We start from the raw sequence: 72,089 nt of genomic DNA, 5'->3' as shown, positions 1-72,089 counted from the left end.
TCCGACCGCCACGAGTTCGATTCCCGCTCACGGCCAACACCTGGGACGGATATCTGCGCCGGCCTTCTAAACCGTCCTCGAGATCGACTCATGAACCCGAAACGAATTTTCAAGTTTCATGTATTAGGTATAGCCCTGTGAGCCATTCGGCTCTTGAATCGGGTGCAACCGCAACAAACAAAAAAACAAAAACATGAACAAGAAAACATCTTAAAGTGACTATGTGACTGAGTGCAAACAGAAAATCCAAGAAAAGACAGCAAAATATTTGTGATGTCATATTTGAGGGGGGGGGGGGGTCTGACTTTTTGTGACGCCGTGTGACGATGGGGGGGGGGGGGGTCAAAAATCGTCCAAAATCGCGTGACGTCATTTATGGACGGCCCCTAAGGTCGACCTCCGTCTTTGTGTATTTTCCCCGAGAGCATCTGCCGCTTATCTCAAATCAATCAACCCCCACGAGACCTGGGGTCTGTCCCGTAACTTCAGCCAGCAAGCCACAGCCTCGAGGTGCACCTAGCCTGGTACAGGCGCTGTGGAGACGTCACCGCCATCGCCTCGTGGCGAGTGGGGGGTGGGGGGCGTTGTTTGTGTTTGTCGAAGACACACACACAATGATCGGCAGTGACCGTCTTGTGGAGGCGGAGTGCGAGAGAAGATTGCCCAGAGTTGAGTGACCAGCGCTGGGCGACAGGAAATTGACGCCGATCCGTTTGCTCGCTCGAGCAGGGAGCGATACGAGAGTTTAATTGGGTACACAGACGCGCCGGGCAGGTGTGTGTGTACGCGTGTGCGTGTGTGTTCCTCGTGGTCGACTCAGCCTCAAACGAGTACCTGGTGCGGTGTTGTAAACATCGCCACTGGGGAGACAAAGGCGGTCGGGCGTGGTGCTGGCCACCCACCCCTTCGTATACCGGTTCCGGCCTTCATAAGTGCTCGCTAACAGCACTTGTCCCTGCACTCTGTTAAGGCTATACGGGGGATCTTTGTCTTTGTCTCGTGGTGGTGGTGGTGGTGACGTGGTGGGGAGCGGTCGTGTAGCGGTTTGCTACGATCACTGCCACCCGAGTTCAACACCAGTGACGATTATTTGAACCGGCCCTGGACTTCTCCAAGGTCGACTCAGCCTAAAATGAGCACCTGGTGCGGTGTGTAAACACCATCACGAAGGGAGACAAAGGCGGCCGGGCGTGGTGCTGGCCACCCACCGCCTCGTGCGCTGTGCCGGCCTTCATAGGTGCTGCTCGCTAACAGCACTCGCCCCTACAGTCTGTTAAGGCTCTTTGGTGCTGACGTGTGGAAGGTGTGTGGGTGTGTATGCGTTCGCTTGTTAAATACCTGGGTGTGTTTGTGGCCGGGTGACGGAGTGAATGAGTGTGGTTGACTGGGTGTTCGTGGTTGAATGAGCTAGCGAGCGAGTGAATTATTAAACGACTGGGTGAGGTGGAAGTTAACGAGTGGGAGATGATGTGAACGTGTATGCATTGGTCGATAACACCTTCATGTATAGAGGACCGCAGAGCTTGGAGATGGGGAAGTTGGCGCCGGCTGCCTTCCCCGCTCGGCTGTGCTTCTCTCTTTCGACGAGAACGACGGACGTGGTCTTTCGTGTTGTGCGCGGTGCTTTTAGCGCCACAGCGCGTAGGATTCGAAGCGTTTATTTGCATTTGTTTGCTGGTGACTTTGTGTATTTCATATCGAAATCGCCTCTAGTGCTGTTGCTGCTGGCGGCAATAAAAGCTGTTTAAAAGTCAAGTCTCTACAAGAACGAGGAGCGGAACACTGTGCGTCAAACAACTTGACTTTACGAAGTGGCAATAATTATGCCCTTAACAATTATGATGATGATGATGGAAAATATGACCAATAATGCTGATGTAGCCTTGACCCGCTCGACTGTACTCTCTTGCCCCGGGGCTCCCTGTCTGTGGAACGCTTCCTGCACGTGGGGCAAATCGAGACGCGGGTGCCGTGCAGATGGCTTGAACGAGGTGTTGGTGTAGTAGCTACATTATCAGTGGTGTAGTAACTACATTATCAGTGGTGTAGTAACGACATTATCAGTGACGTAGTAACTACATTATCAGTGGTGTAGTAACTACATTATCAGTGGTGTAGTAACTACATTGTCAGTGGTGTAGTAACTACATTATCAGTGGTGTAGTAACTACATTATCAGTGGTGTAGTGACTACATTATCAGTGGTGTAGTAACGATATTATCAGTGGCGTCGTAACTACATTATCAGTGGTGTAGTAACTACATTATCAGTGGTGTAGTAACTACATTATCAGTGGCGTAGTAACTACATTATCAGTGGTGTAGTGACTACATTATCAGTGGCGTAGTAACTACATTATCAGTGGTGTAGTAACTACATTTTCAGTGGCGTAGTAACTACACTATCAGTGGTGTAGTAACTACATTTTCAGTGGCGTAGTAACTACATTATCAGTGGCGTAGTGACTACATTATCAGTGGCATAGTGACTACATTATCAGTGGTGTAATAACTACATTATCAGTGGCGTAGAAACTACATTATCAGTGGTGTAGTAACTGCATTATCAGTGGTGTAGTAACTACATTATCAGTGGCGTAGTAACTACATTATCAGTGGCGTAGTGACTACATTATCAGTGGTGCAGTAACTACATCATCAATGACGTAGTGACTACATTAGCAGTGGTGTAATAACTACATTATCAGTGGTGTAGTAACTACATCATCAATGACGTAGTGACTACATTAGCAGTGGTATAATAACTACATTATCAGTGGTGTAGTAACTACATTATCAGTGGCGTAGTTACTACATTATCAGTGGCGTAGTAACTACATTATCAGTGGCGTAGTGACTACATTATCAGTGGTGTAGTAACTACATCATCAATGACGTAGTGACTACATTAGCAGTGGTGTAATAACTACATTACCAGTGGTGTAGTAACTACATTATCAGTGGCGTAGTAACTACATTATCAGTGGCGTAGTGACTACATTATCAGTAGTGCAGTAACTACATCATCAATGACGTAGTGACTACATTAGCAGTGGTGTAATAACTACATTATCAGTGGTGTAGTAACTACATTATCAGTGGCGTAGTAACTACATTATCAGTGGCGTAGTAACTACATTATCAGTGGCGTAGTGACTACATTATCAGTGGTGTAGTAACTACATCATCAATGACGTAGTGACTACATTAGCAGTGGTGTAATAACTACATTATCAGTGGTGTAGTAACTACATTATCAGTGGCGTAGTTACTACATTATCAGTGGCGTAGTAACTACATTATCAGTGGCGTAGTGACTACATTATCAGTGGTGTAGTAACTACATCATCAATGACGTAGTGACTACATTAGCAGTGGTGTAATAACTACATTATCAGTGGTGTAGTAACTACATTATCAGTGGCGTAGTAACTACATTATCAATGACGTAGTGACTACATTAGCAGTGGTGTAATAACTACATTATCAGTGGTGTAGTAACTACATTATCAGTGGCGTAGTAACTACATTATCAGTGGCGTAGTGACTACATTATCAGTGGTGTAGTAACTACATCATCAATGACGTAGTGACTACATTAGTAGTGGTGTAATAACTACATTATCAGTGGTGTAGTAACTACATTATCAGTGGCGTAGTTACTACATTATCAGTTGCGTAGTAACTACATTATCAATGACGTAGTGACTACATTAGCAGTGGTGTATGAACTACATTATCAGTGGCGTAGTAACTACATTATCAGCGGTGTAGTAACTACATTATCAGTGGCGTAGTTACTACATTATCAGTGGTGTAGTAACTACATTATCAATGACGTAGTGACTACATTAGCAGTGGTGTAATAACTACATTATCAGTGGCGTAGTAACTACATTATCAGTGGCGTAGTGACTACATTATCAGTGGTGTAGTAACTACATCATCAATGACGTAGTGACTACATTAGCAGTGGTGTAGTAACTACATTATCAGTGGTGTAGTAACTACATTATCAGTGGCGTAGTAACGTCATTATCAGCTCAGGGGGTGTGGTAATCGGTCAGGTGGGGGCCCTAATATTTTGATTTGCGCAAATTTGCGGAAGCCAAACGTTACTGCTGTAATCCCGTTGAAATAACACGTGAAACGTAAATGAAAGCATTTTCATTTAACAAAAAATATATTAATTTTTAACCGCGTGTTAAATCAGTTCTTGTTCTTTTACACTGTTGTTGGTGGTTGAACAAGGGCCCCAACTCGTAGCATTGGCCACGGGGGGGGGGGGGGGCAAGGCACCCCATGCCCCTACGCTCGTTACGCCACTCCTCCCAAGGTTTTCTATGCGGAGAGGCCGATGTGTGGATGAGGAGCATCGTCTCTGCTCGTTTTTTGTGTCAACTATATCAACTATATTCTCCACTCGGGCGCCAGTGACGATTCTGAGTTGTGTATCATCACGTAGGTATATAGAACGTCGCGTCGGACAGGAAGAGATTGGCAGTTATACCAGCGTTGACTCACTCACAACCAAAGCCCGACTCCGTTGATGCAAACAAAACATTAACGTTGCGTGTCGAAACCGGCCCAGAGTTATTCTTGTCGTGAATAAATGCCGCTGGAATTATGCACTCCGACAAGGCGGCGTGTTTGTGTGTGTGCGTCTGATGGGATGTGAATTGTAAACGTGTTTCACGTGGAGAGACGGTTACGTGCAGAAGACGTTTTGTCGTCGTATTTATTTTGCCAATTGCGTTATCGAAGTCTTGTCGTGAAATGAACAGATCCACTTGGAACTCACAGAGCCGTGCATCTCCACGCGTGCATCACCAACTCTCACAGAGCCGTGCATCTTCACGCGTACATCACCAACTCTCACAGAGCCGTGCATCTCCACGCGTACATCACCAACTCTCACAGAGCCGTGCATCTCCACGCGTGCATCACCAACTCTCACAGAGCCGTGCATCTCCACGCGTACATCACCAACTCTCACAGAGCCGTGCATCTCCACGCGTACATCACCAACTCTCACAGAGCCGTGCATCTCCACGCGTGCATCACCAACTCTCACAGAGCCGTGCATCTTCACGCGTACATCACCAACTCTCACAGATCCGTGCATCTCCACGCGTACATCACCAACTCTCACAGAGCCGTGCATCTCCACGCGTGCATCACCAACTCTCACAGAGCCGTGCATCTCCACGCGTACATCACCAACTCTCACAGAGCCGTGCATCTCCACGTGTACATCACCAACTCTCACAGAGCCGTGAATCTCCTCGCGTGCATCACCAACTCTCACAGAGCCGTGCATCTCCACGCGTACATCACCAACTCTCACAGAGCCGTGAATCTCCTCGCGTGCATCACCAACTCTCACAGAGCCGTGCATCTCCACGCGTACATCACCAACTCTCACAGAGCCGTGAATCTCCTCGCGTGCATCACCAACTCTCACAGAGCCGTGCATCTCCACGCGTGCATCACCAACTCTCACAGAGCCGTGCATCTCCACGCGTACATCACCAACTCTCACAGAGCCGTGAATCTCCTCGCGTGCATCACCAACTCTCACAGAGCCGTGCATCTCCACGCGTACATCACCAACTCTCACAGAGCCGTGAATCTCCTCGCGTGCATCACCAACTCTCACAGAGCCGTGCATCTCCACGCGTGCATCACCAACTCTCACAGAGCCGTGCATCTCCACGCGTGCATCACCAACTCTCACAGAGCCGTGCATCTCCACGCGTACATCACCAACTCTCACAGAGCCGTGAATCTCCTCGCGTGCATCACCAACTCTCACAGAGCCGTGCATCTCCACGCGTACATCACCAACTCTCACAGAGCCGTGCATCTCCACGCGTACATCACCAACTCTCACAGAGCCGTGCATCTCCTCGCGTGCATCACCAACTCTGACAGAGCCGTGCATCTCCACGCGTGCATCAGCAACTCTCACAGAGCCGTGCATCTTCACGCGTACATCACCAACTCTCACAGAGCCGTGCATCTCCACGCGTGCATCACCAACTCTCACAGATCCGTGCATCTCCACGCGTGCATCACCAACTCTCACAGAGCCGTGCATCTCCACGCGTGCATCAGCAACTCTCACAGAGCCGTGCATCTCCACGCGTACATCACCAACTCTCACAGAGCCGTGAATCTCCTCGCGTGCATCAGCAACTCTCACAGAGCCGTGCATCTCCACGCGTACATCACCAACTCTCACAGAGCCGTGCATATCCACGCGTGCATCACCAACTCTCACAGAGCCGTGCATCTCCACACGTACATCACCAACTCTCACAGAGCCGTGCATCTCCACGCGTACATCACCAACTCTCACAGAGCCGTGCATCTCCACGCGTGCATCACCAACTCTCACAGAGCCGTGCATCTCCACACGTACATCACCAACTCTCACAGAGCCGTGAATCTCCTCGCGTGCATCACCAACTCTCACAGAGCCGTGCATCTCCTCGCGTACATCACCAACTCTGACAGAGCCGTGCATCTCCACGCGTGCATCACCAACTCTCACAGAGCCGTGCATCTCCACGCGTGCATCACCAACTCTCACAGAGCCGTGCATCTCCTCGCGTACATCACCAACTCTGACAGATCCGTGCATCTCCACGCGTGCATCACCAACTCTCACAGAGCCGTGCATCTCCACGCGTGCACCACCAACTCTCACAGATCCGTGCATCTTCACGCGTGCATCACCAACTCTCACAGAGTCGTGCATCTCCACGCGTGCATCACCAACTCTCACAGATCCGTGCATCTCCACGCGTGCATCACCAACTCTCACAGAGCCGTGCATCTCCACGCGTGCATCACCAACTCTCACAGAGCCGTGCATCTCCACGCGTGCATCACCAACTCTCACAGATCCGTGCATCTCCACGCGTGCATCACCAACTCTCACAGAGCCGTGCATCTCCTCGCGTGCATCACCAACTCTCACAGAGCCGTGCATATCCACGCGTGCATCACCAACTCTCACAGATCCGTGCATCTCCACGCGTACATCACCAACTCTCACAGATCCGTGCATCTTCACGCGTGCATCACCAACTCTGACAGAGCCGTGCATCTCCACGCGTGCATCACCAACTATCACAGAGCCGTGCATCTCCACGCGTACATCACCAACTCTCACAGAGTCGTGCATCTCCACGCGTACATAACCAACTCTCACAGAGCCGTGCATCTCCACGCGTGCATCACCAACTCTCACAGAGTCGTGCATCTCCACACGTACATCACCAACTCTCACAGAGCCGTGCATCTCCACGCGTACATCACCAACTCTCACAGAGCCGTGCATCTCCACGCGTGCATCACCAACTCTCACAGAGCCGTGCATCTCCACGCGTACATCACCAACTCTCACAGAGCCGTGCATCTCCACGCGTACATCACCAACTCTCACAGATCCGTGCATCTCCACGCGTGCATCACCAACTCTCACAGATCCGTGCATTTTCACGCGTGCATCACCCACTCTGACAGGGGAGTGCTGCTACCACTGCTGCTGTCAGTCGGTCACATTTATCGTCATGGTGGCCTTATGAACGAGGACCATAATGCAGTTCTTCATGAACTGTTGATGTTTTTTGCAGAATGCACAAAGGCTGTTTGTGTGCTCTGTGTGCGTGTCTGTGTGATGTGTGAAACTCGTGGTATTCCAGTCTACCCTATTATCTTGTTACGACGATGATCATTTTCCTCCGTCATTTTACAGATTTGATCATCATGCGTGGTAGAGAACCGCCCGCGGAATGTGATATTACAGAACTGCTATTGAGCTATTTTGAATGAACCATTGTACCCAGCACACTATATTATTGGCTGTATATTCACACACGCACTGCTACAGAGAAATGTTCGTGTGACAAAACCGAATATATTTTAATGTTTTGAGCTGGAATTCGCAAATGAAAATTAACATGATGATGCAGGGTCATTGGTAACCAGTCATCGGTGATACTACGATTATATCAACATCACTGCCTTGAATGTAGAATTGGCGACGTTTCGAGGTATGGCCCTTCTCCACAGCACATAGAAGATGCCAGAGCAGTAGAGTGGCTTTATATGATGATGGGGTTTGTCACAACAGACAGGCCACTGTTGTAAACGAGACATATCCTGGTCTCTTGAGGTCTCACCTGGGCTCACAGAATACGCTTAAACTTGACCAGGCGACTGAGACCTTCATGTTGAACTCAGGCTCACACTCTCAGCGGTGCTCGGAGCATGCCCACGTGCAGATCTTTTTGCCAGCCCAATCTACTGCTGGATGAAGGCCTCCCCCAAGCCGTCACCACCTCCCCACAATCCTGCGATGCAACAATCTACCCATCAGCTGCACGCGAACTGATTCCATCGCTCCATCTCCTCCGCGCTGGGCGCCCTCTCGGACGCGTTCCGTCCCCTGGCTGCCGCTCCGCTGTTCCTCTTGGCCACCGCTCATCATCGTCCCTCTGGGCCACGTGCCCCGCCAAACGCGCGGCTTTACTTACGTGCAGTGTCAGTCCACTGCTGGATGAGGGCCTGCCCACTCCGTGCGGGTCCTGGGGGTGGGGGGGGTTATTTGACCGCGTTGGTCAGTGCGGGTTTGCTGACAGTGGGGAGCGTATAGACCAGGGGTGGGGAACCTTTTTTCTCCCAAGGACCATTTGGATATTTATTACATAATTCGCGGGCCATACAAAATTATCAACTTAAAAATTGGCCTGTGAAATTTGGTCAAACATTTAATTAACTCGCCCCTAATGCGATGGCTGGAACTGCTTCTCTTTGGCGAGGCGTGTGATGATGTTAGCTGGTATTGATGATGTTGCTGCTACTCGCAACTGCTTTTCCAGGTTTGCTCCTGAGATTTATTGAATTTCGAGTCCCGCCTGCGGTTGCCTTGGCAGGGCCACACCAAATGATTTCGCGGGGCTCATACGGCCCGCGGGCCGGACGTTCCCCACCCATAGCTCACTACAGACCAAGGGGTGGGCAACCTACGGCTCTGGAACCGCATGCGGCTCTTTAAAGACTGCTTCGTAGCGTCGTTTATTAGAGATTGACTCGAATTCACATCGCATTGTGGGAGTTTTTTTTACCGAATTCGAAAACAATGTCTCTTCTTGTTATTTTGGTTGCTGACTCCTGAAGGTGTGGTGTCGAATTCTCCGGCCTCCCTTAGAGCTGTCTCGTTGTGGCCGCACGTGTGTCTGTGTGTGTCTTTGTCTTTGGCTGGGTCATGTAACCCGCATGCCCAGCCACCGCATGCCTAAACAGCTGTTGTTCGGCCGGATCGAGGGGGCTAAACGGGCGCGGCACGGGCTAGAAAAGAGATGGAGTGATGTGGTACAGGAGGTTGTGGAGCTGAATGGACTTGCCGATGACTGGTACCAGCGGTGTCAAGATCGGCCTCTGTGGAGGAGGCTCGTGAAGGACGCTATTGGGCAGTTGGAGGCAGTCGCCCTCCAACAACAACGGAGGGCGGAGGAGCGACGCTCACAACAACGAGCGGAACGCCGGGTGGATAAAAGACAGCAAGTCGGTCAGTCAGCTCAATCAGTCGACCCATGGCACCTGCTGGGTCTGCCCCGTGACCTCCTGCCATCGGGCGTTCAACACTTCACCGCCACTTAGTGGAGAACAGCGGTTGTTGTTGTGTTTTTTTCTTTGGTTTGTGTCTGTGTGTGATTAGTACGGAGCGGTAGTGTAGCAGTTAGCGCGCTGCGCTCCGAACCCGGCGTCCCAAGTTCAATTCCCGCTCAAGGTCACTAACACCAGTGACGATTATTTGAACCGGTCCTGGGCTTCCCCTAGGTCGACTCAGCCTCAAATGAGTAGCTGGTGCGGTGTGTAAACACCGTCACGAAGGAAGACAAAGGCGGCCGAGCGTGGTACTGGCCACCCACCGCCTCGTGCGCCATTCCGGCCTTCATCAGTGCTCGCTAACAGCACTTGCCCCAACAGTCTGTTACAAACTACACGGGGGATCTTGTCTTGTTTTTAAGCTGTAAAGAATGGCTTGAGTCGATACACCGAGTTTACAATTACTTCGGCTCACGTTCCTTTAGCCAGGTTATGTTTTTGCTTTGTTGACGCGACTGCTTCTCCGCCACAAAACAACCGGGAGAATCGCAAAACAAACGATGGCTGATTTTTTATTTAAAGCTTTCGTGACTGCAGGCATTCATATTTTTGGTTCTTTCGCTAAAGTCACGTAGAAGGGAAATAATAAAAATATAAAACAAAAAAATGTGTCACGACGTTTCGACTGCAACACAAGCAATCATCATCAGGTGTGAAATCCACAGCAAGAAAATTTGAAACAAGTGGCGGTTTTTCCTTTTTTTCTCAAAATTTCTTGCTGTGGATTTCACACCTGATGATGATTGCTTGTGTTGCAGTCGAAACGTCGTGATCATTTTTATTGTTTTATATTTGTATTATTTTATTATTTCCCTTCTACGTGACTTTACCGAAAGAACCAAGAATATAAACGATGCCTGCTTACGGCCATTGAGTTTTACCGCGAGACGAACAACGGAGTGTGGCAGCCAAACGAGTGGAAACACGCCAGAGAGCATGTCCACTGGATGATGGATCCGTCGTTTGTTTCGCATGACCGCGAGAGACCTGGCGACGAACTTCGGAAGCGCTCGTCGAGCAGTGGGTAGAGCATGGTTGACGATGAGGCACAGCAAAGAGACCCCGTCCCATAGACTCATATCTGCGACTCAATATCTGACACTATGCCATAGACTCACCAAAGAGTGCCATACACCGACACAGGGACAAACAGAATGACTGTACTATTTGGTTCTGTCGGTAAAGTCACGTAGGTGAAAAAAATAAAATAAATAAAAAACAAGAATAAAAATATAAATAAAAAATATAAATATTTAGTTATTTCCATTTTTTTTATTCTTCTTTTTTATTTTTATTATTTTTAACCTACGTGCCTTTACCGAAATAACCAAAGAGTATGGATCCTTGCAGTCACAAAAACTTCAAATCTAGAAGGAATGACTGTACAGAGATCGATAGACTAACATGAGAACCCATGCACTTCACGTAATTCCATATACAGAGCAGTACTCATTCGAGTCCAAATATATCGAGGCAAATAGACCTGCACAGAGAGCCATTGACAAGGGGGCAGACATCGTGGTGCTTGCAGCAAACATCGCAGATGTCGCGATTTTCACCTGAACACGGGCGCTTGTGTTGCGTTCGAAACGTCGTGGTTTATTTTATGGCTTTATTTTGGTGATTTTCGATACGTTTTTTGGTTTGGCCATGTTTGTTTGTTGTAGTACAGAGTTAGACTGATGGCCTTAATCTAAGTTGTCTTGTGGTTGTTGTTTGACTTGCATCCCACTGGGATTTTTGCACATTTTTGTGTACGGTGCTGTTTCTGCAATATTTTACTGTCTTTTCTTGGATTTTCTGTTTGCACTCAGTCACATATTCACTTTAAGATGTTTTTTTGTTCATGTTTTTTGTTTGTTGCGGTTGCACCCGATTCAAGAGCCGAATGGCTCACATGCTATACCTAATAAATTAACTTGAACTTATTTCTACCCACGTGACTTTACCGAAAGAACCAAAGAGTTTGAATCCCGTATCCCAGTGACATGGCCTCGCCTATTGCAGACGTTCGCGGTTATATTCCATTTGCCGCCTTGGCGTCGTGGTGGCGAGATGTTAACTACCTCGCCTGGTATACAGGAGGGTATGGGTTCGATCCCGAGTTCACCGGTCCCACCCCCCTCCCCACATTTAGAATAAACATGCATTTACAGTATTTGGCTGCGATACATTTCCACGTGATGAGCTACTTCGTTGAGCTGTTATGTCCAGGTCGCATCTGAAAAAAATAACGATATGGGTCAGTGGGCCTTACCTGGTCAAATAGAAAAAAGTTTATTTCAGATGAATATTGGAGTTGTGTTCATCGTAAATGGACGACACCCGCGTCTGCTTCACAGTGCACGTTATCGATCCCGTGACTTCCTTCGCAACAGCGAGGCCACCGTGTGCCGATGACCGATCCAAAATATTCCAAGTTTAAAAAACACAAACATTACACCACAAGTTACTCGATGGGAATACAGCACACACAGCAATGATCGTTCAATACCACAAAACTAACTTGGCAGCACCGGCCTGGAAACATTGTTTTTATGATACTCAATGACGTTGACCTGGGTGTAAACGATCAGAATAATGAATAATAAAAACAACAGTAAACTCACACCGAGACGCAGATGCAATATACTGTATAGGAACCCCTATACTTACAGACAGCCCTACAGAGCCGTGTTCTTCACTAATTTTCAGAGGAGGGGGGGAGGGGGCTCTTTCGCCGATAAGACATCATCAGTGTGTGTGAGGGCCGCCACACATTTGAAACAATTGTTGGGTTTGACAGCAGCATGATGGTGTAGGCCAATCCGTTTCAAAGACAACGCAAATATTATATCCTCAGATCCCGTTTGTTTGCACGTTTTGCCACAAGCACCGCGTGTAGTTAATGCAGACCTGGTGCCTTGCACAAGGCATCGATTTGTGGCGTTTGATCATCTTAACAGCTCCTGTTTTATTGCCAGGTAGGGTAAAACCTAGTCTTATTGTTTCATTAATTTTATACTGGAAAACATGTCCAATAGATGTCGCACGATGACGACGATGATGACGATGGGGGGTGTCGTCACGTGCATTGTCTGGGGCCGCACTCAAGGCCACCTGGGGCCGCACTCAAGGCCACCAGGGGCCGCACTCAAGGCCACCAGGGACCGCACTCAAGGCCACAAAGGGCCGCACTCAAGGCCACAAAGGGCCGCACTCAAGGCCACCAGGGGCCGCACTCAAGGCCACCAGGGACCGCACTCAAGGCCACAAAGGGCCGCACTAAAGGCCACAAAGGGCCGCACTCAAGGCCACCAGGGGCCGCACTCAAGGCCACCAGGGGCCGCACTCAAGGCCACCAGGGGCCGCACTCAAGGCCACCTGGGGCCGCACTCAAGGCCACCAGGGGCCGCACTCAAGGCCACAAAGGGCCGCACTCAAGGCCACCTGGGGCTGCACTCAAGGCCACAAAGGGCCGCACTCAAGGCCACAAAGGGCCGCACTCAAGGCCACCTGGGGCCGCACTCAAGGCCACCAGGGGCCGCACTCAAGGCCACAAAGGGCCGCACTCAAGGCCACCTGGGGCCGCACTCAAGGCCACAAAGGGCCGCACTCAAGGCCACCAGGGGCCGCACTCAAGGCCACCAAGGGCCGCACTCAAGGCCACCAGGGGCCGCACTCAAGGCCACAAAGGGCCGCACTCAAGGCCACCTGGGGCCGCACTCAAGGCCACAAAGGGCCGCACTCAAGGCCACCTGGGGCCGCACTCAAGGCCACAAAGGGCCGCACTCAAGGCCACCAGGGGCCGCACTCAAGGCCACCAAGGGCCGCACTCAAGGCCACCAGGGGCCGCACTCAAGGCCACCTGGGGCCGCACTAAAGGCCACCCAGCGGCCGTCAGTGGCCCGCGGGGCGTGCAATGAAGAACGCCGCCGTAGACTTGAGAGAGGACCCCACGGAGTTCTATCGCTGAATCTTTGTCCGCCCGCATTGGCGTGGAGCGCAGCTACGCACGGAGTGGAAACGTGGACATCGAGAGAGGAAGACGAGTGAGGAAACCTGGCAGGACCCTCCTGAAAATGAGTCTTGCGACTCAGTGAGGAATTCATGGGTAAACGAGCGCAATGATAATAACAATAATAAAAGTAGAGAATAAAAAAATACCTATATTTCATTAAGCGTCTTTCATATTGAAGTATCTCAAGGTGACGTACGTAAAACAACTAAACTCACAAGTATATATAGTATCTAAGTGAAATTAGAAATATGAAAATAACAATATCAATGACTACCCTCTAAATTTAAATTAAATGAAAAACTCTGCTTCGAATAATTATCATTATAATTACAGAGTAATCCAATCAGACAACGACATTGGTTTTCAAATCTCAAGTTACGGGGAAAGGCTGTTCCACAAATAGGTGAGTTTTAAGACAGTGATTTAAAAAGTTTAACTCAGAATCCCTTATGGACCGAGACAGGAGTTTCCACAGTCGCGGAGCCTGGCTGCGGACGGCTCCGTCTCCCACAAGTCATCAACATCACAGTCTTGTCTTGTGAATGATGGGTCGACCATAGTCGGCTGATCTCTACGTTTTCGCAGCGGTATATCGACACACAACTCGAGCAGATCGGCGGGGAGCGGCGCTGCCCGTGACGTCAGTCCGATGCAATGTCTCCTCGGGTTTCGGATTTTGTTTTGATTTCCCCCCCCCCTCTCTCTCTGTTTTCTTGGACCTGGCCTCGCCCTGCTCTCAGCGTCTCAAAGAGCCGCATGCCTCGCCGCGTCACGCCACGGGGAGCGGTGGCGCAGTGGTTAGCGTATGTTGGTTATGTGTGTGTGTGTATAGTGCGTACATTCTTTAAAAAGCTTTGTGCGGTATTTCTTTGAGCCGTGCTCGTTAACAGCACTTGCCCCAACAGTCTGGTGAAGGCAATACGGGGGATCTTTGTCTTTGTGCGAACTGTGTATATGTTTATGAATGTCGTGGATAGCGGCGATTCGTGGTCGATTCGCAATAAAAACTGGTCTGAACCAGTTCTGGGCCTCCCGTATGTGGACTCAGACTTAAACGATATATGTGTCAGCTTCAAGATGCGCTCGCTAACAGCACTTGCCGCAGCATTCTTTTTCCGGCTAAAACGGATGATATGTGTGTATCTGTGACTTAAAAAAAGTACTGTATGTTGTTTAGGTATGCGTGTGTGTTAGGGGCGTCTGTGTGTCTGTACGTGGACTTGTGTTTGTGTTATATGAACAGCAGCTCGTCTTGAGCGCGCTGCGCTACAATCCCGCTATTGGTCTCCCCTAGGTCGACTCAGCATGAAATTAGTAAACATCAGCCCCGTAATAAAAAAAAAACAAAGGGCGTGGTGATGGCCACATCACCTTTTTGTGGGCGTTACCGACCTTAATAGGCGCTCGCTGACACCATTTTCTGCCCACCAATAACCTGTTAAAAGCCTACACGGGGCATCTTTGTCATTGTTGTTGTGTGTGTGAAGAGGGAGGGGTCGGTTTGCGTGGGTTGAATTCCAGGTGTGTAAATGGGCGGGGCTCCGTGGACACTATTGGCCAATCACGCTGCGTCACACCTGGCAAGAGACGCGAGTGGGAGCGAGAGGCGACGGAGAGACGCAGAGAGAAACGAGTTTGCCAAAAATTCACCACCGCCACCACCACCGTCATCATCATCATCATCATTCGCCTCACCCCAGAAGTTCGCGACAATCTTGGTGTCCGTTTTCACCGGGACCGCTACCCAGGTGGTGATGGCTCCCGGGTGGACGGTCGGGGCTGCCTGCCAAGGCTGACACCGGTCAGGTCAGTGCGGGAGGCTGTGTGAGGGGTGGCGGGTTGGGGGTGGCAGTCGGTCGCCTCGGCGATTCGCGTTCAAGGGACCACTTCGCCACGAGTGGCGCCACCCACAGCTTCTTGACAAATATCTCACTCGCGCCCACTCGCCCTCTCACTCACTTCATCACGCACTCACTCACCATCTCACTCATCCTCTCACGCAATAACTCACTCACTCGCCTTCTCACTCACTTCATCACGCACTCAGTCACCATCTCACTCATCCTCTCACGCAATAACTCACTCACTCGCCCTCTCACTCATTAGTTTACTTTTTGTTTAAATAGTGTTTCGTTTCACTTCATCACGCACTCACTATCTCATTCACGATATCACCCTTTGACTCACCCACCTCACACACTCTCTCACTCCTAACAGTTACTCACCATCTCTCTCACTCTTTCACTCATTCACCATGTCACTCACTCTCTCACTCTTTCACTCATTCGCCATCTCACTCACTCTCTCACTCTTTCACTCAATCGCCATCTCACGCAATCTCTCACTCTTTCACTCATTCGCCATCTCACTCACTCTCTCACTCTTTCACTCACTCACCATCTCACTCTCTCTCACTCATAACACTCACTCACCATCTCACGCACGCACTAACTCTTTCACTCATTCGCCTTGTCACGCACTCCGTGAACACAGACACCAAAGTCCAGGCGGTCACGAACCTCCGTTCTCGGCGCGGTTAACCCAGATTAGCGATAAAAAAAAACGTCAAGTGGTAATTTTAGCGCGACAGATGCGTGCGCGGGCTCTGTGATTGTGTGCGGATTGACGTGCGGCGTGTGTCTCGGTGCGCGCGTGTCCCGGAGCGATGGGGTGGCGGTCCGCGCGCTGCGCTACGAACCCGGCGGTCAGAGTTCGATTCCCGCTCAAGGCCAACACCAACAGTGACGCTTATCTCAGTCGGTCCTGGGCCTTTCCCTAGGTCGACTCAACCTCAAATGAGTACCTGGTGCAGTGCGTAGAAATATCGTCACTAAGGAGACAAAGGCGACTGGGCGTGGTGGTCACCCACCCACTCGTGTGCCGTGCCGGCCTTCATAGGTGCTTGCTAACAACACTTGCTCCAAAAATGTGCTTAGTCTACGATCTTTGTCTTTATGAACCTTACATTTGGAGTTTCCGGGCGCCTCGGTGGCGAGATGTTAACTCCCTCGCCTGATATGCAGGAGATCGTCGGTTCGACCCCGACCGTGACGCCTGCTGCTGTATATTTGGAGTTTGCGTGTTTTCCCCGTAGTCGCGTGGATGTTTTCCTCCGGTTTTCCCTCCACAATAAGAATCACGCGTTTAGACTATTCGCCTGATTTAAATTTAGACATGGACAAGCCACTTCCGTTGAGTTATCATTTGTGGCCAGGTTGCTTCTGAAAAAAAGAGCTAAGAGCTCGGTGGGCTTTACCTGGAAAAAAAAATCGCAGTTTTTGGTTCATTTGTCGAGGAGCGGTAGTGTCGTGGTTCGCGCACGAACCCGGCGACCTGAGTTCGAATTCCCGCGTGGCCCAGCACAACAATGTGTCCACGACAAAGTCGTGCGAACATCACTTCCTCCCAAGAATCTGTCAAGACTGAATGGGAGGATATTTGCCTCGGAACTCATCTGATTATCAGGATTTGTAGCACAAAGATAAATTTCCTCTTAGACCAGGGGTCGGCAACCGAAACACAAGGAATGCCTTTTTTGTTGTTGAGAATTTGGTATTTTTTTAAAAGCCCTCAATATTTCAAGATCCGCAATGCACTGTGTGGTGAATACGAGACGGGCCTCAATGAAAGACGTCACGGAGCAATCCTTAAAGAGCCGCACGCGGCTCTGGAGCCGCAGGTTGGCAACCCCCTTCATCGACTGTGATGTCAAGTTAGCGAGCACCTATTATGCTTCAGGCTGGCGCGGCAAGCGAGGCAGTGGCGTGGCTGGATACGCGTCAACCCAGCGACATGGCGTTATTGTGCACGGTATTATTCATTGACACCGTCCCAGTCGCTGATTTAAGGCTGAGTCAACCCAGGAGATGCATCGCTGTAAACCCATACGGTTTATGTCTCGGTCCATACGGCGTACGGCCGTTTCAATACCGGAAACCACAACACAAGTATTCATATTCTTGGTTCTTTCGGTAAAGTCAGGTAGAGTAGAAAATAAAATAAAAGATAATACAATTAAATAAAAATTAAAAATATACAAATAATGCATTTTTTATAATAAAAGCATAAAAACCCAGGCCTGATGAAAACCGCTTGTGTTGCGATCGAAACGTCGTGGGTTTTTTTGCTTTTATTATTTAAAAAATGCATTATTCTTATTTAATTTTATTATCTTTGATTTTCTATCTACGTGACATTACCGAAAGAACCAATAATATGAATTCCTGCAGTCACGAAAGTTTTCAGTCAAAATGTAACAACAAAAGTGTCTACTTGTTTGTGTTTCTCCCTTGTGATGATGGGACTTTGTCGGACGAACGTTGAGATGTATCAGGGGCACGGGGAGACCAATAAGATCTGAATTGGTCTGTAGTAAGGTAGGGCACTGATAAGGGGTTGACTAGTTTGGAGATGCCTCGGATATAGATTCTCGTACAACGTGCATCGTAGGCGGGGGGGGGGGGTGACTGAGCAGTTGCATGAACACACTCGAAGTGGCGACCACCACCACCACCACTCGGGTGTTAACTGACCGAGATGACTGTGCCCCCCCCCCCCTCACTGTGTCAAACTTCACAAAGACAAAGATCCCCCATATAGCCTTAGCCAGACTGTTGGGGAAAGTACTGTTAGCGAGCACCTATTGAGGCTAGCACGGCGCACGAAGGTGTGTGTGGGTAGCACCACGCCCGGCCACCTTTGTCTCCCCAAGGCTGATTTTGGCTAACCCCCACCACAATACTTTAAGGATGAGTCGACCTGCATGTGAAGACCTAGGACCGTTTCAGATATTTGTCACCGATGTTGGCTGCGAGCGGGAATCGAAATCGGGTAGCCGGGTTCGTAGCATGGAGCGCTGACCACCACGTCACACACAGAAACACACGCACAAGCACATGCATGCACACACCAAAGACAAAGAGCCCCCGTATCGAATTAGCACACTGTTGGGGCAAGTGCTGTTAGCGAGCACCTATGAAGGCCGGCACGGCACACGAGGGGGTGGGTGGCCAGCACCATGCCCGACCGCCTTTGTCTCCCCAGTGGCGATGTTTACAAATAGCACCAGGTTCTCATTTGAGGCTGAGTCAACCTAGTAGAGGCCCAGGACCGGTTCAGATATTTGTCACCGGTGTTTGCCGCGAGCGAGAATCAAACTCGAGTCGCCAGGTTCGGAGCGTAGCGCGCTATCCGCTACACTACCGCTCCCCACAACACACACACACACGTACACAACTGCAACAAACACACACACACGCACACACGCACACACACGTACACACCTGCAACACACACACACACGTACACACCTGCAACACACACACACGCAACAACAGCCGCTATTCGCCACCGTGCGAGAGGGACGTCGCCACGGCGTGTCTGCCAGGCTCGTTGACGCATTGAGACTATCACGTGATAGCCTCAAAGACCCGATGCCGACAAGTAACTGGACAGCCCCAGGTGTTAATGGGTGACAAGTTGAGATTAATGGCAGATGCACCACCTGTTCTCCCGACTGTGCCACAAAGACAAAGACACCCCCCTTAACAGACTTTTGGCATAAGTTATCTTAACACGCTGACAAGACAAAGATCCCCCGTATAGCCTTGACAGACTGTAGGGGCAAGTGCTGTTAGCGAGCACCTATGAAGGCCGGAACGGTACACGAAGGGGTGGGTGGCCAGCACCACACCCGACCGCCTTTGTCTCCCTAGCGGCGATGTTTATACATCACACCAGGTACTCATTTGAGGCTGAGTTGACCTAGGGGAGGCCCAGGACCGGTTTAGATAATCGTCACTGGTGGTGTTGGCCGTGAGCGGGCATCGAACCCGGGTGGCCAGGTTCATAGCGCAGTGCGCTAACCACTACACCACCGCTCCCCACTTAACACACTGACACACCCATACACACACAGGAATCATTATTATTCTAAATTCAGTCTGTTGTCAATCCAATTGCTGGATTCAGCCTTCTCCACACAGTTTTGGGGTTGTTTTGACCATACTTCACCACGCAGGGTTTGCATCGGAGGGGGGGAAGGGGGGGTACTTCAGTGGGAGGGAGCTCTGAGGGCCGATTCTGATATCGCTCGCCACTGATATCATCAGTGAACTGTAACCTGGAATAGAATTCGGGTGGTCGGGCTTAGCAGAGCGCAGTGCGCAAACCACCCAGGCGTACAGGTTACCTTACAGCTATCCTGTAATTGCCAGCCGGGCTCGTGGTACTGACGTAGGTAGCACGTGCCCAGGCACACCCTGAGCACAGTCATCCGTTTCTTGTCAGCGGGCAGCACTCACAACCGGCCGGTGAACACCCACCCGTCCATAGCTCAGTCGCCACGTGAATGACCGCGCGGACACAATCGTCAATCTAATTGCCTTTGAAACTAGCCCAAGAACAGGAATGTGAATAGGTCGCAGAGCCTTTCCTGAAGCAGAAGATTAGTGCTGGTCACAACCACATTTGCCAATGTAATGTGTAACTTTGATCCTTACCTGTGTATCGATAGTTCTATGTTAATGTGAAACTTTATTGAGAGACTATGTGTTGTCTTGGTGTGATCTGGGGCTGTTTGTTGTTATTTTATGCCTTGCTCAAGCTTGCGAATTGGTGTACTTATGCAGTTTGAACGTCTCTACTTTATTAATTTGTAGTGATTTTCTTACCTTCCCGATACCCTGCACTGCCATCGTGTTTGTGTACTGTTTGTTGTTGTAACTTTCTTAACCGCCCCTGCTGGACATCTCTGAAAAAGGGCTCCATAGCTCATCAGATTTCTCCAGGATAAATAAAGATTCTGATTCTGAAGACATGAGATCCGTAACACGGGATAACACATCGAGTTTGATTTTTTTATATACATAAAAAACTGACAACTTTCTAGGCACATGTAAATAATTTGCCAGAATGAAGCCGGTTGTAATCGCCAGCGAAACGTCACAATACTCAAATTGTAAATGCTGTGGGTTTACTCTCCAACAAACCGGTGTGCTGAAGCAGTAACTCATTGGCACATTTTGGTTACGTTACAACCCCTTAATAAGTGGATGGGTTAACGACGCATTTATACTTACGCGATCTAACCAAAATAACTTGATGATGAATAACATTAGTCGCTAAAGCCTACTACGTGTGGAACTCAATATATTTATTCTTCAGTGTGTCTATGAGTATATATTTTGCTAAAGCTGTACAACACCGCGTGTAATCGCGCGTGAGATGTCAGTCGACGATACGCGCACCCCGTGCGGAACTTGACGAGGGCTCAGTCGATGGATTGTCAGGCTTGGACTGCAGCCTCTGTTAGCAACAACGCCATGATACACGAGCGCGTTTATCAGCCCGTCCACATGTGCGCAGCAGCTTTTGAGATCATTCATCTACCTAATGAGCCCCGAATTCACGGAATGCCCCTTACCCACGCATGAAGGCGGCTGCTGGACGACACAAGTGCACCTTGTGACCCACAATATCGGATCCGTCCAGCGTGCATTGCACGCCGCGTGACCTCAACAACATCATCACCCCCATTGGCCGTGGTCAATCCACTGCTGGATGAAGGGCTCCCTCCAATCGTCGCCATCTCGATGTAACAGTCTGCCGAGCAGCCGCGCCACGATCTGACTTCATCGCTCCATCTCCGCGGCGGACGTGCGCTCAGACACCTCCCGTTTCTCGCGGCTGTACGCACGTACTGTATGCGGAACTTCTTTCGCACCATACGTAGCCAACCGTGCCACCCCGTCCACCCTTCTCGCCGTTGTGTGCCCTGCCTCAATCCCATTCAGCAGGTTGACTTTGCGTCCTTAACCCGCGCGTGTCCTCTAACTCACGTGCTCCCTCTCTCCGTCTCGCCATGGAATTCCAGGCATGCATCTCTCCATGAATGTGTTGTTACATTTTTCAGTTATTGTTGCTGTTAAGGAGCGTTTTTCTCAACTCCCGCCACAGCTATGCCGTGGTTTTAGATCACCAAAAGTCCACTTTGCTGTGGTGATGGCTCAGGCCGTTGTAAGCCAATGAGACAACCGGGACAGGTTTCGGCCCCGTTCGAGATCATCACTTCCGTGTACCGTACGCTTGAGATGTCAATTGTTACGGGCAAGGGGGTACCTTGGAGGCAAGGGTTGGTGGATCACCTCGAGATGTATGTATATTGAACGTCTTTCGCACCGTACGCAGTCATCCGTGCTAATCGGCGGTGCGGGGCAAGAACAATAAACTAAACACACGCAAAAATAATAATAATCATAACCTGCCTTCCTGTCGGTGTAGAGGTGCCATACGCTGGCTCTCCAGGAGAAGTGGCCTAATCGCCATCAGTTTCCATCTGTACGGGGATAGAGTGTCACCCTCTCGCGAGCATGGGTTTCCTCGGGGTGTTCCCTGTTTTGCTACCACTTGCGTGATTAAACAGTCATCGTCAATTGGACGAACACATCTTGCAAGTAAACACCCAATGTCGGGGCAGGACCCTCCTGAATACGATTAAGTGTGGCTCTCATGGATAAATAGGGAATTAGTATTGTCACTGTTACTGGCTGGGCGATGGCAGTGGACCTCCAGCGAGTGGGTTTCTTAAGCCGTCTGTTTAAGCGGCGTGTTATCCTCTTTCCTGGGTGTTCCCTGGCCATTCCAGTTTCTTCTCCCACCCCGAAGTCAAATACCTGTTGTTGACGAAAAGTAATTTGACCAAACATCCCAATGTAGCAGGAGGAGGGCTGTATTACAGCCCGGTCTGTCTGGCCCGACCACATTGGGATGGGATATATTTTCGGACCCGGTACACCACCTCCAGTATATGTGCCTCTCGCATTTGGCTACGAGTTCTATGCCTACCTACTCCAGCCTCCACAAGCGACTCGGAAAATATTTGGGTGAGAAAATTAAGCCCTGAGCATGACCCTCGTGTCAAAGACAGTCTCCGGACTCGGTGATCATCGCTGGTTGTAATAAAATAAATGCCATTATCTTTTTACTCGAGTCTGTGTGTGTGTAACATCAAATAGGTGGTTTTGTTTGTGTGCTGGTAGGTTGCGTGCTGGCATCAAATGCTCACTTATATACAATTTGTATACAATTTATTGTATTCTCACGTGTACACTATTACTTGCAGGCACTCACTTGTAGACTATTTCTTGCACGAGCATTTTGCCCGTCCAAGGACGACGGGTGTATTGCAGTAAATCTGAAACCTGCAAGCGAAAAGCAGACCGCGACGTGATATCCATTGCATCCATTCGCGTGCAGTTTGTAAGGGCGCGGTGACACAGACCTACTTCATTTAAAGGTTATAATCCCTTGTCCATCATGACGTCCTTTTTACTTTGATGTCTCAACAACAGCGTGACGGAGATCACGTGACGTGAGGGTTCTTCTGCCTTTGTCGTGAGGGTTGTAAGTTGACGCCGGGGAGGGGGGAGGAGGCGTCTCGCCCCCCCCCCCACCCATGTGGAGTGACGTCATCCGCTAATTAATATTAATGGAGGGGGGGGTGTACATTTGGAAGACGTCACCTCCAAATTATTATTAATGTGGGGGGCTGTTCGATGTGGAGTGACGTCACCTGTTCATGATTATTAATGAGGGGGGTGCTACATGTGGAGTGACGTCACCCGTTCATGATTTTTAATAAGGGGGGGGTCCATGTGGAGGACGTCACCTGTTCATGAGTATTAATGAGGGAGGCTGGCCGACGTGGAGTGACGTCACGCACGGGACACACAGACATTCTTGGCTCGTAATTTTTGTTTTTTTCGGTAAAGTCACGTCGATAGAAAAATAATAATGAAAAAAAATAATGAAAAAAAGAATGAAAAAAAAAGAATGAAAAAAAATAATGCCAATGCAGCAAAGGGTCGCCAGGAAATCACTACACCCTCCGCTCTACACACCACACTGCTGACGGTGGAGGTTTATTGACAAGAAAACATAAGTCAAAGTCTTTGCTGCATTGGCATTGCTGCTGCATTGGCATTGCTGCTGCATTGGCATTGCTGCTGCATTGGCATTGCCGCTGCATTGGCATTGCCGCTGCATTGGCATTGCCGCTGTATTGGCATTGGTGCATTGGCATTGCTGCTGCATTGGCATTGCTGCTGCATTGGCATTGCTGCTGCATTGGAATTGCCGCTGCATTGGCATTGTTGCTGCATTGGCATTGCTGCTGCATTGGCATTGCCGCTACATTGGCATTGCTGCTGCATTGGCATTGCCGCTGCATTGGCATTGCTGCATTGGCATTGCCGCTGCATTGGCATTGCTGCTGCATTGGCATTGCTGCTGCATTGGCATTGCTGCCCCATGCTGCTGCTGCTGATACACTTGGGCTACGTCCATCTCCAAACCTTTATGAACAGTTTGCCTTGAGAGAGGATAACCCCTTTTCCTGATGACGACCGCTTGTGTTGCAATCGAAACGTCGTGATATCTTTATTCACTTTATTTTTATTATTTTTTCTTCTTCTATCCACGCGACTTTACCGAAAGAACCAAAGAGTATGAATTCCCGCAGTCACGAAAGTTTTAAGTCGAAATTATTGGCTCATTATAGTAGGAAATCGGATAAACGAGACAATGAGTGGTAGTGTAGCGGTTAGCGCGCTGCGCTACGAACCCGGCGGCCCGAGTTAATTCCCTCTCACGGCCAACACCAGTGACGATTTACTGAACCGGTCCCGGGTCTCCTCTAGGTCGACTCAGCCTCAATTGAGTACCTGGTGCGGTGTGTAAAAAATATCACTACTGGGAAGACAAAGGCGGTCGGGCGTGGTGTTGGCCACCCACCCCTTCGTGTGCCGTGCCGGCCTTCATAGGTGCTCGCTAACAGCACTTGCCCCAAGTCTGTTACAGGCTATGCCCTCCACCCCCAAAGTAAATACACAGTACTTAATAATTAACAACCCACTGTTTTATCAACTTCTGTATGATGATGATGATGGCTGTCGCGTTTGACCATACTTACTTCACCATGACAGGCAGGACAGCTTTTGATGAAAAATCGAGCATAGACGCGGGAACAGAGCGGTACAGTACAACAAACCCTGTGCGTTTAGTTTTAGTTTTGGTCTGACCGCCTCCAGTCCGGGCGCGTTATCCCCCCACCCCAACGCCAACTCCGATCCAACCTTGGCTCCAGCCTCCGTTACATTTGACACCGCCAAGCGCATGCCCACCCCAACGCCAACTCCGATCCAACCTTGGCTCCAGCCTCCGTTACATTTGACACCGCCAAGCGCATGCCCACCCCAACGCCAACTCCGATCCAACCTTGGCTCCAGCCTCCGTTACATTTGACACCGCCAAGCGCATGCCCACCCCAACGCCAACTCCGATCCAACCTTGGCTCCAGCCTCCGTTACATTTGACACCGCCAAGCGCATGCCCACCCCAACGCCAACTCCGATCCAACCTTGGCTCCAGCCTCCGTTACATTTGACACCGCCAAGCGCATGCCCACCCCAACGCCAACTCCGATCCAACCCTGGCTCCAGCCTCCGTTACATTTGACACCGCCAAGCGCATGGGCACCCCAACCCCAACTCCGATCCAACCTTGGCTCCAGCCTCCGTTACATTTGACACCGCCAAGCGCATGGGCACACGCAGCAGCAGCTCGTCTTCCATCGCTATGAAGCGAGCTTCCAGTAGCCGGACACGCGCGGGGTCTTCCTCGGTGGTTGTCCCACCAAACTTGGGCGGGGGGGGGGGGGGGGCGAATGAGCGGTGGGACGGCGCTTCGAACCGGTTCAAACATCGCTCGTCAACCGACGATGTTCGCCAATTCGCGCAGTGCGCTCAACACGGAAAACCGCCGCGATGTCCAACCCGAGTCTCAGAACTTGCCCGTCTGCATATCTGTCTCCGGCGAGGCACTCTACCACCCCCCTCCCCATAATCCCCGTCATAGGAATGTGGAATTTCCAGTTTGTCTCGAGGCCGCGACTTTGATATAAACGTTGCCTCGCGATCAATTCACGAGGGAAAGGCGGCGCCTCGCACTCACGCAAGACAGACGCTGGCCCTATGAGCCCCGGGCACTTGCACGCGACAAAACACAGCTCATTCATTATGCGCTACGGTGCAGTACAAGGGAAAGGCGCAGTCCTGCAATTGCTTCCTCAAGCACCTGCTGGCGGAAGGGCCACACGTAGCGGGAGCCCTCTAGAGAGCCCCCCCCCCCCCCCCCCCCCCTCTAATAGAGGGTACTTAGCCGACCCCACCCACGGACGATTAACTGCGGTGGAGGTTTTGCCCCATTAAGACAGCTGGGGACAGAGACCGGTGGATTTTAAGAAACGTTGCCATTGTTTGTATAACGGATGTGAAATACCCTGGCCTCCAAGGTACCCCTTTCCCCCTTCGCTTGCGAGAGCCGCACACCAACTACTCCACTCCGACTTTCTCCGTTCACCGATCCACTTCCGTTCACATGCAAATTACAATCGTTCCACGCTGTACGCGCACGATGATTATTGAGCGATCAGAGGGGGCCCGATTCGGATGAAGATTGATATCTCAGTGTGTGGGTGTAGCTACACGTGTTCCACGTGTGTGTGTGCGTTTAAAAGTGTCCCGGCGTTAATTGCTTAAGCACGTCACGTGGCAGAGACGTGTTTAACAATCATCTGGCGCGTGAAGCGTGAAACGACTGTAATTTGTATGTGAATGGGAGTGAATTTGTGAACATAGAAAGTCGTCGCAGCTTGGCAAGTCACCAGAGATTTTTCGTATTAAAGAAAACATATTATTAGGTTTTTTCGGTAAAGTATAAAGACGGAAGCTTGTGTTGCCTCCGAAACATCGTGATTTTTATTTTACTTTTATTAATTTTGATTTTTACCTACGTGACTTTACCGAAAAAACCTAAGAATATGAATCCTTGCAGTCACGAAAGCTTCAAATCTAGAATTAAAGAAAACCACCATGAAAGTCGCAAATTATTCATAATAATCCCCCACGATCCGCTCGTACGATTGACAATATATCTATACGTGTACACCTATCTGCGGAAAACGAACGTTTCGGGCTATGGTCCTTTACCAAGGTTGGACACATTTCATCACATCGCCCTCGCGGTTTGCCTCAATGCCGCTGGATGGAGACCCAGTTGGCGGTCGCTGTCGAGTGTGCAGACGGTGCAGCTGCACGGGACGGAGGCCAAAGGTTACCGGAGAGACGCTTGAGACGCCAGACTACGGATGAATTAAGGGAGAGGAGGAATGTGGGGGGGGGGGGGGGGTCATTCGGAATCTTGCACCATCGAGAGAACCTGGCGCAAAGGGCCCATTCGCCGAGAGCGGGTGGGAGTTCGGGGACCGATTGTGACCGCACAGAGAACGGGGAGGGGATGGAGTTTAGCGATTGAGTCCACAGCGGTGATCGTGCCGTAGCTGCTGGATGGAATGCACCCGGGCTGGTCTAGCGTGTGTGTACGTGTGTGGAGGTGGTGGGGTGCGGAGCGATTCACCGGCATCCCCAAAAGCCCATAGACACCCCCCACCACCTCCCGTTCCTCCCATGCATCTATAGAAATCGCTGTGATCTCGGCAACACCCTATGACACGGTCACGCGGATGGTGGGGGTAAGTTCGCGACTCTGGCAGCAAACAATGCCATCGTCACACGGTGTTAGCGAGAACGGCCCCGCGGAAGGAGATGTCACAGAACTTCATCTGAGATCACTTCAAAGTGACACTTCTTAAAAAAAAATCCAGGCAAAGTCAATACATTCGTCAATAACAGTGGTCTTAAAATATTAAATAAAGTACATTTTTATAACAGGTGACGTTTTAGGAAATGTCCCTTCCTGGCAGCACACACATTGCCCGCTCGGGGGCACTGCACTTGCCCACGCGCGCTGCTACTGAGCAATAATTGTCGCTCTAACCTTGCCAAGCTAAAACAACAAAGCTCCACATTTACAAGCGATATCACGCCTTTAGAGTGTTCGGCTGCTATAAAATATCCACGCATGATAAGCCACCCCCGTTGAGCTGATATTTTTGATAGCCAGGACGCTTATCAAAAGTCACAATGGTAGCTCAGTGGGCCTTTAACTGGTAAAATAAACAAAAGTTAAGTTGACAGTGTAGTTTAATAGCTGCAGGGAATCTGTCAGAGGTAAAACGGTGATGTGTGTGTGTGTGTCATTAATGACTTTGGAAATGATATCCTCTCGTTGGCCTTTGACGGGATGGACTTTTCCCCGGGGTTTCCAATTCCATCCCTCTCCCTATTTTTGGGTTCGCTTTTTTTTAAACAAACAAAAAACAACCCCAAAAGAAGGGGGAGTGCTTCGCGAATGAGATGGATTTGGTTTACAGTGCGGTAAACCTGTGGTAGATGCTTAGTGGGGTACGTTGAGGTTTGCGTGGTTGGTAGTCCGTGTTGTGGGTGATGCGTTGTGGTTGTTAGTCCGTGTTGTGGGTGATGCGTTGTGGTTGTTAGTCCGTGTTGTGGGTGATGCGTTGTGGTTGGTAGTCCGTGTTGTGGGTGATGCGTTGTGGTTGGTAGTCTGTGTTGTGGGTGATGCGTTGTGATTGCTAGTCCGTGTTGTGGGTGATGCGTTGTGGTTGTTAGTCCGTGTTGTGGGTGATGCGTTGTGGTTGGTAGTCCGTGTTGTGGGTGATGCGTTGTGGTTGGTAGTCTGTGTTGTGGGTGATGCGTTGTGATTGCTAGTCCGTGTTGTGGGTGATGCGTTGTGGTTGTTAGTCCGTGTTGTGGGTGATGCGTTGTGATTTTACGCGGCACTCAAATTATCGCCCGGAGCGCCATGGGGCCTTTGGTTGTGCCCCTGGGGGCGCCGTGAGTCAGCAAATCAACACCGGTGAGACAAAGGCGGCCGGGCGTGTTACGACCCGCGACACCACCGTCTCGTCATGCACAATGTATGCACGTTGATATACAGCGTGCCTACTGTAGATATATCCTGCACACTGCACATCAATGCAGAAAGCGGTTGCGTTTTTTTCCGTACGTGTCTGTGTACACGTTGTGCGATTTGTGTTGATGTTGTTGATGTTAGATTTGAAGTTGTCGTGATCCATACTCTTTTTTTGGTTCTTTCGGTAAAGTCACGTGGGTAGAAAATAATGGGACAACCACAGCAAGAAACAATTGCTGAAGTGGGCACAAGGGCGCTGCTGAAACAATTTCAGCAAATTGTTTTTTGCTGTGGTTGCCCCACCTGATGACGGATGCTTGTGTTGCGCCCGAAACGTTGTGATTTAATTTAATTTATTTTATACCTACGTGACTTAACCGAAAGAGCCAAAGAGTTTGTTGTTGTTGTTGATGTTGTTGTTAAATGTGAGCGATAATTATCGAGCCCTCTCCGGCTCACGTTTGCGATTCGATGGCGGCTACCGTGGTGTGGGGTCGAACTCGGGTGGCCGTGGTGTGTAGTGGAACTCGGGTGGCCGTGGTGTGGGGTCGAACTCGGGTGGCCGTGGTGTGTAGTGGAACTCGGGTGGCCGTGGTGTGGGGTCGAACTCGGGTGGCCGTGGTGTGTAGTGGAACTCAGGTGGCCGTGGTGTGTAGTGGAACTCGGGTGGCCGTGGTGTGAAGTGGAACTCGGGTGGCCGTGGTGTGTAGTGGAACTCGGGTGGCCGTGGTGTGTAGTGGAACTCGGGTGGCCGTGGTGTGAAGTGGAACTCGGGTGGCCGTGGTGTGTAGTGGAACTCGGGTGGCCGTGGTGTGTAGTGGAACTCGGGTGGCCGTGGTGTGTAGTGGAACTCGGGTGGCCGTGGTGTGTAGTGGAACTCGGGTGGCCGTGGTGTGTAGTGGAACTCGGGTGGCCGTGGTGTGTAGTGGAACTCGGGTGGCCGTGGTGTGTAGTGGAACTCGGGTGGCCGTGGTGTGTAGTGGAACTCGGGTGGCCGTGGTGTGTAGTGGAACTCGGGTGGCCGTGGTGTGTAGTGGAACTCGGGTGGCCGTGGTGTGTAGTGGAACTCGGGTGGCCGTGGTGTGTAGTGGAACTCGGGTGGCCGTGGTGTGAAGTGGAACTCGGGTGGCCGTGGTGTGGAGTGGAACTCGGGTGGCCGTGGTGTGTAGTGGAACTCGGGTGGCCGTGGTGTGTAGTGGAACACGGGTGGCCGTGGTGTGGAGTGGAACTCGGGTGGCCGTGGTGTGGAGTGGAACTCGGGTGGCCGTGGTGTGTAGTGGAACTCGGGTGGCCGTGGTGTGTAGTGGAACTCGGGTGGCCGTGGTGTGGAGTGGAACTCGGGTGGCCGTGGTGTGGAGTGGAACTCGGGTGGCCGTGGTGTGGAGTCGAACTCGGGTGGCCGTGGTGTGGAGTGGAACTCGGGTGGCCGTGGTGTGGAGTGGAACTCGGGTGGCCGTGGTGTGTAGTGGAACTCGGGTGGCCGTGGTGTGTAGTGGCACTCGGGTGGCCGTGGTGTGTAGTGGAACTCGGGTGGCCGTGGTGTGGAGTGTAACTCGGGTGGCCGTGGTGTGTAGTGGAACTCGGGTGGCCGTGGTGTGTAGTGGAACTCGGGTGGCCGTGGTGTGGAGTGGAACTCGGGTGGCCGTGGTGTGGAGTGGAACTCGGGTGGCCGTGGTGTGGAGTGGAACTCGGGTGGCCGTGGTGTGGAGTCGAACTCGGGTGGCCGTGGTGTGGAGTGGAACTCGGGTGTCCGTGGTGTGGAGTCGAACTCGGGTGGCCGTGGTGTGGAGTGGAACTCGGGTGGCCGTGGTGTGAAGTCGAACTCGGGTGGCCGTGGTGTGTAGTGGAACTCGGGTGGCCGTGGTGTGGAGTCGAACTCGGGTGGCCGTGGTGTGGAGTCGAACTCGGGTGGCCGTGGTGTGAAGTCGAACTCGGGTGGCCGTGGTGTGCAGTCGAACTCAGGTGGCCGTGGTGTGGAGTGGAACTCAGGTGGCCGTGGTGTGGAGTCGAACTCGGGTGGCCGTGGTTCTCATGGCCGAGTGCCCTCGCAACGTCAGCGCCAAGCCACCGACGCTTGAGAAATCGGCGCCGTCACGGCGGGGTGAAGTATGGTCAAATCGACGACTCGAGCGTCGTGGGCAGGCGTTCATCCAGCTGTGCATTGGCAAAGGCGAGTCCGTGTACCACTCACGGCGTTATGGATTGGTAGTCGCGTAAGTTGCATATTAAGTTAATCTTTAAAAACAAATAGAGTTCATGTGCACATCTGCCTCAGTCGTTAAGCGGCTAGCAACAAATCGAACTCTCAGCAAGTTTTGTTTTTTTAAGCTAAACGTTAACGCGTTTCTTTAATTGAGCAAAACTATTGTTGTTGTTAAGAGTTTTGGGGGCGGCGGCGGGGGGTGAAGAGACGGCGATGATGACGACGACGACGGGAGTGTGAATAATTATACAGCGGAGCGGTGCGAGTGAAGAAGCGGACTGAGAAGTGAGGTGAGCTGCAGTGTGGTGAGTGGGTGGGTGGGTGAGTGGGTTGGGTGAGTTGGTGGTGAGTGGGTGGGTGGTGAGTGAGTGGTGAGTGGGGGGTGGGTGAGTGAGTGGGTGAGTGGGTGGTGAGTGAGTGAGTGGGTGAGTGGGTGGTGAGTGGTAAGTGGGTGAGTGTGTGAGTGGGTGGTGAGTGAGTAGTGGGTGAGTGGGTGGTGAGTGGGTGGGTGGGTGAGTGGGTGGGTGGGTGAGTGGTGAGTAAGTGGTGAGTAAGTGGTGAGTGGATGGTGAGTAAGTGGTGAGTGGATGGTGAGTAAGTGGTGAGTGGATGGTGAGTAAGTGGTGAGTGGATGGTGAGTAAGTGGTGAGTGGATGGTGAGTAAGTGGTGAGTGGATGGTGAGTGGTGAGTGGATGGTGAGTGAGTGGTGAGTGGATGGTGAGTGGTGAGTGGATGGTGAGTGAGTGGTGGTGAGTGAGTGGGTGATGAGTGGGTGAGTGGATGGGTGGTGAGTGGGCGAGTGGGTGAGTTGGTGGGTGAGTGGATGGGTGGGTCGGTGGGTGGTGAGTCGGTGGATGGTGAGTCGGTGGGTGAGCGAGTGGGTGACTTTGAGTGTGCGTGGGGAGCGGTCGTGTAAGATTACCGCTCACGGCCAACACCAGTGGCAATTATCGGAACCGGTCATGGGCCTCCCCTAGGTCGACTCAGCCTCAAATGAGTACCTGGTGCGATGTGTAAACGTCGCCACTGGGGAGACAAAGGCGGTCGGGCGTGGTGTTGGCCACGCAGTCCCTCGTGTGTCGTGCCGGCCTTCATAGGTGCTCGCTAACAGCACTTGCCCCAACAGCCTGTTCAGGCTTCACGAGGGATCTTTGTTGTGAGCTGCAGTGTGGTGGTTGAACGGGGTAGTGAGTGTGTGATGGGTTGTAGTGTGGTGGATAAATGAGTGTGTTGTTGTGATGGTGGTGGTTGAATGGGGTAGTGAGTGTGTGTGATGGGTTGTAGTGTGGTGGATGAGTGAGTGTGTTGTTGTGGTGGTGGTGGTCGAACGGGGTAGTGAGTGTGTGTGATGGGTTGTAGTGTGGTGGATGAGTGAGTGTGTTGTTGTGATGGTGGTGATTGAACGGGGTGGTGAGTGTGTGTGATGGGTTGTAGTGTGGTGGATGAGTGAGTGTGTTGTTGTTGTGGTGGTGGTTGAACGGGGTAGTGAGTGTGTGATGGGTTGTAGTGTCGTGGATGAGTGAGTGTGTTTGTTGTGATGGTGGTAGTTGAACGGGGTAGTGATTGTGTGATGATGGGGTGTAGTGTGGTGGATGAGTGAGTGTGTTGTTGTGGTGGTGGTGGTTGAACGGGGTAGTGAGTGTGATGATGGGTTGTAGTGTGGTGGATGAGTGAGTGTGGTGTTGTGGTGGTGGTGGTGGTTGAACGGGGTAGTGAGTGTGTGTGATGGGTTGTAGTGTGGTGCATGAGTGAGTGTGTTGTTGTGATGGTGGTGGTTGAACGGGGTAGTGAGTGTGTGTGATGGGTTGTAGTGTGGTGCATGAGTGAGTGTGTTGTTGTGATGGTGGTGGTTGGACGGGGTAGTGAGTGTGTGTGATGGGTTGTAGTGTGGTGCATGAGTGAGTGTGTTGTTGTGATGGTGGTGGTTGAACGGGGTAGTGAGTGTGTGTGATGGGTTGTAGTGTGGTGGATGAGTGAGTGTGTTGTTGTGGTGGTGGTGATTGAACGGGGTAGTGAGTGTGTGTGATAGGTTGTAGTGTGGTAGATGAGTGAGTGTGTTGTTGTGATGGTGGTGATTGAACGGGGTAGTGAGTGTGTGCGGTGGATGAGTGAGTGTGTTGTTGTGATGGTGGATGGTTGAACGGGGTAGTGAGTGTGTGATGGGTTGTAGTGTGGTGGATGAGTGAGTGTGTTGTTGTGATGGTGGTGATTGAACTGGGTAGTGAGTGTGTGTGATGGGTTGTAGTGTGGTGGATGAGTGAGTGTGTTTGTTGTCATGGTGGTGGTTGAACAGGGTAGTGATTGTGTGATGATGGGTTGTAGTGTGGTGGATGAGTGAGTGTGTTGTTGTGGTGGTTGAATGGGGTAGTGAGTGAGTGATGGGTTGTAGTGTGGTGGATGAGTGAGTGTGTTTGTTGTCATGGTGGTGGTTGAACGGGGTAGTGAGTGTGTGATGATGGAGTGTAGTGCGGTGCATGAGTGAGTGTGTTTGTTGTGGTGGTGGTGGTTGAACGGGGTAGTGAGAGTGTGATGATGGGATGTAGTGTGGTGGATGAGTAAGTGTGTTTGTTGTTGTGGTGGTGGTAGTGGTTGAACAGTGTGGATTAGACTAGAGTCTGTGACAGACCGAGTCCTCAACATGAGTGTGAGGGTGGCACCACCAAGCGAAGTTCACGGGTTCTGTAACTAACATTCGATCGTAGTGATACTGCCGTTTATTCACGTGCCTCAAACACTCAATTCAGGTGATAACGCGTTCAAACAAGCAGATTATCAACATTTTCTCTTGACGTTTCGTGGCCAAGTGGCTTCAGTGGTCCTAACCAGTGAGTCGGCTTCCGCTGATTTCCTGGGTTCAAGCCCTGGTCTCTGCCACCCGTGATCACACCGGGTTCTTGCACGTCACAGTGCAAGGTTGTGCTTTGGTCTCAGTTCAGGCACCGGTCGAGTAACTGTACAAACACCTAGTCTCATTAAAATGTGTTTATCACTAATTTGGCTAAATCCAAGCTCGCAGTCACAATGAAAGGCACGTTTGTCCGTGACAATTCATCCCCCACCCCCCACTCACTTCCGTGTTAATGTTTATGCATCTCCGATGTAGTTTTGTGATATCGTCTTCCGCGGGCTTGTTCTCCTAACACGGCGTGATGTGCTGTTTGGGTGGATAACTCGTCTTAACGGAATGATAACCCCGTTCAGTCTGTATGTGACATATAAATAAAGCCATAACCCAAAACGCCGCATATTATACCGTATATTTTAAGGCAATGTTATTTTTCGTGTGTGCGATAGGGAGAGCGTGGGTTGCCCCCCCCCCCCCTCTCACGCGTGGGTTATTTTTTATCCGGCTGCTTCGGGTTTTTCCTCCGACACGCCGGGCCGGATTAAGGCACGGGTCCTTTAGGGGCTGCAAGCCCAAGGGGCATCCGCCACCTGGAGGGCCGCCAGAGATGGAGTTGAAAGTTATTTAATTTGTGAATAAGCCTTGTAAAAATACATTTTAGTTTTCTTTCACTTTGTTTTCCCTTTGAAAGTATTACTGGGGGCCTCATAGTACCTGTAGCCCAGAGGGCCTACACAATCTTAATCCGGCCCTGCCGACATGTATAATAAACACCTTCATATATAGAGGACCCGAGAGCTTGGGCAGTTGTTGGTAGCGTCGTGTCGACTGCTGCTTGCTACCTTTTTGCTCGTCTGCGGTTCCTCCTCCTGGCGCCTCTGGGCCGTCCTTTTGCGGTCTCCGTGAGTGGCCGAATCCTGTGCTCGGGAGGGCGCAGCGTTACGAGTTGATATTGTTGCTATGATGACGCCCGATAAGCACAATTGGAATAACACTCGTGGGGGGGGGGGGGTGGGGAATGGAGGGGCAGTGACGAGGATTTGCCATCACGGGCCGAACGGATAAGTGCGACATCATTTACTCCACGCGTGCAGAGCGTCCGTTGATGTTTGTTTTTATTCGCTTGCAGTTACGCGCCAGTTAGGATACCCCACGAAATGGACAATTGGTTAAAATATTGATGTGCATTGTGTTGGGTCAGCCACGGTGGGGGGGGGGAGGGTACTCGGTTGAAACAAACAAACAAACAAGGTTTGGAACCACTGGCATAGCGTCGTGTCTTTCACTCATGTTCAGAGGGGGGCCACTCACGCCGATGAGACATCATCGGTGCGAGGGGCCGCCGCACATGAAACCATCGTTGGGTTTGACTGCACGACGGTTGGGGGTGTTGTGTATTGTTGGGGGCCGCACTGAAGGCCACCAGCGGCCATCAGTGGCCCGCGGGCCTTGCAATGAGGAACAACGGCGTAGAACATTGCCACTAAGAATGGATGATTCACGAGTCGATGCAAGAATTGATGACTTTTGTAACAATGTGGAGAATGTAGTGGCCCCGAGTGGTTACAGGTGTCAAGTTAAATCATTCCAGAGCGCCATATGCGAATCTAGAAATGGTTCGATCCCATGTGAGCGATTCGATGATGCACGAGGTGGCTTTGCGAGCGGCATGTTCGCTGTTACTCGCGAGTGGCAGCCAAGGAATGGGCCCTCCCCCGAGGACATGAAGCCATGAAAATCATCTCTTGTCGAGGTGCTGCTGGTGGCTTTCCATCATTGCATGGTAGGATCGTAAGGGGATGGCGACGACTTGTCGAGGGATTCATCCAGCAGTGGATGAACCATAGATGATGGTGATGAATCGACGGTGCGTCTTATAATCCGGTGTGCGTGTGACCAGATTTTTTGTATAGTTTTGTTGAAGCGGGGACGCGAGTTTGGGGGGTGCGTCTTACTTTCCGGCGCGTCTTATAGTCCAGAGATTATGGTAAAAATTACTGCCGTGGAGAGAATGAGGAAGGGGAGACGTGAAGTGTGGGTGGGGGGGGAACCACAAAGCTTCCTGTTCTTAACGGCACCCCCACACACCACACACACTCACACACACTCACACACACTTATATACTCACACACACGCACACACGCACTGACTCACGCCCACACGCGTGTCATTTTACAAAAAGTGTTCCTGATTTTGGTACTGTAGTGTAAATTGTCGCTGTTCGTTTTCATTATTAGCGAGCGCCTATTGAAAGGCCGGTAAGCCATTCGAGGGGGTGGTGTGGTTAACACACCGCATATACACACAGAGACAAATACACAAAGACACAGACACACACATCCACGTACAAAAACAGACACATACACGTACATAAACAGACACATACATACGTACATATATACTCACAGACACACAAGTACATACATACATAGCCACACGCAGCCATATAGATACACAGAAATATACTTACAAACACAGCACGCATACACCCACACATTCACACAACACACATTCATAGAGATCTGTCATTAGCACGGGTGTTGGAAATAGGAGACATCATCCACGCGCCAGCTAACGGCTTCTCCCTTCTCGTTCCAAACCCTTAATCGACACCTGCATTGCAGGTGAGTGGGGCTGCTGCATATGCATGTGTGTTCGTCTTTGGAGCGGTGGTGCAGCGGTGAGCGCGCTGCGCTTCGAACCCACCCAGCCGCCCAGAGTTCGATTTACGCTCACGCTCGGTCACCACTGGTGACGAACATCCGAACCGGTTTTGGGCCTCCTCTAGGTAGACTCAGCCTTAAATCATTGCGACGTGTGTGTGTGTGTCGTGTGCCGTTCTGGCCTTCGTAGGTGCGCTCGCTCAATGACACTGGGCGCTCTTAAATCTGTGTGGCTATACGAAGGACTCCTCTGTGCGTGCGCTATATCAATCTGGTGGCTAACATCAGTGATATCAGCACCAGTCCCTGTGCTCCCTGTCCACCAACACGCACTGACCACCTTGGTGAAGTATGGTCAAACAACCTCGACGATCGACACGGCATGGGGCAGAGAGACCTTCATCTGGAAGTGTTTTGACAAAGGGCGCTTCGTAGTTTTTTTGTCCTTTAAAGTTCAAAAGGACGCTACAAATATAGATGTATGAATAGGTTAACATACATTGATATTTGGCGTCGTGACGTGTGTGGAATGACCACCGGTTGTGATTTAAGCCTGTAAATTATCATCCCGCAGAGACTGGAATAATTGTCACAATGCTATTAGTTTTGTTTTTAACAGCATAGACCCAATGGTCCAGTATGTCAAGCGGTCCAGCAACCAACAGCAACATCTCACAGTTTGTAATGGTTTAGAGTTATGAACGCGTGTGTTGAATAGAGCGAGGTTATTGTTGTTCTAAGAGCTTGATTGGGGAGGGGGGAGACGATGATGATGGGAGGGAATTTCAGAGTGAAACCCACGAGGGAAGAGCCAGGAAACCAAGTGTGGTGACCTGCAGTGTGGTGAGTGAGCAATCGGTAAAGTCACATACGTGACTTTACCGAAAAAACCTAAGAATATGAATCCTTGCAGTCACGAAAGCTTCAAATCGAGGTGGGTGTATTGATGTTGCCTGTGGGGAGAGTGGTGGTGGAGCGGTTAGCGCGCTGCGAACCCGAATACCGATTCCCGCTCACGCCACCAACACCAGTGACGATTATCTAAACCTCTCCCAGGTCTCCCCCAGAGCGACTCAAATGAGCACCCGGTGCAATGTGTACACATCGCCACTAGGGAGACAAAGGCGGCCGGGCGTGGTGCTGGCCACCCACCCCCTCGTGTGCCGTGCCAGCCTTCATAGGTGCCAGCTAACAGCACTTGCCCCAACAGTCTGTTGAGGCTATTCGGGGGATTTTTATCTTTAATGTTGTCTGCAGTGTGGTGCTGGTGGTTCAAAATGTGGATGAGATGAGATGCTCAGTCTGGAGTCTCCAACATGGGTATCAGTGCTGTTGACGATGTTGCGTCGTCCGTCTCATATGTAGTCGATTGTTCCATCTTGTTTGTACCGTCTCGTCTGTATTGTCTTTCTCGTGTCCTGTCCCCGTGTGCGCTATCTCCATAGTTCTCTAGCCGCAATGTGCTGTACACACACACGCACGATTTGACACGTATCACGGAGATGGAGCGACGCAGCTCGTGTACAGCTCCCGTGTGCAGCGGTTGCTCGGTGGAATGTTACGTCGCAAGACCGTGAGAGATCGAGAGAGATGGTGGGGCCTTCATCCAGCGGTGGATTGACCATGGCTGATGACGTTCACGACAATGTCGACACATTGCCTGTGGCCAAATCACCCGGGGGGATGCGACCCATCTCGCAAAGGTCTCCAAAAACGAAACAGGGGTGAGCTTGGATAGTTGCTTTTGATGGGTGACCATGGATTTATTGGACTGTACTATACTCCGTCTATGCCTCCCCGCCTTGAGCAGCCCCGCTCTGACCAGCCGTGGAACGATGGTGACTGCTGCTGCTGCCTTTGCTGCTTCTGCTGCCAACTAAAAAAATGCAACACGTGATTTGCAAAAAAAAAATTAAAGGCAATATTATCTTACATAACCGAATAGTTACTTTGCACACCTCCGTTACAATGTTGCTGCAATGCAAATTCCTGTCGTTAACATCGCGATGTGGCCATGCAAATTGACAAATGTTCTTGGCGAGAAGTGTGGGGTTGTGGTCTCGGCTATTCATAATGATAGGTGGGGGGAGTGAGGGGGGGTGGCAGAGAGGACTTGGGGGGGGGGGGGGTGGATCACAGTCACACCCTGACTGTGACCCCCTCCTCGTTCCTCCTTTTAGACAGCTGTAGAAACAGCTGTTGGGTCGAGGCGAACGTCCTCTGCGGTGCAATAATAGCGGGACTGTCTGTTCCGTCGGTCGACTTACAGCGGCGGGTTTGTCGTAAACTTTTACAATGATCCACATGTCGGGCCTGTCGCAGTGAGTGAGTCCGATTTTATTCGTCAAGTTATTGGCGGACGAATGTGGCGAGGTTTCGTCTGTGTTGGGTGACCCTTTATTTTGATCGATTTCATTGGTACGCAAAACTAATGATGATGACAATAATGACTTTTGTCGGGTGCTTACCTTATTAAATGGGTGGACCATTAAAACAAAAAGTCGATGCTGATTTCTGCAGCCTATAAGCTTCCATAAAAATTGTAGAATTTTTAGTTTTGCCATTTTGACCTTTCGCAAAAAAAAGAAATCTCGTGTACGGGGAATCCCCGCGAGTTCACGGGATCTGCGTGTTCGTGTTCCTGGAGATTGCCGGGCAGAGCGTAGCCAACGCCGGAGCCATAACCACGATGCCTCTCTCCCTCGGCTTAAGCCCTATCCATTACGCTACTCGTAACGCGACTGGACTTCTGTGAAAAAGAGCTTTGCAACTCATCGGATTCTTCCAGTAGAAATAAATATTCTGATTTACTAACCCCCACCACGAATCCAAAACAAACCCCTACTACTAACTACTATCCCCTACCCATTCTGCTCCTCCTAACCACATTTTCCTACCCCTGATTCTAACCATACCCTTATTACTAACTACCATGCTTACCGCTACTCCTCACCCCCTACCCCTAAACCTAACCATACCACTACTACTAACTCCTGACCCCTATCCATGCCACTACTCATAACCACGAACCTCTATTCTGATCTTTAGCCACAGCCCTACTCCTAACCCATATCCATACCCCTACACCTAACCTAATCCTACCTCTAACCATACCACTACTCCTAACCCCTATTCATACCCATACTCATTAAGCTTACCCACAAGCCATACCCCTACTAACAATACAATTACTCATAACCCCTACCAATATTACTATCCCTAGCCTATAACTCTACACCTACCTCTAACGGCTAGCCCGAACCATATCCCCAACCCTACGCCTAACCGTATTTCGAACCCAACCCCCTATCTTACCCCTCATACCCCTAATCCTAACCGTAACCCAACCCCTAACCATGAGTGTGCAGTGACCCCTACCCTGCACCATCACATCTGTGATTAATAGCTAATCGGATTTCTCCAGGATAAATAAAGATTCTGATACCCCCAATACATGTTATCCCTATGACCCTACTCCTATCCTCAACTCTATCCCTAATCCTAACATCTAACCCGATTGTCTAATCCTACTCCTACCCTAACCATACCCCTAACTCCACCCGAACTCTTAACCATACCCCAGTTCCATAACTGTATCCCTAATCACTAACCCGGTAACTTAATTTTGTGACTGTACTCTGATCAATCTAAACGCAACCTGCACGAGCTGACTCAGGCTTCAGGGGAACTTATTACTAAACGTTGATTCATGTTCGTGAAATGTTTTCGATTTCTCATGCGACAACCCAGTTTGCTTTTGCCTCCGATTTCTATTCGCTTTTATTTGGTTTTTATTCGTTTTGCTTTTGGCATTTTAGTGGCCCAGGTCACTCTAGCAAACCGACATCCACCCTTGTCTCTTGAAGTCTCACCTGGTCACACAAAATCAACTTGCATCGCGAACCCTACCCCGACTCGAGTGCTACTGCACAGCAGTCGGCTGTAACGGGAACAGGCAGTGCTACATCATCACTGCTCTGGTGCAATTGTGAAGATGACGGGTTAATATGATCTATGATGATGGTGATGAGTATGATGGTGATGATGTAGGAAATGCTGCTGATATTGATGCTTCTGCTGATGGTGCTGCTGCTGCTGATGGTGCTGACTCTGATGCTGCTAATGATGACGATGATGCCGGTGAAGATGGTGCTGATTCTGCTGCTGCTGCTGATAATGATCATGCTTAAGATGCTGATACCGCTGCTAATGATGATGGTGATGATGATGGTGCTCATAATGATGATGATACTGCTGCTGATTCTGCTGCTGCTGATTTTGCTCATGATGCTGCTGCTGCTGTTGTTGATTCTGCGGCTGATGATGCTCATGGTGCTACTGTTGTTGCTGATGGTGGTGGTGGTGGTGCTGCTTGGTGCCGATCATGGTTGGGCTGCGTGCTCGTGTGCCGCGTGAGCTCGCCGCATCTGCGGGAAGCTGGTGCCGCGATAACAGATCTCGGTTTGTGAGGCTGAAACGAAACTGGCTTATCGCTCCCAACACTCGCACACACACACAAACATATAAGTACAATGACATAAATCCCCCATGTAGCCTTTAACAGACTGTTGGGGCAAGTGCTGTTCGCGAGTCGGACTTGTATGATGAGAGGGGGTGCGGGGTCAGCACCACGCCCGGCCGCCTTTGTTTCCCGAGTGGCGATGTTTACTACACACTGCACCAGCTACTCATTAAAGGTTGAGTCGGCCTAGGGGAGGTCCAGGACCGGTTCAGATTATTGTCACTGGTGTTGGCCTTGAGTGGGAATCGGGTTGCTGAGTTTGTAGCGCAGTGCACTAACCACTACACTACCGCTACCCAATCTCAGGCATACACTTCAACACGAATACAAAGACAAACAAAAATATACACACTAACACGCCATTACTAATACAGTACACGAATAAATACACATTAACACACGAAAACATGCCAATACCCGCTGTTCGCCACTAAGTGATGGTGACGTCACCACGGCGCCTGTGCCAGGCCAGGTGCACTTTGATGCCACGGGAAGTGTCGGAGGCTGGCTGACAAGAGGTCACGGGACAGACCCAGGTGCCATGGGTTGGCTGACTGAGATGACTGGTAGATGCACGACCTATACCCCCTACCGTGTCAACCTGCTGCATTTTATCCACCCAGCACCCCACTCGTTGTGAGCGTCGCTCCTCTGCCCTCAGTTGTTGTTGGAGGGCGACGGCCTCCAACTACCCAAGAGCGTCCTTCACGAGCCTCCTCCAGAGGCCCATCTTGACACTGTTGATACCGGTCTTCGGCAAGTCCACTCAGCTCCACGTCCTTCTGTACCGCATCAGTGAATCTGTTCTCCAGCCCATGTCATGGGCGTTTAGCCCCCTCTATCTGGCCAAACAGAAGCTGTTTGGGCATGCAGTGGCTGGGCATGCGGGCAACATGACCCAGCCAACGCAGCCTTGCCTGCCGGAGGAGCTCACTAATGGGACTGTGTCCAGATCTTTCAAGGATTGATGAGCTCCACAAACAATCCAGCCTGGTTAAACCCAGGATGGATTGTAGGCTGGCCAGCCTGAATGTTTCTAACTGGTGCAGATTTTCCATTAGAGGGGTCTACATTTCACAAGCATAGAGAAGGGAGGGCATGACTGTGGCCGACAAGACCCGAAACTTCGTGCGAAGTGACAGACCGGGTAGTTTCCACGCAGCATTATGCAGCCTATGAAAAGATGTCGCCCGACTGATTCGGGTTGAGACTAGAGGCCGACCGAAACTGAATTTCTGGTTTCGGCCGAAACCGATACCAAACCGAAAGTTGAAAATTGACTTTCGGCCGAAACCGAAAGTTGAACTACACTTTCGACCGAGACCGAATCAGAAAGGTATATAACCGAAGTTACCGAACACAAGATTTATGAAATACTGTACTAGCTTTACTACCCGACTTCGCCATGGACTTGGATTCACCACGGCCGGCCGCCCGCCTTTGTCTCCCCAGTGGCGATGTTGACATACCACACCACTTACTCGTTTGAGGCTGAGTCGACCTAGGGGAGGCCCAGGACCGGTTCAAATAATCGTCACCGGCCATGAGCGGGAATCGAACTCGGGCCGCCGGGTTCGGGGGAGGCAGGGGGGGAGGGGTCGGGGGGGGCAGGTGGGGAGCGGTCGGGGGGGGGGGCAGGGGGGTGGGGGAGGGGCGGGGGGGTTCATTGACATAGATTCTTCCTTATCCGTTTGGTTATCGACACCAGGAGGTGAAAGTAAAAGCAAATACACACTCTGCGTTAGGTGTCCACGTGATAAATTCGAATGCATTTGCTTTTGTCAGCCTTTATTGGCGTTCCAAAAAAATAAACTCGACATGCGTTCGTCATGAACGCTGTGGCCTTGCAAGCGAGAAAGACGGTCAATGTGTAAGACGCTTCGGGAAATCTCCCTTCTCCATCGCAGAGAGATTCATTTGAGGTACAAATCAAGCCGATCTGTCTGCTATAAATGGGCGGTCGGGGGGCTTTGCCCGAAACGTTGTTTGTTATCCCCCCTCCCCGTTTATCGCATATTGGACGAATGACAGCTGCCATTCTGCAATGATCATGTATGTTGTGTTGAACTTCTTTCACGCCGTACGTAGCCAACCGTGCTAATCGGAGGTGCGGTTTTAAAGGACAACAAACTAAACCCAACAAGCACGAGGACTTGCAATCGATCTCACTGGCGACGTTTCGAGCAGTGCCCCTTCTTCAGAGCATACAATAGCAGAAGCAGGATGACAGCATGCTCTCCAAACACACATCGGACCAATATAGTCCAGCAGCAGCAGCATTTGCTCAAGCAAAGGAAACCCCTGGTCTGCTTTCCACCTTCTGGGTCTCGTCAGCAGGAGCCAGGCGTGTTCAAGAAATTCTGCTGTGGGTCGGCCAGACGTTACTGGCGAGTCGTACGCTAGCAGGGGCACTTTGGTGGCGGAGCGGTGGCGCAGCGGTTAGCGCACCGCGCTACGGACCTGGCGACCAGAGTTCGATTCCCGCTCACGGCCGAAACCAGAAACGACTATCTGAACCGGTCCCCGGGGGCCTCCCCGAGGTAGACACCGCTTCAGATGAGTACCTGGTGGTCCAGTGTGTAAACATCGCCACTGGGGAGACAAAGGTGGCCAGGCACAATGCTGGCCACCCACCTCATATGCCGTGCTCCCCTTCCATAAGTGTCGCTCACTCACCGCACTTGCCGCAACAGGCTGTTAAAGGCTATACGGGGGATCTTTGCCTTTGGTGGGCCGTGACCACTGGCCCCGTCTCGAATTAGTAATAATCGGGCGCGGGGAGCGAGCGAGTGCAGGGAGTGGGGAGCGGTGAAGGTCCGCGCAGCAGTAAACATCAAAGGGAGCGCCGCTTGCACGACAAATGAGCGCATTTACGAGGGCGGGGAGGGAGGTGGAGGGAGGGGGGCACCTTTGTCGCACGGATGATGTAGATGCAGAGCAACAGCTACAATTTCACATTTGAAATTGGACAATAGCGTCCCGTGGGGTGCGCAGTGGAGACGCCACATGGGGTGTGGGCACTGGTGGAGCCAGTGGGGGGTGGGGGTGGAACGTGCCCCCCCAATGATCCGATCGAAATCCCTAATTTTGATCGGATCATTGGGGTTTTTTAGTAATACATAGGCATTTTGCGACCCCCACTGCCACTGTGTAGCATATTATGATGTGCCAGGGATTCTATGAGATGATAGGACAATAGTCTTGAATTGGTAATAAGTAACGGCAAAGCAGTTATAAGTGACTCACAGAATTGTGCGCAGTTGCGTATACAGTACACCACTTCGAGCGCGATGCCGATCACACGACGCGGTTCGAATTCGACCCTCGATTGATGGCTGCACCATCATTGCACACGCGTCGAATAAAAAGCAAGGGACAAGTCCTTACCTGCTAACAACTCCTTACCTGCTAACAACTCCTCTATCATTTTTCATTGCTGGAGGGGTTGCCCCCCCCACCTGAAAATCCTGGCTCCGCCATTGGGTGCGGGGGTTCCCGTCGTTATGAGCGCACACATGTTTGTGATGTGAAGCAGGGCCATTGCCTGTAACGTTGCCATATATATGTCTTAGGTTCTCTAAAGGCCACATCTCACTGTGGCCTTTCTCAGAGACGTCGGCATTATTGGCCTCCTTCCTTTCGGGTAGCCCTGTCCGTGATATTTACGCAACAACTCTGCATGAGATGCTTCTCCCAGTTGCATCCAAAAGTTCAATTTGCTTCTATTTCAGCAGTTTTTTCTTGCCGTTGTTGTCCCACCTGATGATGATTGCTTGTGTTGCGATCAAAACGTCGTGATCTATTATTTATTTTTCTACCTACGTGACTTTACCGAAATAACCAAAGAGTATGGATTCCTGCAGTCACGAAAGCTTCAAATCAAGACTGCTTCTGTAACTTCTTAATTCGCTGCCTTCCCAGGCTTCTTGTGATACCTACTGTACGATGTTCCTGGTCAAAACCTACAGTCGTATTCCGTGTCTTGTCTTCTCATTTCATGTCCAAGAAATCAAACTTTGCCTTTCTGTAATTATTCTCATGTGTTACTTTAGACAATTGTGGCTGTTCTGGAAAACTAAGTACAATAATAATATAGACACATCTTATTCTGTCCGTGACATTTTTAACATCCATCATCATCACGGGTGAGTGTGGTGATGATGATGATGATTTGTGATGGCTGCAAATACCGGTGGTGGTGGTGGTGATGATGATGGTGACGCTACTTATTGGGACGCTGCTGCTAAGTATGCTGTGGTCGTACGAGGTGGGGTCAGAAGGGATGCTGATGGTGATGATGAGGCCCACCTCTTTCTAAAAGGCCCCACACCTCTCTAGTCTGGCTTTCGAGCGACAATTTGTGGCTCTGCGCCAGAGTCACACGGTCATTTATGTCCGTTAAATATCGCACGTGTTACAAATTGCATAACGTCGATGATGGCGATGCTGCTTCTGCAGCTGCTGCTGATGGTGATGATGATGATGGTCGTGATGTTGAACATCATGGTCAAGAGACTGTTTTTGTTGCTGCTGCAAAGGTTCTGCTGATGATGATGACCTTGATAATGACCTTTATGAAGTTAAAAACTCAAGAGACTAGGTTAGAGTGACCTGCTGAAGCAACTTGACCAAAGCGATACAAATAAAAAATAAATTAACAGCAAAAAAGGAAATAGAAATCAGAACAGAAACAACTGTGGTGCATGAAAAATTTAACAAATATTTCAGAAACAGATTTAAATGTTTAACCGTACATTCCCCGTAGCGCAAGTTGGCTCGGGCAGATGAGATTTGGTCCGATCACAGCACAACTACAAAATGAAGTTACGGAAACCATAAACGAATAGAGAGTGACTATTTAAAAGCTGTGTAAACAGACGAGGATCTGCAGTCATACCCCGGTTTACGTCGGGGATGCGTTCCTGAAAAGTGCGACGGCGAATGTCGAAACGACGGAGGCGAGGGCTGAGAAGGCGACGTCTACGAGAAAGGACGGACGACGCTGTCGGCGACGTAAGCGTGGCTTCAGGCGGAGCGAGCCACGTCGCCCTGTTCGTAATAAAGCGACAACGTTTTCTGCAAAGCGGCGTTAAAGGGGGGAGACGTCAATCGGAGTGTCACTGTACGTCAAATTAAATTGTCGGCGGAGTCGTGATAAAAAATATTGCATAAACATACGAAGATGATTCCTTCTGTTCCTCCTCCGCCCTCTCCCCCCCACTACCCGCAGTGCCCCCCACCCCCATGGTTCTGCGCCGCAAGTACAGCGTGCGGGGGGGCGGTGCGGCGGCGGCGCTCATCGCCGAGCATGGCGACCTCTACCGCTCGTACCGCGGCAGCCAGCAGCAGCCGCTGCTGCTCTCGTTGCTGCTCATCCTCGCCGCCACGTGCCTCGCTCTGCTCGTGCTCACCTTCGCCACCGAGAAGGTAGAGAGCCCCCCCACCCTCCTCCACCCTTCCCCCCCTCCGTTACTATCAACTAAATTTTATGTTACCAGGTGATGCCCACGACTGAGCCATGTGGCTCGGTTTCGGACGCGGCCTGACCGTCGCGAATGACGGCGCAACGAAGTTGGCTGATCATCACGTGGAAATTGATCGGGATGCTGTAGGAATCCGGATGTCCAGCAGGCGCGGGTCAGAACGTTCCAACAGGAAGCAGTGCAAAACACGATAGGAGTTCAAAGTGTAGGAAAGGTAAACAAATCACTTAAAAATATATATACAAATCAAACTAAACGATTTTTTTTTATCTTACCAGGTAAAGCACTCCGAGGTATTCACTTTACTTTTCAGAAGCGACCTGGCCATCACCAATGATAGCTCAACGAAGTAGCTTATTAAGTGGAAATGTATAGCAGCCAAATACTCTAAATGCACGTGGATTATAAATGTGGAGGGAAAAACGGGAGGACTCGGAGAAAAATCCATGCGACCACGGGGAGAACATGCAAACTTCAAATATACGGCAGGCGTCAGGGTCAAGATCGAACCCACGACCTCCTGTAAACCAGGCGAGGCAGTTAACTTCTCGTCACCGTGCCCGCGCCCTTCACTACAGTCGGCCTTCACTCGTGTTGTGTTCCGTGATCTGTTCCGCGTGCGACTGTGGTCACCTCGAAGGGAACCATGGGATTTATGGCGTAGACTCAATGCCCCAGTCACAAGCATGGAGGAGGATGAGCAGGCATTGTCATCGCAGCGATGGAACGCTCCACTACTCCTGACTGCAATCATCTTGCCCCTTCGAACCACCTCGATGTAAAATTACAGCTGTTGTTCTATAGCAACATCAACCGTACAGAGAAGAAGATCAACAGATGCGAAGAGGAAGGTCTTGAACCTCGACTCAAAGATGGGAAAAGAGTCTATGGGATTATAATGTGATTCTATAGGTATTTGAGTCCATGGCTTTCTGCCGGTCACTGTGGTGTGAGTCTATGGGTGTCTGTGTGAGTTCATTTGTTTTTGATTGAGTCTGTGGGTCTCTGTGTAAGACGATGGGTTTTAGTATTTGGTTCTCTGCATGTCTCTGTGTGAGTCTGTGTTGCTCCGCATCAATATCAGCTTTACAGAGAAGATCAACCGATGTAAAGAGGAAAGAGTCTATGGGTTTCTCATTGTGATTCTATGACTTTTTGAGTCTGGTTTCTCCGTGTGTATACATTACTTATATGTTTCATGTGATGGTCATGGAGTTATTGACGGAAGTTTCGGATTGACGTTGTTCGGAGCAGGTGGGAGAATTTGAGACCTGGGTGGGAGGTGAGCGGTGACGTGGGAAAAGAGTCCCGAAGCAGGGAAATTGAAACCGGCATGAGGGCCCGAGCGGTAACAATGAGAAGATCCTTGCCTCTGGAATGAAACACGATCGATCGGGGAGTTCGGAAAAAAGCTCCCGGGGAGAGGGAGTGGTGCGGGAGTCGCAGCCTGGCGATCGCGTGGCGGTATATCATGAAGGTATCGCTGCTGTTGTTTTGAAGCGCAGAGACTGCGGCGATGAACAGGAAACTCGATCCTTTGTACACGGGTTCGAAATGTTTGTTAATTTCCATTCGTAATTCGAATGGAAATTTTAGGAGGGCATCTCATGCGCTAGCGGAGCTCATTATGATTGCTCACAGCTCGTTATGATTTCTCACTGAGCTCGTATTCATCGCTATATTGTTGTTACAGTATTTGTCTTTTTACACAATCTTTAGTCAAATTGTGCGATCTGCGTACCGTCACAGGACAGAGAATCCACTCGGAACCCTTTCGACCGCTGTGCAACGCATGGTATGAGAGAACAGCCCACAGAGGCGGATCCCACAGAGCTACCTCTGAGATCCCGTCTTCAAGTGCCACAGTAAAGGCGGTGGCATTACCCCCCCCCCCACCCCCGGCTTGCCACTGAGAGTAATGTTTGCTGCACGACAGTCAAACTGCCATTGTTATCCTCTGTGCTGGAGTTTATCCAGATTAAGCGCAGAGACAAATTTAATTTGATGTTTTTTTGTGCAAAAATTGGTGATCCGGGCTGGGACGACTATCAACTCATTACATTTCAGAATGCTGATTAATCACATCTCAGTTTGTGTGAGCCTGTGGGTCTCAGTGTGTGCCTGTGGGTCTCAGTGTGTGCCTGTGGGTCTCCATGCGAGTCTGTGGGTCTCTATGGGAGTCACCGGTGACCAGGCTGAGACCATCAAACTCGCTTCACTTGAGAACACGGTCTCGTCGTGGGCGGCCGAGAACCTGGATTCGAACCCAGGTTCTCAGCAGTTGCCGGCTCTGCATCTCTGACACTCCGAGCCACCCAGCCTCCTCATTTGCCGCGGTTTTATCCCAACGTCGTGTCCCGTATGCATCCCTCCCTGACCTGCTCACTCTGGTTCCCACCCGCCCACCCCCCGCCGCCCTCCGCACTACCCTCCCCCCTCTTACCCCGTGGGCCGCAGACCCCGTCCATGCAGGTGATGTTCCTGGCCACGGTGAGCGCTGGACTGGCCATCTTCATGCTGCTGCTGCCGCTGGTCGCGTGCTTCGGGGACTCGCTGCGTCGCTCCGCCCCGCTCCCCTCCGTCGTCGTGTGGGCCCTTATGATGGCCGGGGCCTTCCTCTTCATGTTCAGCAGCGGAGTGGTGGTCTCGGCCTGGGACCAGGTGAGGGGGAGCGGACTCGCTGGATTTGCGATCGTCCCTGGGGTCGCCTCTAGCCCACCTCACTCCTCTCATCTCACTCTACTCCCCTCCGCGCACTCTCCTGCCTCTCCCCTCTCATCTCACTCTACTGCCCTCCACGCACTCCACTGCCTCTCTCCTCTCCCCCAAATTGGTAGAGAAAAAGACATGCATAGACGGACGCAGACAGTCAGATAGACACACACACACACACACAGACACACAGACACACACACATACACACACACAGACACACAGACACACACACACAGACACACAGACACATGCAGACACACACACACACAGACACACAGATACACACACACAGACACACACACACACAAACAAAGTTCTCCTGTAGAGCCTGAAAACAGACTGTGAGGACAAGTGCTGATAGCGAGCACCTATGAAGGCTGGCACAGAACACGAGGGGGTGGGTGGCCAACACCACGCCCGGCCGCCTTTGTCTCCCCAGTGGTGAAGTTTACACACGACACCAGGTACTCATTTGAGACTGAGTGGACCTAGGAGAGGCCATGGACCGGTTCAGATAACCGTCACTGGTGTTGGCTGTGAACGGCAATTGAACTTAGGTCGCCGGGTTCGTAGCTCGGCGTGCTAATCGTGGCGCTACCGCTCCCCACGAGACGGACAAAGAAAGAGGAGTGTGCAGTGACAGACACAAACGGACCACGCACACACGTATCATGTTCGATCTCTCTTGCCACCCTCCAAGGTATGGATCTTCCTCTACATCATCTTCGTGAGCTATACAATGCTGCCACTGAGGCTCAGGGAGGCGGTGATCGCGGGGTCGGCGACGTGTCTCTCCCACATCATCACGACGGCGATCTACGTGGGGTTGCGAACCGCCGACCGCGGGATCCTGGCCCGGCAGGTGAGCAGGTGCCCCCGGCCCCCGCTCACCACCACCACCACCACACCACTCAGAACCCTACACACTCCTCACCATCACCACCACGCACGCTGCTCACCACCACCACCACCATGCCGCTCAGAACCCTACACACTCCTCACCATCACCACCACGCACGCTGCTCACCACCACCACCACGCCGTTCAGAACCCTACACACTCCTCACCATCACCACCACGCACGCTGCTTACCACCACCACCACCATGCCACTCAGAACCCTACACACTCCTCACCACAACCGCCACGCACGCCGCTCACACCTCTACACACTGCAATCTCCTCCCCCCCCTCTTTCCTTGTGACCCCCATGACCCCCGTGACCTTTAGCTGGTGGCGAACGCGGTGATCTTTGTGTGCGGGAACCTGGTCGGCGCCTACCACAAGTGGATGGTAGAGCTGGCGCTGCGGCACACCTACAGCGAGACCTACAACTACGTGTACAGCAAGGCGCAGCTTGAGGCTGAGAAGCGCAGACAGGTGTGGGCACCGTCGGTCGGTCGATTGGTCAGTCAGTCGGTTGATCGGTCAGTCAGTCGGTTAATCGGTCAATCTGTCGGTCCGTCAATGAGTCGTTCAGTCAATAGATGGGTTTGCCGGTCAATCAATTGGTCGGGCGGGCGGGCGGTCAATTGGCCGGTCTGTCGGTCAGTGAATAATATGCTGTTTAATTTCCTTGGTACGCAATTGCGTGCTCAGATGTGGACAAAGCAATTGCAGGCGATTGGTGAACTTAGGCGATTTTGAAAATCATGTGGTTTGCGCCACTGACCATCCGGGGCCAGAGCCGGACCCGGTACGGGTTGGGTGTCGCGTGACCCAGCCAGGCGGCAGCGGTGGTAGTGGTGGTGGGGGTGGTGGCGGCAGCTACGCTGAACTTGGCTGTCTGTAACCCAACACCGTGGAGGCAGCGGCAAGGGTTGGTGGATCGCCGCACGAATGTTGTGTAACTCCCTTCTCGTGGGTGTCGAGGAAGAGTCCTACCCTGGTCTTGCCAGGAGAATGTGGTATCTCAACAAATGTAGACCACGCCTGTTCCATCTGTATGGGATCGAGTGTTTCCCCCTCACGCGCTTGTGTTTTCCCCGGGTGCTCCAGTTTCCTCCCACATGTGAACACCCATGAATTGTTGCTCGCACCGGCTCACCGCCTTGTTGCTGCCTTCCCACTTGTCTGTGGTTTCTCCTCACGCCTCTGAGTCGCTCATTCCTCGAGAGCGAGTGAATACTGCCCGCGTTACAGCTTGATTTTATGATTCTAATCATGAATCTTCTTTACCCATGGTTCATCGTGGGAAGAGCAGGAGAGTCAAGGGTGCAATGCGTGGATTAAGAAAAAGGAAGGGGGAAAGGAAGGGATGCTGGGTCGGACGTCCCCAAGTCAGACAAAGAGGAGGGCCACGGCTCAAGATGAGCGGCAGGGAGAGAGAAGGAAGAGCGCTGGTACAGGAAGGGGGAGAAGGAATGACGAGGGTGGAGTGGTGGTGGTGGTGAGAGGGGAGGAAAGAGAGGAAGAAGAGGGAAGGAATGGGCGAGGTAGAAGTGAGCTGCACGGAGGAGCGGCGACTGTTCTCACAGCAGGCGGTGGTGGGGAGAGGGGAGGCATTCAGAGTAGGGGTGACCACACAGAAGTCGGGTGTTTTTACGGGAGGCTTGAGCTGGTTTAGATGGAGAGATGAACACACATGCCACCCCACCCACCCCTGCCGGCGCCCCCGCCCCCCCCCAGGACTGCCTGCTGCTGTCGGTGATCCCCACCCACGTGGCGTCGGAGATGAAGGGAGACATCTTGCTCAAGTTCCGTGGGCCCCAGACCCCATGGCTCGAGAAGTCCAACTTCCACAACCTCTACGTGAAGCGGCACAAGGACGTGAGGTGCGCCCGCCAGCCGTTGTTCCCATAACAATGTAACCGTCACCCGCCATAGTAATGTGGAATTTTCATCGCCAAGGGGGTCAGGGCAGACGACGAAATGAGCGAGGAATTATTTGGAGATGCTGCATTGGCAGTGGTGCACGAAGACGGCTCGCAATAACAACAAAACGTCAACACATTTGTAAATAACACTGCTGTGTGTGTGGCCTTTAGATTACAACTATACAGTCTATTTTACCATAACGTGGTGGTTGCGTTCCTAAAGAACACCGCGTTATGGAAATGTTGCGTTATAATAAATCACATAGAATATAGGGTCAAAGCACAGTCCATGCTCACACGCGAGATGCGCACGCAGGCTGAACAAAGCCTCAGGCGCGTGGGTAGCGTCTAGACGCATCCAGCAGCTGCCTCGTGCGATGCTACGCAGAGGCAGCCGTACCACCGCTTATTAATACTCGCACGGCTTAGTTCTGTTCGCTCAATCGCGTTTTATCCAATTCGTATCTGCGTTATCAAAAATGTGTTTTCTAATACATCCATCGCGTTATATCCTATTTGAGTGATGAAAATGTGGTGTTACAGGAGGACAGACCTAATAATAATAATAAGAGGTAATGTTATTGATTCATGTGTCGAGTTGTTTTGTTATATATACATAAGAGATCTCTTGTAATGACGTGCATGCAAATACAAGTCTTGAGTGGGTTTAACTAGCATGGGGTGGTGGTAATTTCCAATTACAGTCCTGTTACAAAGCTGAAAATTATCCACGATAAAGTTTTTTTGGGTTAGAACGCGTAAATGTGAAGGTGTCGTTAAACCCACCACCACCCGACACAGCCAATTGGTAGGTAAAGTCACCTAAACAGAACGTGCCAATTAGTTATGACTTTAGCACATCGGTGTGTTGGGGAGTAAACCCACAACATTTCTAATTTGAGTACATTAACAATTGGAAATTCCACATTACTATGGCGGACATCAGTTACTTGCGGAGGGCATGTCCTTGTTAGTGGTCCTCTGCTGCCAGTCCCTGCTTACGACCACGCCAGTGAGCCTGTGTCTGTACCCCTACGGCTCACGAACCCGACCATGCCCATACGACTAATGCCTCTACGACTAATGCCTCTCCTAATGCCCAAGCCTCTGTAAATGGTCACGCTAAAATCCACACCTTTGGTCGTTAATTTAGTTATAAATCATTAATTAGTTAATTAACGCATTCATTCATTCGCTCGTCCATCCGCTCGCTCGTTATATCCGCAGTGGGCGCGTTAATTCGTCCCCAGGCCCTCCCCGTGTCCAGTTCAATGCCTGGGCCACTGCTGCCGGCCACGGCCAGGCCCGAGATCTCGCCCTTCCGCCCGCTAAGTAACCCCCGTGTGTGCCCACGCTGCCACCCATAACCACTGCGCGTTGCCCCCCCCCTTTCCCCCCTCAACCCCCCCCCCCCCCAGCATCCTGTACGCAGACATCGTGGGCTTCACGCAGCTGGCGAGCGTGTGCACGGCGGCGGAGCTCGTGGGCGTCCTCAACGAGCTCTTCGGCCGCTTCGACATGATCGCTAAGGTGCGCACGCGCGTGTCTGTGGGCATGCGTAGGCATGCGTGGGCATGCGTGTGTGGGCATGCGTGTGTGCGCTGCGCTACGAATCCGGCGACCCGCGTTTGATTCTCGCTCACGGCCAACACCAGTCACGACTATCTGAACTGTTCCTGGTCTTCCCCTAGGTCGACTCAGCCTCAAATTAGTACGTGATAAAGTGTGTAAACATCGTTAGTGGACGGACAAAGATGGCCAGGTGTGGTGCTGGCCCTCCACCCCCTCGTGTGCCGTGTCAGGCCTTCAATGGCGCTCGCTAACAGCACTTGGTCCAACAGTCTGTTCAAGCTAAACGGGGGAGCTTTGTCTTTGTGGCACTGTGTGGGTGAGTGGTCGATTGAGCATGAAGTGTGAGTAGCTGGTGCGGTGTACAAAACATCAGCACCTACAATTTTCTTACCAGCTAAGGCTCACCGAGTTTCAGAGCTCTTTTTCACATTTGGTAGCTCAACGAAGTAGCAGCCAAACACTCTAAACGCGTGTTTCTAAATGTGGACGAAAAAACCGGAGGACCCGGAGAAAAATCCACGTGACCACGGGGAGAGAGACACGCAAACTCCAAATATACAGCAGGCGTCAGAGTCGGGATCGTACCTACGACCTCCTGCATATTAGGCGAGGAAGTTAACATCTCTCGACCACGGCGCCCCTGGGAGACAAAGGTGGCCAGCAGTGGTATTGACCATGCAAAATGAACCTGCAACTGAACTAAGATATGAGCGAGTGAGCGAGCGGGCGTGCGGGCGAGCGGGCGAGCGGGGGCAAGCGAGTGATGCGTAATGTGTGATGACGTGTGGGCTTTGCTCGGCCGTGTGCAGGAGAACGCATGCATGCGGATCAAGATCCTGGGCGACTGCTACTACTGCGTGTCGGGGCTGCCCATGCCGCTGAGAGAGCACGCGCACAACTGCGTGCGCATGGGACTCAACATGTGCCAGGCGATATGGTGCGAGGGGGAGAGCAGGGAGAGAGGGGTAGAGGTAACAGGAGAGGCTCGCAAACGAAGGGAATTTCAAAGTGAGAGAGACGGACCCGGAGAGAGAGAGAGGCACAGGGATAGAGACTAATGGGGAGAGAGAGGCACAGGAAGAGGGAGAGATGGAGAGAGAGCAAGACGGAGGCAAGGGGACAAGCATCGGGATAGAGAGAAAAAGAAAGAGGTACTGACGACAATTCCTCACAAGGGGGAGAGGAGAGGGAGTGAGCAAGATTTGGCCGGGTCACCCTGAGCCTTGCGAGGTCGGCGCATCGCCACGCCCACGGCCACGTACCGGGGAAGCGCTCGTGCCAAGAGGAGGGAGCGGCGCCATCCCTCGGAGCGTGCGTGGGGAGCGGTAGCGTAGTGGTCGAGGCACTGCACCACGAACCCCAGCAACTTCGAGTTCGATTCGCGTTCACGATCAATAACAGTGGCCCATATTTGAACCGGTTCCGGTCCTCCTCTTGGTAGCCTCAGCCTTAAAACGAGTACCTGGTGGAGTGTGTATAAAACACCGGCAACGGGGGAGACAAAGTACGGTCGGGCGTTGTGCTTGGCCACCCACCCCCTCGTGTGCGCCGAGTCGGCCTCCGGAAGAGCTACTCGCTAACAGCACTTGCCCCGAAAATCTGTTTAGGTTATAAGGGGGGGGGGCTTTGTCTTTGTTTTCTTTGGTGTAGTGGTTCAGCGGTTAGCGCACCGAGCTTCGAACCCACCCGGCGGCCCCGAGTTTGATTCTCACTTACCGCCAGTCACCGCTTGTGACGAACAACCAAATCGGTTCTGGGCCTCCTCAAGGGGATATTCAGCCTTAAATCACTGCGATGTCTGTTCAAGTGTACACGCTGGGGGGGATTCTTTTGTCTTTGTGGCGCACGTATGTGTGTATGTTGAACTTCTTTCGCACCGTACGTAGCCAACCGCACTAATCAGAGGTGCGTGCACAGGCAGGTGCGCGACAACACGGGCGTGGACATCAACATGCGCGTGGGCGTCCACTCGGGCAACGTGCTGTGCGGCGTCATCGGCCTCCGCAAGTGGCAGTACGACGTGTGGTCACACGACGTCACGCTCGCCAACTACATGGAGGCCGGAGGACTGCCCGGGTAGCCCGCACCGCCCCGCACCGCCCCACACCGCCCCGCCTTCACCGCAGTTGTGACCACGTCCACAGAGGGGTCGGCAGAGATGAGGAGAGGGAGGAGGAGGCTGCATCAGGGCTTTCAAGCTGCACGGAGGAGCGGCGTCTATTCTCACAGCGGGCGGGGAGAGGGGAGGTGTTCAGTGGGGGGTGGTCACACAGAAGTCACGTGGTTTACGGGAGCCTTGAGCTGATTTCGATAGCGAGATAAGGCACAGTTAACGGCACAACGAATACAGACAGTAACAAAACAGGCTGTGAATGTATTGCATAAAAAACCCCATCTGTTTAAAATGAAATACAACAGAAAATATATTTAAATACTCCGACTTTGTAACTTCCCAAAACCGACGATGTCTCATCTGCCATCTGTGGCTTGTACCCCCCCCCTCGGCCCGCCATGTCCCGCACCCCGCCACAGTCGAGTTCACATCACGGAGGCGACGCTGGGATTTCTGGGAGACGCGTTCCTCGTGGAGCCGGGCAATGGGGGGGAGCGCAACGCGTACCTCCGCGAACACGGCATCAGCACCTACTTCATCATCGACCCCAAGGTCAGCGGTCACGACCGCCCACGCGGTTTGTCACGGTGGTCGCTTGGCTCGAACACGCGTCATTGGCAACGTCATTTTTTGCCGAGACAAACAATCACTCGCTACGGCTAACATCAGTGGCTAGTGGTGTCTGAACCGGTCCAACCTGCACTCACCAGCACGAAGTGTTCTCTGACAACCCCCATTACGAAATTGGTGTGGGGAGGCCTTCATCCGGCAATGCATTGGCAAATGGATTTCAATGAAGTTGATTTACTTTTAAATGTGCACGCATCATTGTGATCCGCTGACTCAATCTGGCTGTAAACGAGCCAAGATCCATCCGTTCTTGAATCGAATCACGGTGGTGGGGGTAAATCGTCATCAAGTGCTGGTTGGCAGGCGGCCTTTCCAAGCAGCCCGCCACCTTCTAGAACAGTGGAGCCAGGGTGAGGCCTTCGGGTGCGGCAGCAGAGGGGTCGTCGCTATGCGATTTTTCTTGGTGTGGTGCTGCGCCTGTGCGTGTGCTGACGAGGGGCGCGCACCGACATTTTGGCGGCACGGTGAACGCGCGGCTCTCGGCGGTCGCCAAGCCCCCGGGGCGGAGCCACCGCCGCTGCCGCCGACAACAGGGCGGCGGCGTTTAAGGGCGAACTTTCCAAAGCCTGCGTCACGATCCAAATGTCGACACTAAACTCGGAAAATGCCCGTTCGCGTGGTCGCGCTTAATCGTGTGGCTAATTTATATTCGCGGCTCTGCGGCTGCTGCTGCGTTGGCAGCCGGGCACAAGCGCAACAACAATAAAGTCAACACGTTCGTCAATAATAACCACTCCGTGCGGCCTTGAAAAGAAAAACATTTCATACGGAACGTTTCAGGCAATGGCTCTTCTTTACAGCACACACAGAGAGACTCAGAAAGATCTCTCAGTCCCTCTGTGCGCTGTGAAGAAGAGCCATTGCCTGAAACTTAACCTTTTACTGTATAGAATTTTATTGCTGCTACAACAGCTGCTGATGACGACGGTGATGATGGTGACCACAGCCGGTGGCAGTGCCAGGCACCAAGACAGCTCAAGGGGTCCTGGGATTCATGAAACATCAGCTCAAATGAAAATACCAATCAGCACATGAATTAAGCCAATTAACGTGAGAGCCAATTCATCTCTCCCATTACCGACCTTGCCTGTATCTCTCACCATTCATCTCACTGCATCTCTATTTCCGGTTTACATTTCTCTCGTATCTTCCACTACACTTCAATCTCATGTCTATATCCCTGCTGCCGTCTCAGGAGGAGTTTGTAAATTCAAAGGCAGGGGTTAGGGGGGACAGGGGGGGCAGGGGGAAGCAGGGCGAGGCTTCCCTTCCAAAGGTAACTTTTCTTTCCGCCCCTCGATGCGTCGGCACCACCACTCGACCAAAGCGCACCCCCCTCCCTTACCACTCCCTCACCCTGCCCCTCCCCCGACCCTGTCCTCTCCCCCCCCCACTCCACTCCACCCGCCACCCCCCCAGGCTCAGCGGGTGGGCGAGCGCCGCGTCAGCTTTGTGGAGGACGCGAGCTCCCGTGGGCGCACGTCGGTGCGCGTCACCAACTACCTGGGCACGTGGGGCGCAGCCAAACCCTTCACCCTGCTCGGGCACCGCGAGAGCATCGTCCCGGAGAGCAAAGACAAGGTCAGCCAGGGGTCGGCCAGGGTTTAGGCAGGGGTCAGCCTGGGGTCAGCCAAGATTGACCATGGGTTGGCTAGGGGTCGGTCAGGGGTCAGATAATGACCACCCAGTATTACAGAGAGACCCACAGACACATAGGGCCGGGCAGCTCATGCTCTTGTGTACACGTGTGTGCATGGGCAGCCCATTTTTTGACGTCGATCGACTCGGTCCATTATGCAAAGGCCCATGGACTCGTATGTACGTATTTATGTTGAACTTCTTTCGCACTGTACGTAGCCAACCATGCTAATGGGAGGTGTGGAGTAAGGACAACAAGCTAAAAGTATTCAATCTGGAGACCCGTAGACCTACGTAGAGCCGCGAGGTCAGTCGCTGAAACAACTTCTCCGGGTCTCTCTCCTCCCCCCCCTCTCCCTCCCCTGGTGCCCCCCCCGCCCCCCTCCGTCTATCCAGGGGATTCCGCTCACGCCAGCCAACGGCAACAAGAAGCTCCACAGGTGCGGTCACGACCCCTCCTCTCTCACATGCCCACACAGCCCCCTCCCCGGCTGGGAGAGATCAATTCTTTTTATTGATGATAATTATTATTTCTAGGTAATGATAGTGTTCACCTTGTTACACGCCGCCGCGTAGTGCTTGCTCTCGTAGAGAGACGGAGAGGACGACTCGGAGAGCGCGAGAGAGGGGACGACAGAGAGGGGGGGGGGGGGACGATTCAGAGTGAGGCACGAGGAGGAACCACAGACGAGCGGGGAGGCAGCAGCTGCCACGTGGCGAAGTTCCAACGCTGCCAACCAGATGTTTTCAGCCAATTAATTAGTGTTTATATTTTAATACTAGCTTTACTACCCGGCTTTGCCCGGGACTTGGATTCTTGTCTTGGATGAATACACGGCCTATGCGGAGGTTGGGGGGGGGGGGAATGCGTGACGTCGGCAGGCACACTGCGTGACGCTGCCGCATGCAGGTGACATCACAGATGTGACGTCACCACTCATTTGCCGTGCAAAATATATCCATTATTGTGCCCCCCTCCCCCCCCCCCCCCCCAAAATCTAAAATACAAAAGTTTTTTTATATACTTTTTGCATTGTGTACAGTCTGGAAGCTACCCACATGCCAAACTTCAAGTTTGTTGCATGTTGGAAACTATGCTAAACGTTTTGAACAGACACACATATTCACAAATTTCCCTTTTATATACATAGATAGGCATGTAATGGGTACGAAGTGTTTTTTTATGATTCACCCCACCAGTGATTGCTTGAATTGTCACCAATCGAAGCCACAATTGTAGTTAAGGTCAGGTTGTTATTATTATTATTTTATCAGATTCTTACCGTCCCTTTTACTATTGTTTCTGATTTCGATCATTTTCCATCCAGCAGCGAGAGCCTTCGACACTTCATGTGACAGCCTCACAGTGCACCTAGCCTGCCACACGCTCTGTGGTGACGTCACCAAATTGCGTGTGTCGTTGTAGTGCGCTGCGCTACGAACCCAGCAACCCGGATTCGATTCCCGCTCACGGCCAACACCACTGACAATTATCTGAACCGGTTTTGGGACTCCCCTAGGTCGATTCGGCCACAAATGAGTACCTGCTGCGGTGTGTAAACATCGCCACTAGGGAGACAAAGGTGGTGGGGGCGTGGTGCTGCTGGCCACCCACCCCCTCGTGTGCCGTGCCGGCCTTGATAGGTGCTGCTCACTAACAGCACTTGCCCCAACAGTCTGTTAAGGCTATACGGGGGATCTTTGTTTTGTGTACACGTGTGTGTGTGTGTGCTTGTCTGCGCAGGGCAAAGTCACAGAAGATGGTTGAGGACAGAGTTCGGCAGAAAATGACCCAAGAAATTGCGGCTATCAACTCACAGTGGTGCGAGCCCCCGACCGGAACTACATGCACAGCGACAAGTATACAAAGACAAAGATTCCCCATATAGCCTTCCAGGACTGTTGGGGAAGTGCTGTTAGGAAGAACCTATGAAGCCTGGCACAGCAGACGAGGGGGTTGGTTGGCAGCACCGTTCCCAGCTGACTTTGTCTCTCCCGTGGCAATGTTTACACATCACTTGAGGCCGAGTCAACGTAGGGGTAGGCTCAAGCCTAGTTCAGCTAAATCATAGCTGGTGTTGTCCACGAGTGGCAATTGAACTCGGGTTGCCGGTTTTGTAGCGCAGTGCGCCAACCACAGCACTACCACTCTCCTCTACTACACAAACATTTACACAAAGACAAATATCCCCCATATAGGCTTAACAGACCGTTGGGGCAAGAGTTGTTAGTGAGGACCTATGGAAGCTGGTACAGCACACAAGGGGGTTGGTTACCAACACCATTCCAAGCTGCCTTTGTCTCCCTAGTGGCGATGTTCACACACCGCACCAGTTACTCATTTTAGGCTGAGTCGACGCACATACACACCAACACACAATGACGCGAACATTTTGACACTAATTGTATCAACTGTTGATGATGATAATAATGGTGGTGACGATGTTGTGATGATGTTGACGATGATAATGGTGACGACGATGATGATGTTGGTGCCGATGTTGTGATGGTGATGATGACGATAAAGATGGCGGTAACGACATTGTGTTGATGATTTTGACGATGTTGTGCAGGCATTGCACACAAACGGAGGAAATTAACCGCGTCTCGCTGTGGTTTGATGAAGCGGATCTGGAGAAGAAGGTGCGTACTTGCCCCAACAGTCTATTTATGGTATATTCAGGGGATCTTTGTCTTGCGTGTGCAGCTGTGTTTCTGTGTGTCTCTGTATGTGGCTGTATGTATGTGTGTGTTTCTGTATGTGTGTGTGTTTGTGGGGAACAGTGGTGCAGTGGTTAGCGCACTGCGTTACGAACCCGGTGACCCGCGTTTGATTCCCGCTCACTGCCAATGCCAGTGACAATAATCTGAAACGGTCCTGGGCCTTGCCTAGGTAAACATCAGCACTAGGGAGACAAATGCAGCCGGGTGTGGTGCTGGCCACCCACCCCCTGGTGTCCCATTCCGGCCTTCATAGGTGCTCGTTAACAGCTTTTGCCCCGGCAGTCTGGTTAAGGCTATTCGGGGTATCTGTCTTTTTATCTTGGTAGTACCGGAACACGGCCCTGCCACATTTCCCGTTCTACATCGGTTGCGCCACCCTGGTGTTTGGCAGCGTCTTCGCCGTGCAGATGCTGCTGTTTCCCAGGTCGGTGCCACTGCACATACCACCCAGCCTCTCCGCACCCCATCCCCCCTCCTCGTGCTGACATCCACTGCTGAAATTATGAATTATTGTTTCATTTGACTCCAGCAGCAGCTTCATGTAAACGAAGTCCTGATCGTCGTGGTCATGTGACCTTATGGCTGAGTCATGTGAACTCGTGGTGTGGTGATGTGGCCTCGTGCCGTTGTCACGTGACCTCATGGCGTGGTCACATGATCTCATGACGTGGCCTCACGGTTGACGTCTTCTTCCACTTTCTGCCTCGTCAATTCCTCTCTGCTCCCCAGCTCTCATTGTCATCTGTTATTCTCCTTCTCTCTCCCCATCCCCCTCTTCCCTGTCCCCAGACAAAACCTCAGTTATGTTTTTGTTTACTTCTGTCTGCTTGTCGCTTCAGTGGTCCCCGCTGCGCATGCTCAGTGTTTACGCCGCGGGGAGGAGGGGGTTGGTGGTCTTTGTTTTGAGCTCCACTCTGTGGGGAAGTCAGCATGTGGGTTGTCCTTTGGAGAGATACTCCCCCCCCCCCCCCACCGGCCATAGTAATATGGAATATCCATCACCGGCTCTGCGCAGGTGCTGTAAACGGGAGATGAGTACCAGTAGCTATCGACGCCCCGGTCCATCGGGAAGTGGCCCTAACTCGATGTTTGTCCTCGTGTCTTGGCGGGGCCAGGACGGTGCCGTTCGGGATCTCGTGGGGCGTCTCCGCCTTCATCATCCTCCTCGTCCTCGCCACGGCCATCGCGGGGAAGCTGATGGTGACCTACGACTCCCCCCCGCACACCACCCCCCCCTCCCCCACCGACTGATCGGGTGGGCGATCGCTTGAACTTTACACCGGGCAATTGGCCGTCCACTCAACCGATCAGCTCACCGAGCGAGTGATGTAACAAACAAACTCGACACGTTTGGCAATACCGCTGCGTGGCCCTAAGAGATGAAGATATATGTTTCGGTGCAATGACCATAGTAATAGTACGCTCCGCCTCCTTTGTTGTGGATGGTAAAGATTACGTGACGTCATTCACAAATAGTTATCGGTCATTATTATCATTATTATCTGGTGACGCTGTTGCTGCTGCATTGGCAGTGGTGCACAAGAAAAACCCAACGCATTTGTCAATAAAAACAACACTCCGTGTATCGCCTTAAAATGAGCAATATATATGCAACGTTTAAGGCAATGGCCCTTGTATGTATGCATGTTGAACTTCTTTCACACCGCACGTAACCAACCGTGCTAATTGGCCAGTTGGCTCAAGAATTCAGTAACGATTGATGACTCAACCCGCCACTGCCGAGGCCCTAACGCGGCGTGGGTTGCCGTGCGGGGGCAGGGCCGTGACGCGGCGTGGGCACGGGACGTCACCTCGTTGTCGTCGTGGGGCCTCTGGCTGCGCCTCGTCCTCACCGTCCTCGCCACCGGCACCGTCCTCGTCATGGCCGTGCTCAACATGGTGAGGCCGGGCACCCCAAAGACAAAGATCCCCCCCCCCCCCGTGTAGCCTCAACAGACTGTTGGGGCAAGTGCTGTTAGCGAGCACCTATGAAGGCCGGCACTGCACACGAGGCGGTGGGTGGCCAGCACCATGCCTGACTGCCTTTGTCTCCCCGGTTGCGATGTTTACTACACACCGCACAAAGTACTCATTTGAGGCTGAGTCGACCTGGGGGGAGGCCCAAGACCAGTTCAGATATTCGTCACCGATGTTTGTAGTGCAGTGCCCTAACCGCTGCACCACCGCTCCCCACACTCTTCACACTCCTCACAGATGCATACACTCCCACACATGCATGACATTCATTTAAGGCTGAGTCAACGTCTAGAAGGTGTAAGACCAGTTCAAACACCACGTGCAAAGATGTTCCCTGTCCATAGGCCAGATCTAAACCCAGGTGACAGTCTAGTGCGGTCACCTGCTTGTGGTTGTTGATGTTGTTGATGTTGTTGATGTTGTTGATGTTGTCGTTGTAGCTGCTGCTGCCCCAGGATTCTGTGTGCGCCCCAGGGTCCAGCATCACCGCCGAGTGCGGATACCTGCCCGTACGTCTCGTCACACCGCACACTCACGTACTCGCTCACACACTCAACACATGTCCGCACTCACAGACTCACGCACTCACACACATTCATACACACAATCATACATGCATGCGTACAAACACACTCACACTCAATACTGAGTGTATGTACCACCACTATGATCATTAACAACACTGCAACATTAAGTGTCCATGCTCAAGACGATCGTTAATTAAGCTTCATGCCCCCATCGCTAATATTTTGACCATTATCACGTGTCTACTTGTGTTTATGTTGATTATTATTATAATTGCGATGTTTGTTGATCCAGGAAAGTCTCACCGAGTCTCAAGACTTTATTTCAGGAGGGTCCTGCCAGATTATCGCCGTAGGGGGCGACATTGCTGCTGTGTGCAACCCCAATCGCGTAACTTGCAGCATCATTTCCAGCATTGGGATGTTTGGCCGATACCGTTTACATTGCGTGGTTTTCCTTTCATTTATGGGAAGAGGAAAACGGAGAAGCCGGAGGAAACCTATGCAGAGCAGCGAGGAGTGAGAACCTACAAATTCCACGTAGAAACGCCATGTTTTGTACATGTGGAGGGAAAACTGGAGGACCCGTAGAAAAATCCACATGACCACAGGGAGAACATGCAAACTCTAAACACGCTTGTAGTGACTCAACTCGGAGACAGTAAGACTTGGAGGCACTTCTTTATTTAGCAAGCACCATCAGGATAACACACAACACCCTACGTGGGTGCACACTATTATTATTAGGACCGTCTATTGTCGGCGGCACTGCTTAGTTAGAACACTTGGTGGGCTGTCTGACTAGCGGCGCCCCGGGATGGTGAAGACGGAGACGACGACAAGGAGATGGTGACGATGATGAGATGATGACGATGATGGACTTGACCAGTACGACAGGGATCATCCCACTTCCAGCAACAGCCACGAGGTCCCCCACAGGGGCCCCTCTTAGACCCCCAGTGCGGCCTCGCTCAGCCCTGGCCACGCCTCCTGGCCACGCCCCCTGGCCACACCCCCTTTCTGGAACCTCCTAGCGGGTTCCCGAGGCTTCACGATAGGCCCCTTCTGTGACCTTTGCCCTTTAGATGTCCCCCTCTCGTGTCTATCGTGGCCTACTGACTTCAGGACTGCCGTACACCGCAGTTCCCCTATTTCGCCAGCAGCCAGCGCTATGCCACTACACATGTATACAGATGTCAGGGTCGGGATCGAATCCACGACGTCCTGTATATTAGGCAAGTTAGTTAACATCTCGCCGCCCGCCCGCCCGCTACTTCTCCCACTCGCTCCCTCACTTCCGCCTTTCCCTGCCGCCACCCCCTCCGTCCCCGCCCCGCAGTACGCGGTCTACTGCTGCCTGCTGGGCCTGGTGAGCGTCTGCGTCTTCATGCGCGTCAACCAGGAGCTCAAGCTCCTGCTGTTGGCGGCCGCCGTGGCGGCGTATGTGGCGATCCTGCTGCGCACACACGCGCTCCAGCTCGACGCCTTCACCTGCTCGCTGTACGCCGATGGCGCCACGGCCGCCAACAGCACCGGTGCGGCCTGGTGCTCCGCGGCGGCGGCAGGGAACGCCACGGCGTCGCTCTACCCGAAGTACGTCACAGGTCGCCCGTCCGCCGGTTGTTTTGAGTGCGAGGATGGAAATTGAGTTGATCGCCCACGGCGCCGACGACGTTCACGCGCCCTCGCCCGCGCCGCACACCCGTTTTGAGGCCCGAGTCTGCCGAGGGGAGGCCCAGGATCGGTTGGGATGTCGGTCACCGCTTGGTGTTTAGCCATGGCCGGGAATAGAACCCAGGTGACCGGGTTCAAAGCGTAGTCTTTGACACCGACAACAATCAACATTTTAATAATTGGTCGTTTTGGAATTACTTTTCGGCCCTTTGCCGATCCATTGCTCGACGGAGGCCTCTTCACGCTGTTTCGGCCATGGTGGCTGTTTGACCATACTTCACCGCGCTGGTCCGTGTGTGTTGGTGAAGGGGGAGGAGCGCCCAGAACCAGTTCAGATGTCACTCGTCACTGACAACGGTCGTAACCACGCTGCACGCGTGTGGCTGTGCATACGAGGGGTGACGCTGTGTGCGTGAGGCTGTGCGTACGAGGAGGGGTGACGCCGTTCGCGTGTGGCTCTGCAGGGGCATCTCCGTGCTCAAGGACATAAAGATCATGGGCGTGGTGGCTATCTTTGTCTTCCTCGTCACCCTCGTCTTCCTCGCCAGACAGGTGTGTGTGCTGGGCGTCATCTGTTTAATTGGCAAGCACCTATGAAGGCCACTGCAGCTCATGAGAGGGTGGGTGGTGTGACCAGTCATATACGCTGGACCGTCTGTGTCTTTTCACCTCGTCTTGTGTTTACGAACCATGCCGGGCACTCGTGTAAGTAACCAATATAGCTGCACACACACAGATCAGCGGAGAGAGATACACAAAGATACACACAGAGACAAAGATCCCCGTATAGCCTGAACAGACTATTAGGGCAAGTTCTGTTAGCGAGCAGCCTATGGATACACAAACACATATACAGACACAACAACAACAACCGCCATTCGCCACAAAGTAGCGGTGACATCACCGTCGGCACTTGTGCCAGGCCAGGTGCAGTCCGAGGAACACGTGAAGTGTCGAAGGGTCACTGAAAGGTCACGGGACAGACCCAGGTGCTGTGGGTTGACTCACGAACTGGCAGATGTACCACCTGTGCCCCCTATTGTGTCAACTTGCTGCATTTTCGTCACCCTGCGTTCTGCTCATTGTTGTGAGCGTCACTCCTCTGCCCTTCGCCGTTGTTGGAGGGCGACTGCGTTCAACTGCCCAGTAGCAGTCCTTCACAAGCCTCCTCCATAGAAGCCGATCTTGACACCAGCTGGTACAAGTCTTCAGCAAGTCCACTCAGCTCCACAACCTGCTGTGCCCATTCAGCCCCCTATATCTGGCCAAACAGAAGCTTCTTGGGCATGTGGTGGCTGTGTATGCAGGCTACATGACCCAGCCAATGCAGCCTTGCCCACTCGAGGAGCTCACTGATGGGAATGTGTCCAGATCTTTCAAGGATTTATTAACAAATCAAGATTTATTTATGAGCTCCTCACACAATCCAACCTGGTTAACCCAGGATGGATCATAGGCAGACACACCCACATAGAGACACCCATAGACCACCCCCCCCCCCTCGTATAGCGTTAAGAGACTGTTAGCGAGCACCTATGAAGAGAGACACACACAGACACACACGAAGAGAAACACAAAGATCCCCCGTATAGCCTGAACAGACTGTAGGGGCAAGTGCTGTTAGCGAGCACCTATGAAGGCCGGAACGGTACACGAGGGGGTGGGTGGCCAGCACCACGCCCGACCGCCTTTGTCTCCCTAGTGGCGATGTTTACTCACCGCACCAGGTACTCATTTAAGGCTGAGTCGACCTAGGGGATGCCCAGGACCGGTTCAGATAATCGTCACTGGTGTTAGCCGTGAGCGGGAATCGAACCCGGGTCGCCAGGTTCATAGCGCAGCGCGCTAACCGCTACACTACCGCTCCCCTACGAAGAGAAACACACACATAGAGACACGCGCACACATAGACATGCGCACACACAGACATGCATGCACAAACACACACTATCGCGCATCGGGATGAGTCTCACTGCTGCCGTTGCCACAGAACAACTACTACTGCCGCCTGGACTTCCTGTGGAGGACGAAGTTCGAGAAGGAGAGGGAGGAGCTGGAGATGATCGGGAACGTGAACCGAGTGCTGCTGCAGAACGTGCTCCCCGCTCACGTCGCCAACATCTTCCTCAAGATGAAGATGCCCAACGAGGTGGGCTAGCCCCCCTCCTCTCACCTGCCCCCACCTCTCCACCGCCCGTTCTCATCTGTTGCTCCCGTAACAACTTCCTTCCTCCCTGCCACCTGTGGTGTCGGCTCCCTGCCACTGTAGGCCTTGCTTATACCCTCAGCCCATGATTGAATGCCTCTTTCTCTCTATGCAGTAAAACATGCCGTGTGGAGATGCGCTTGCGTTTAGATGCTACATACATCGACGACGTGTTTTATTGACTCACGTGCTCACTAGAGATCTATAGGCTCACACGGAGACCCGTAGACTCGGATATAACCCCGTCAACTCGCATAGAAAACTCACATAGAGACCCATAGAGGCACATGAACTAATATAGAGACCTATAGACTCGCACAGAGAAACTTCACTACTTATGCCCACTGGGATCGCGGTGTTGTCGTTGTATGATAGTATCGTGCGGTAGATGATCCCTCGCTCTCTCTCCTCTCTCCATTGCCCCGGCGGCTCCGGCGTGTGGGTTCGCTCCCCACCCGCAGTACCTCTACAACCAAGCGCACGAGGCCGTGTGCGTCCTCTTCGCCTCCATCCCCGACTTCAAGGAGTTCTACAACGAGACCGACGCCAACAAGGCCGGCCTCGAGTGCCTGCGCCTCCTCAACGAGATCATCGCCGACTTCGACGAGGTGACCACGGCGGCGGCGACGACGATGACGACGACGATGACGACGACAACGAGCAGGAGTGGGAGGGAGGAGCAGAAGAAACGGGGGCTCTGTATGGGCAGGGCGATGACGATTAACTCGGCACAAAGTCATAGTCGTGGTCACGAATCGTCGCCTTAATGCCGTAGGCCGCCTCAACGCCTGGGCCTGTTCCGTGACCTCCTCCAAAGCGAGCCTTCCACACACGTGGCCTCAAAGTGCACCTAGCCTGGCACACCAAACAAAATTAGCTGGTTATTAATGCTGCTGTGTTGGTAGTGGTACAGAAACGCACTTAATAAATAAATAAAAACTCAACAAATTCGTAAATAGCAATGTGTAGGCTTCAAAGAAAATAATATGTAATCGGTGACGTTTCAGACAATGGCCCTCCCTCACAGTACAATAAATAACTAATGTTCACGAATGTGTTGATTTTTTATGACTCATAATGGATTTTTTTTGTTTAGGTCATGGCATGATCTGGCCAAATAATCGCACTATCCTGCTTCAGGCTTATGTGTTCATAAGCAGTATTAGTGAATAATACATTCTATGTTATTAATTGACCCAGATAGATTAGAGTCAAATGAGAGTAAGTTACTTTGTAATGGTTGAAATCTAGTTCATTCTGATTGGTTGGTTCCTTTGGGGTCATGACCCCTATTTTAGGAAGTTGGGTCAGGTGATGTGGTTATCCTGACTTCCTGGATCTTGTCCTGATGATGTTTTACGCAATTTCAAATGTCCCGTATCTGAATGCTAAATGTCATTGTGAGGATTGTTCTTAAACGTACTGGTGGGCTGAAGCAATGATAATATGGCTGTGTCGGGTGGTGGAGGGCCTCGATGACACAGATTTGGACAGATGATTACGATGACCTCACCCAAAATTCACTTGTGAATAATCATCGTCATTGTCGTATTTGTGATTATTGCCATAATTACTTATCATCTTGTCCCAATCATAATCCTCATGGTCAGCGTTTTAATCTTAACCATCGTCATCATCGTAATCATTGTCATCTAGATGAATTGCTCCTCAAGCCGTCGCAACCCCTCTTTGCGATCCTGCGATGCAACAATCCGCTCAGCGCCGACACACGCCGATCCCATCGCTCCATCTCCCGGCTTGTCTGAACATCATCTTCTGAACAACATCACTGATTTCACGTTAAATTGGCAACTTAAGACGCGAGACCCTGAAACCCGCGGGCTTTGCGGTGACTCCCGCTCCGCGACCTCCGTCTCTGTCCCGTGGTTTTTTTGTCGTCGTTCCGCGCAGCTGCTGTCAAAGCTCAAGTTCAGCGGCGTGGAGAAGATCAAGACGATCGGCAGCACGTACATGGCGGCCGTGGGGCTCAACCTGACGGCCGGACACGACCACGCGCAGGTACGCGCGGCGCCGCTGTGACGCAATAAAAACGGGCTGCGACGGGAGTCACCCGATCGTGCAGATATTTGCCAATCACAAAAATGGGGCGTGCCAGATGACGCCAAACTAACCAATGGGATTTCTCGATCCATGGGACGATCGGCAATGAATTGACTCGGCGATTGACCTGCAAATTACGATCGACTTTGGGCTGGCTTGCCGGATCGACTGAGCAAGAATTTATACGATTAACCTCGGTTCACGATCCACAAGACCATATATGGGCAAAGACAGGCCCCTTCGGGCAACACCACGCCTCCATCCATATATGGCCAAATCTCTGGTGATTTTGTCGGGTGTCCGATTTTATCGTGTTCCAGCACCCCTGGCTAATCACAGCCCGCCTCCACCCCTTGCTGATCTCATCCAGGAGCATAAACCATCGTGACAACTCCGGTCATCCTCGCAGCAGCAACAGCTTTTGGCTGGCCATCAAACAAAGATGGTCACTGCATCGCGCGCTTTCAGATGCGCTTCTGCGGCCGTCTGGAACACTCTTCCTTCCGATGTTAGGAAGCCATTAGAGCTATCATCTAGATTGAAAACTCCCTTCTTTAAAACTGCTTTTTGTGTTTAGTTTGTCCTTCCCCCGCACCTACAATTAGCGCGGTTGGCTACGTACGGTGCGAAAGAAGTTCAGCATACAATACACCCCTACCGCTGTGACTTGCGAGCCCAATCAGTGCCCTGTGAGGGTCTACACATAGCCCTAACCCTAACTAAATTGAACACATTATTTGGTGATGCTGCCACCGCTGCTGCTAGTACATTGGCTGTGGTGCACGAGCACAATTAACAACAACAACAACACAATCTCAACACATTTGTCAATAATGCTGTGGCCTTGAATGGAAAAAGATTTATTATAGGCCATGTTTTTGCCAATTGCCCTTCTTCATAGCGCATAAATAAGCAGGGCCACTGCCGATCTGTTATGGACTAACCCTCGCAAGACGTTAGTAACAGCTGCCCTAACCCTCGCCATTCTGGCAAATCACAAGCCTGGCCATAACCTGAGCCAAAACCCTAACCACTGAACTCAACCAGACGCTAACACCAAGCCAAGCCCCTGTCTGTGACCGAAATCAAACCAGATGATAGCCCTACCCCTATCCTTGGGTAGAGAGCTAATTAGACACCGGCTGTAGCCACAACTATCACCCTGTCTTCGCCCCACCTCTGGCATTTCACCCGAACCCCTCTTCACTTGTGGCGTTTGTATCTTCCCTTCTTGCCACCCACCTCACCCCTCCAATTAGCACGGTTGGCTACATGCAGAGTAAAATAAGTTGAACGTACATACATCTACAAGGGATGCCACGTGCCGTGATCACATTTTCTCCCCTCCCTCCCTTCCCCCCGCCCCCAGATGAATGTGCGGGAAGAGGAGGAGCGAGGCAATGCGCACGTGGGGCTCGCGCTGGAGTTTGTGCTGGCCATGATGAGCGCGCTGGAGCAGAACAACCGCCACTCGTTCAACAGCTTCAAGCTGCGTGTCGGTACGTGGTGGCACTGAGAGGCAGCCCGGTGCCCACGTTGCCCAATGCACCACATGCTCATTTCATGGCAGTCGCACGAATATTAAACCTTTTCAGAGCTGGAACTTAACCAAATTTAGTGGAAATCCTAATGTAATGTGATGGTTGCGTGTGCAGTCTTTGGTAACCAGGCTGAGCCCATTGTTACGGCAGTGACCATGAACTGCTACACCCAGCGGGTGTCAAAGATCCCGTTAAGTTATTCGAAAAACAGTCGGCCATGGTGTGCCAGATTTGCCAAACTGCACCGCAAGCTGCTCAGTTGGAAGCACATGAGCCCACGGCCGCCTGTTGGCCACCTCCACTGCTGTGATTACTCCCAGCCAGAATCCTGCAAACTTTACTTACATCATGAGTAAAGTTTTTTCGTAGAGAAAGCTCAGATTTTTTATATTGTCATAAGAAGCCCCTTATATAGTCCATAAACCAGGTGAAATGTAATTCACCTCGATGAATGGTAGCACCCCTCGTGGTTACACTGGTCAATCAGTCTTTAAATCGACACCACCCACCACTGTCTGGCTCAATCTAACCTCTGACCTATACTCAAAACCCCCCCCCCCCCACGACCCAGGATTGAACCACGGGCCGGTGATCGCGGGGGTGATCGGTGCTGAGAAGCCGCAGTACGACATCTGGGGGAACACGGTGAACGTGGCAAGCCGCATGGAGAGCACGGGCACCGTGGACCGCATCCAGGTACCAGGGATGGCGTGGCACAGTCCGGTGTCTATGTGACATGGCCAACAGCGAGAGAGGAATACTGGACATAGTGTGTCTGGTGCGAAAATATTATTTTTGTGGGGTCACCAACCCAAGCAGAACTTCATCCCTGCTCCCATCCCTGCTCCCATCCCGTGCGCTCTTTCTTGCCCCTCTTCTTCGTCCAGGTGACGGGCGAGACGGCCCAGGTGCTCGTGTCGCTCGGCTACTCCTGCGAAAGCCGCGGCAGCATCAACGTGAAGGGCAAAGGTCGCCTGGAGACGTTCTACGTGAGCGTGGACACTTCGCGAGCCCCGGGGTCGCTGCCCGGCTCGGCGGCCCCCCGCAACCTCGTCGGCTTCAATGGCAATGGAGCACCCTGAGCGGACAATGTCCACGGAGGTGCCTCGGTTGGCCCGGATCCCAGAATCGGATAATTTGAAGGAGCCCTTTGTCACTTGCATGATGAACTCTGCCCGTCCCGTGCATACGTGCGTTACTGCAATGTGTGGAGTCCGGCAAGGGACGGACGGACGGATGAGCGGGCGGGTGGGCGGGCGGGTGGGTGGGCGGGCGGGCAGGCCGGTCGGTGGGTGGGCGGGCGGGCTGGTGGGCAGAAGAGAGAGGAGTTGTGGTGCTTAGGATGTGGAAGTTTCGTAGATGTTCATCTGGGCCCGTGAATCGTACGTGACGCACGCGACACTGTTTACACATTATTTAAACTGTTACTGTATGTCCTTATCGTCGTTATCATTATTACTGTTGAGATAATTGTTATTGTTACGTCTGCGTTTTTTAACCGAGACTCTGCCAAAAGTGCGCAATTATGCACTGCGTTTGAAACAGCCACTGTAGCTTTTTATACATATATACTCTGCCTCACCTCCTGTCATTGGAATGTGCAATTTCCAC

General features: G+C 51.8%; 1 protein-coding gene across 4 annotated transcripts; it reads left to right on the top strand.

Moving 5' to 3' along the window:
- The first annotated feature begins 15,269 nt into the window (after positions 1–15,269).
- LOC133340218 (adenylate cyclase type 2-like) lies at positions 15,270–71,718 on the top strand. Of its 4 annotated transcripts, none has more exons than XM_061548247.1 (26): positions 15,270–15,487; positions 46,036–46,232; positions 48,746–48,949; positions 49,704–49,865; positions 50,233–50,382; positions 51,631–51,776; positions 53,237–53,348; positions 54,200–54,327; positions 55,308–55,466; positions 55,923–56,055; positions 57,553–57,714; positions 58,168–58,211; positions 59,516–59,593; positions 60,345–60,414; positions 60,822–60,919; positions 61,611–61,695; positions 62,275–62,394; positions 62,913–62,981; positions 64,336–64,589; positions 65,135–65,222; positions 66,661–66,819; positions 67,338–67,484; positions 68,788–68,895; positions 70,307–70,436; positions 71,050–71,174; positions 71,366–71,718. In XM_061548247.1, exons 2-26 carry the CDS (start codon positions 46,050–46,052, stop codon positions 71,558–71,560), a joined length of 3,309 nt encoding a protein of 1,102 aa, XP_061404231.1. In that variant the 5' UTR covers positions 15,270–15,487; positions 46,036–46,049; the 3' UTR covers positions 71,561–71,718. The 4 variants fall into 4 exon arrangements, with proteins under 4 accessions (XP_061404231.1, XP_061404237.1, XP_061404238.1 ...); XM_061548253.1 differs by lacking the exon at positions 15,270–15,487 and adding an exon at positions 30,970–31,063; XM_061548254.1 differs by lacking the exon at positions 15,270–15,487 and adding an exon at positions 35,858–35,878.
- Positions 71,719–72,089: the final 371 nt, after the last annotated feature.

This window comes from Lethenteron reissneri, chromosome 9 (assembly GCF_015708825.2).
Source record: "Lethenteron reissneri isolate LAM-NWPU_2019-01 chromosome 9, ASM1570882v1, whole genome shotgun sequence".
Lineage (NCBI taxonomy): Eukaryota > Metazoa > Chordata > Hyperoartia > Petromyzontiformes > Petromyzontidae > Lethenteron > Lethenteron reissneri.
This window is presented reverse-complemented; position numbering and strand designations above follow the sequence as displayed.

Bases quoted from the DNA above. Each gene is read 5' to 3' on its own strand.
- LOC133340218 (XM_061548247.1), top strand. From the start codon at position 46,050: ATGGTTCTGCGCCGCAAGTACAGCGTGCGGGGGGGCGGTGCGGCGGCG. The intron at 51,777-53,236 runs GTGCGCCCGCCA...CCCCCCCCCCAG, and splicing joins AAGCGGCACAAGGACGTGAG to CATCCTGTACGCAGACATCG. The intron at 55,467-55,922 runs GTAGCCCGCACC...ACCCCGCCACAG, and splicing joins GAGGCCGGAGGACTGCCCGG to TCGAGTTCACATCACGGAGG.